At 38.7% G+C, this 72,089-nt stretch overlaps 1 protein-coding gene across 2 annotated transcripts; it reads right to left on the bottom strand.

Moving 5' to 3' along the window:
* Window positions 1-36,784: 36,784 nt before the first annotated feature.
* Window positions 36,785-71,480, bottom strand: SP3 (Sp3 transcription factor). 2 transcript variants are annotated; one of them, XM_069861096.1, is made up of 8 exons: window positions 71,207-71,480; window positions 70,733-70,857; window positions 70,433-70,546; window positions 60,284-60,374; window positions 59,012-60,178; window positions 47,392-47,584; window positions 40,847-41,043; window positions 36,785-38,545 (listed from the first exon to the last, which is right to left on the bottom strand). In XM_069861096.1, the coding sequence occupies exons 1-8, from the start codon at window positions 71,211-71,213 to the stop codon at window positions 38,229-38,231; spliced, it is 2,211 nt and encodes a 736-aa protein (XP_069717197.1). In that variant the 5' UTR covers window positions 71,214-71,480; the 3' UTR covers window positions 36,785-38,228. The 2 variants fall into 2 exon arrangements, with proteins under 2 accessions (XP_069717197.1, XP_069717195.1); XM_069861094.1 differs by having other exon boundaries at window positions 59,012-60,374.
* Between the last annotated feature and the right edge of the window lie 609 nt (window positions 71,481-72,089).

Genomic DNA, 72,089 nt, shown 5'->3' with positions numbered 1-72,089 from the left:
ATCCAATTCACAACTTTGATTTAAAAGATCCATATTAATTTTTGCAAAAAAATTCAATATACTTCTGCCTGGTTCCCAAGATGCCATTTCCATCAGGAGGAAGAAACCTTTTCAGATTATTTTTTATTTGTTTCTACACGGCAGGCTGCAACACTTCCAGTCAGTACTCACTACAATGACAGTAGCTTTGTCAGTATACGTCTCTGGGAATTGGACTAAAATCATCAAAAGAATCCCTGAAAAGCATCCTGTTCAGTCTACAAAGATAAGTTTACTCATCTGTTACTAGTCTCATAAACTACTTCTGCTTGATTTCCTAAATTTCTTGATGGGAGGAATTAGTTCTGTCCAAGTCTTTACAAAGTAATGCATTAGGAGTCACCCTTTTGTGTTCAAAGAAAAACATACATACACCCAATAACTTATTACAATGTACAATTAACTACAAAGTAACAATCATCCAGTGGACAAGATATTTGGGAAAACAGTTGAACACAGTTTGGTTTTGGTTTAGTGTAGCTGAAGATTTGAAGAGATTATCACGGTTATGTCAGGTTTTTTAGCATGTCTTTATATTCACACGCATCTGCCAAAAAGAATCTTCTTTATTCACCTTGTAAAGTGTGCATCTTGCAATATGACAGCACAGCAACTGCTTGGAGTTGGAAGGATGTTGTAAAATCTCAGGATATTAAACTCCTTGGAGAAAGAGCAGAAAAACATAGAATCAAAAAAGTTTTTGTTATTCGGAAGAAGGCAATCCGACACTAACTAAAAAGCTTTCTCAAGTTAACACATCGCAACTACAGAATTTACTGAAGCAAAATTTACATCAGCCTCCTGAAAGCGAGAGCTACAAGTTTTTGCCATCTGTATCACGCAGTTTTAGTCACTTCATTTAGATCCCATGTACAATATCCTTTTTAATAAAATAAATCTAAATAACATTTCTCTTACTTTAAGCCACTCATGCTTCTCCAGGCATATGTACTGTGGTACCAATACACAATCTGGTTACATGGTTTTTGTATCCTGAAGTAAAATTTATGAAATCTGGTAAATAAATTGTCCTTATCTATAGAATGAAAGAGAACTTTTACCATAAAACAAAGTAATTGCAAAAACAATTAAAAGAAATCCTTAATGTGATGCAGTGACGTTTACTACTGTGTTACTTTCTGATTAAAATTACTTCATACTACCCAGATTCCAGTGAATGTCTGAGGTACAGAAAAGGTGTATGTCCTGTGTCTAGCAGAGGTACATTTCTTCATAATATTAATCCATCCATTTCTATACTCTCTCACATTTCTGCAAAATAGGATGTTTCCTCTATCTGCAAAAGTCTACAGAGACAAAAGAGATTTCACCTCAGTGTCGTTTGTAAGTACACAGTGCAGCTACAACTTCAGAAAGTGCCTGAAGTGTTTTAAGCCCCACTGTACAATGCTTTACAGCAATATTTACAGATGACTGATGTGCTTAAAGTGTGTTCTGTGCATGGGAAGACTCTCACAACTCCTGAGACCATTTGAAACTGCCTGCAGTCACTGGCATGTTTTTATCAAGTGCATCACATCCATTCCTTAACTTAAATAAACAGAAACATTTATGCTTTTAAATTGCTGGTTTGACCATTGTTTAAGCTGCGCGTAGAACACCAAATCTGCTCTCAGTGACTAAAGAGGTAGCAGGTTCAGATCCAAAAAATTTTGTCTCGGCTCTCTGGGGCAAGTTACATTGGGTGGCTGAGGAGTTTCGTGAAACATCCATCAGTCTAAGAAAGCACAAGACCTTGTGCTGGCTGCAGGCAAGTTCAGTTATTGTTTAAGAATCTCACAGGATTCTGACAGGCCACAGAAAGAAAAATGTATTTTCAAAGCCTGGAGAACTGCAGGGTGTTCCTTTGGCAAAACTTCAGTAATAAATGTATGGATGACATTAAAACAGTGGGCTGCAAACACAAATAAGGACATTGTTGTATAGTCACGGGGCCCATAAAGGGGAGAGGTTTGTCAGACCTCATGTGGTTTGTCACCATACAGATTTTGACCCTTATTTTAATAACGTTGTGAAATCTGATTTCTGCTGTAACTGTTGAGACAGTCGATTGCTCTTTCTTTAGATTTTTCTTACAGAGGACAAGTTTCTTCCTATTTTGTGAAGAAATTTCCCTCTCTTCCATATGAACTCTGTATAAACCATGGAAATCAATAATAATTAAAAAAAATCAAATAGGAGTATGCTTACAAGTATGACTCAATGTTCATGGAACAGTTTATAAAAATGAAAAATCATACTATGAGAACTGTATGAGAATGTTTCCATATTTGTCACTCATGTCAAAGTATACCTGTAATTGCTTATATAACAGGGTGCAGATCTGAGCTTTTAGAGACAGGAAATAGAACCAAAATGTCACAGGTCACAGCAGCTTTCTTGTACATCCATGCAATCTCTGCTGTAATTATTTTCCATTGGGATTCTAAAGAACTGGATATGGTCTGTCAAATCTTTGTCTAATTCCATTTCATCCTTTAAGTGTTTTGCTTTCACTGAATTTCATCAGAAGGTAATTTGGTTGCGGGAAAAAAAATAATTCTGAGCATCTGCATGCTCATTTTAAAGTGGAAGTTTAACATAATTTGAATTTCAATGAAATAAAATGTAAAAGTGTTCAGACTTCAAGTATTTTTAAATTTCTCATGAGCCTTTCAGCAGCCTCCCGAACTTGTGTTTTGGTTCACAAGAGTATCTGCCTTTCAAAATCCTCATTTCCTGGTACTATTGCTACTCTATCAAGTTTCTTTTATAGTTCCTTCTTCAAATCCTAATGCAGGGAGACATGATCTGCCATACTGTTAAGGTCTTGTTTCCACACAAGCAATAGGAATCATTGCAAATTTTACCAGTAAAGGGAGAATTTAGAAATATTAATTTTTGAAAGCCCGCATATTGGCCATAAGGACTGGCAAAACCACCACAAATCCCCCAAATGTTACAGTAAATCTCCTCAGAATGAGCTAAATAACAAAATTCCCATGAAACCTGCTTGTAAACAAGCTAGAAATACCATGAAAATCTGTCTCGTGACATTTAACAAATTCTGGTTATCTTTTTGTTTAGAGCCAGAGGTGCCAAACCTGACAGTGCATGAAAACATTCCAAAAGACATGGAAGCATTTTGAGAAGATCAGTCAAAATCCACTCTAGGTTTATTTTGAAATCTGTTCAGTTTTCTCCTACGTAATTTCACTAATTTCAGTTTGTATGGAAATATGTTTCCTTACTTTCTGGTTACTTCAGAAACAGAATCACTAGCCATACAAAATTTCACCTCTTATAGCTTAGTAAGTGCCAGCTTGAATATGAAGAACTGTTCTAAGCATCTTTATGTGTCTTTCAAGGTGAAAAGATTTTTAATTTCTTTAACCACAGTGTGAATATGAACAGGAAAAAAATATTGCTTCCCTAGTTAGCATATAATAGATGCACATGCATGTACTCACAGAACAATAATACTACGAAAAAAACACTGCACAGCAGAGAATTGGAACTGCTGTGGAACTGTTGGAACTAAACTTCTCTGAAAATACAGCATGCGTTTAATGGTAAGAGAGAAAATCAGTAGGTATAATCCAGAAAACACGCAAATAAAATCACTGCTTTCCTGACACTGCATATAAAACTGTGAAGAATATTAAAAATATAATTTAAAACATCTAGGTAATTACTTTTAACTTATGTCAAACATCAAATAAAATGTATATATATGGGGCAAAATTATAATTTGTTATATTATTAATAAGAATTATTTGATCAATGAAATTAATAAATAATAAAAAGAATTAAAATAGATTAATAAATCAAATTTAAAAGCACTAAAATAAAATTAATTAAAGAAGGGAGATTTTCCCTACTTGCCAACTTTGATTCTCAAAGTTCTCATTTTAGCAGGCAATTTCCTTGTCAAATACTGACAAAAGAACAGCAAAATCAGGATAAGTGGGAACTGGTGACAAGCTCTTCCAGTAGACTAATGAATATCTGCAAATTTGCAGAATATTCATTGAACAATAAATAAAGAACTGAAATTTTTGTTCTAAAACATCTTACTCAAGACCCTGAATTTCCCCAAGAAAATAAAATTACTTCCAACTTTTTTACTAATTAATTCAGGGTTTTTTTTCCTTTTCAGCTTGAAATGTAGACTTGGAATTTCATTAGCAACTCTACCATAGAATTCTATTTTACAGTTACGTTTATTGCCTTTACATGTGCAAAGTCACCATTTTGCATGACATGTAATGGCATTGAGGAAGAGGTTATTAAGAACTGACTGATGGCATCAAATTTAATAAAGCTATTAAAAATTGAATATAGGAAAACAAAAATAATGGAAAAATCTAGGTACCTTTAGTATGAATGGAAGAAGAATGAACACAGAAGAAAAATATAACAATTTTTATGTAAAAGTATATGTATTAAATAGTTACATGTATTATTTCTGTAACTGTCTATTAGAATAAACTTCACCTTTGCTCAATTAGGACTAGGTCTGAAAGACGGTTAAGAATGGTGTCGGGAATAGCACCATGCAAGGCCCTTACCTTGTACCACCAGAAATCAGACTAGACGACCTGCCCAAAAAACACCTTTAAAGAAGGCATGAAGTACATGGGGGAAGATGGCAAGGCTCTCTAATTTGTATTAACCAGTGCAGACCTATTCCAAAACACAGGACACTGGAATAGTGATCTATAAATGTGAGAAAACACTTCAAAGTAGCATTGTGAGACAGTGCTGGAGCTTCACAAGCAGCAATGGCTAGGAATTGGTGCTTTTTTTCCACATTATCCTCAGTAGCTCTTAAACTACAGCAGTGGGTCAAAAAGCTCCAAGGAAACTGATATGGCAGAAAACAAAAGAGCACGGGACAACCATTGCTCATAGTTTCTCTATACGCACAAACGATTACAGAGACCTCGATGGATTGAGAGAACAAAAATTTTGGTTGCACGTTTCAGTTAACATCACTTGGAAAAAAATGTTGTCGGAGGCAATCCCAGAAATTCTTAGCTATTTTGCAAAAGCCTGTTGAGTCTATGACATCTAGTCTGTTCATGGGAACACAGCCTGAAAATTACTGCTCTCACTATGTAAATTTAGCTGTAATTATTCTCATGATACTGTGGAAAATGGCACTGAAGCTACCACTTCTTCAGATGTCAAATCTGCAAAGACAAATTACAGATGCCTTATGGTCAAACTCAAGAAATACAACCAGAAAGTTTATAGTGTGATTTCATATAATTTTCCCCAATAATATGTTTGCTTTATTTGAATATGTATTACCAGCAGCCGCCTCAGTTTCTGGCAGTTTGTAGTTAAATATCCCATAAAAGCTAACTCACTCCTTCTATTCTGAACTCACTACATTCATGCTGACAGCTCAAATTACAGTATTTTATTATATTGCATCTTCACAGTATATTTTATTTATCTCTGTTGTGCCTTCTAGTTTTTGGCATCTATTCAAAACCTTTACCTGTGTTCTCCTGCTGTTTGCCCTTCTGGCAAACTGTTCTGAGTTTTTTTGTAGCTTCTTTTGTTCTGTACCCAGAGAAATATCCTTTACTTTTGTATGGTACAAAGTTCATTAGTTTAGAGAGCTTAACCACTCTCTCAATGATATTAGATTGTGCTTCTGAATTGCTATACAGCTGCAAAGATAGCCTGTGTGTTAAATCACCAATTTTGACAACCTGTGAAACATTGTTCATAAATACGCTCTTTATGGCATAAAGCCAGCTAAATTTAGCAGTTAAATTTTTTAAGTGAAATGTCACAGTAAATAGGTATGTTACTTATAAGCAATTCACAACATCAATGGTTTGCACACAGTCAATTTACTATTTGTTAGAACTTCGTGTCTTGTTCTTTTTGTCTCTTCACAGGCTCCAATAACATAACATCCATAAAAATTTGAAGTTCTCATGGGGCATCTAAGTTTGCTGCCTGCTGTAACAGATACATTGATTTCACTGTTTCTGAATTTCCTTGAAAGAGGACATTTTCCCAAGATCTTGAAGCCTTTAAAAATTAATGTCTTCATATGGCAATACATGCCATTGTGTGACTCTTAAGAGTAAACAGTTTGTCTTCAATTAACTTGTTTTTCCCTCTAGAGTCTGAGCTTATGGCCCAGTCTCACCATAGGCATAAAATAACATGCTTCTATTCACTTTAACAATTGTACAGACATGAAGAGTGAGTGAGCTATGTCTGGTGACATTTAACTTCACCATGCTTCGTATGCATTGCAAAAATTTGTCTTCTTTTTAATGTTTGCAATGAGATTTTTATCAACAAATTTTTATTTATTTGCTTGCCTCTCTGGAAGACCATTTCTAAATAGCACCTTTCAAGAGAGGGCTCTTATCCATTTTTGTTTGGGTGAGATTTTATAAGGGTCATAAGCACCTGTGTCTCAAATGTGATGGAAGTGGTAATGTCCTTCTCTTTCTTCTGAAACATCCTACCACAGGTTTGAAATCTTCTGTATCAGAAATGAATTAGACAGAACTCAAATCTACAGCACTTCTATCAGAGAAAGTGCTACATTTTACTGTAATGCCTTTTATGAGACTAGTGAGTTATTTTGCTGAACATATCTGCTGGATAAAAAAAATCCATGCTGTAAAAAGTTAGCTTCTTCCTCAGACAACCACTTGTATTACAATCACCCTTCTTCAACAGAGACAGGACATGCTTTTGATGTTCTTCAGGAAGTCATATACTATGAATCATCTGCTTTCTTCCTCAACCACAGTACAATGTCCATTTTCTCCCATGTTTTCCTTTTCTCCTCATACTTCTCCCTTCATCTTTTCTCCATTACATGTGGCATGTTTGTATGCTTATATAAAATCCTTCTCCTACCTCTTGACTTTACAACGCTATGATGTATCTACCTTTATGTATACTGGAATGCATTTGTGCAGCACTGATGGTAAACCTCTTCTGTTTCAATAGGAAGCTGTTCCTCACAACAATTATACCTGATGATTTTCTTCCCATTTTCCTTCAACTTCTCAACAAACTGTATTTTCTGAAACCATGTGATTTTTTCCTTAGAGTCGTATATAACTCAATGTGTTCAAATGCCTCTTTCCTATCCATTTTCTGTTTTCCGTCATGTTTTTAGTTTTGTTAAATATTTGGCTCATTTACTCATATATTACCTACTTTGATACTTTATATTTTTCCTACTATTTCAATTGTTATTTTCTTTAAAGTTTCCAGAGTTCATGTGAGATCAAGGTACACAGCTCCCACTGATTTTAGTAACCCTCTTTGACTTTAATGTGTTTTGTGGCTAACTCCCTGGCAACTCTGAAAATACAGGGTCTAGCGGGTATCATTTTTTTTCTGTACTTTCAACAGGAGTTTATAATCACTTCTTTAAAAGACCAATGTTTTAAAACCTTCTTCTGGTTTTGTGATGCAACATTATTATGATTTTTAATATTTGAGGGAGCTAAGAAGATATTTTCAAGTAAGTCAGAGTATTGGAGCTCTGTGTGTCCAGATTCAGAACAAATTAAGAAAGATTAGTAATTTCCCCTTGAGTCACGGCCAAATTTTGCCCTTGCTTTTATCATTGCAGTCTATGGTGTTCTCCTCTCTTCTGTTGCAAATGAGCACACATCTTAAATAATGAATGAGTCTGCTATCAAAAATATGCAAATCTTGTTCTTCATTTCAGTATTTGGGCATATCAATTTCAATTTCCTAAATCCTGTCTTCTAACTAGAGCTACTAGTGATGCTAAGACAATTATCTAACTCTACCAGACTGCCTATTGTTCATCCAACAGAAACTCCTATTTTTACTAGAACATCAAACTATTTCTGTAACTTTTTATGTGTGATTTCCTTATTCTTCCACAGTGTTTCTGTATATTAAGTAGTAGCCAGGATGCCTACAGCTATAAGACCAGGAAGCTCTATCTGAAAAAGTAGTGTATTCTTATAAATCGTCTGATATAACTAACAAGAATAGATGAGCTTTTAGGCTCATAACCACTTCAACTGTATCTTAATCTTTTGTTCTTTCCAACAAGCCTAAAATCCACTGTCACATTTTGGTCATTAAAAAAAAAAAAAGTCCTTTTCTTCCACCTTCTTCATATATCTCCAAAGGCAGTTTCTCCAAGCCTGGGTATTTTTGTGCCCATTTTTCATTCCAGACATCAAGCCAATTCTCACATAGCTACAGTTTCTAGTGCAATGGAAGACAGCAGTTTTTACCTATTTTTCATACTTGTTTTTAAAGTCAATCCAGCAGTTTACAAAATATGAAACCAAACATTAGAAATATCTACCATAAATGAGAATGTGAATGTCTTTATTCAAGGCCAAACTGTGATTACCCTTTATGTAATTTCAAGGGGAAAAATATGGAGAGATTTCATATCATAACATACTGGCAGCCAACTGCTGCTGAGGTTCTTAATACTTCCTATGGAGCAAAAGACCAGGGTGTTTGCAGAGCCCTCAGTCACCTCTCCAGAACAGTAAATATACTGGCCATGGAGAAGAGAATTCAGATTCCAAAACAACTGGGGTACTTTGATGCCAAAACTTTTTGGCATCTCCTGTTCCAGAGCGGTGATACAGATAGTATCACTTACTATGTGCAAGCAACATTCACTGTCTAACATTCCTGCTTAGTCAAACAAGCTATGATTTGAGTTGGGGCCAGCATATGTCCCTGCACATAAAGTGACTTGCAACTGCAGTGACTTGTAAGATATGCATCTTGTTTTCAGACTACTGCAGGGTTGTGTTGTAAACAGATTTTCAGTTATTAGCATTGATTTTAGTTGGGGCTGAGGAGATATATCTCATTTGTCTGTATTTTTCAGACCTTCTTTGCCCACTTCTTTACTGAGAAGACATTTACTTCATGTGAAAGAAAGCTTTACATAGAAGTTGAGAACATTTATCCAGCAACAAAAGACTTAGGCATTGAAAAAGAATATTTGCCAAAATTATTCATTTCCCAATGTTATCTATTTAATTACATAAAGGCTAAAATCTGCATATTAACCAAATAAAAATAAAAATCAAGCTATACGGGTACAAAAATTAAAAATGAAAGATAAAACCAAACCTGTAGGTGCAGAAAACAGGCTAGATGCAGCATGAATTATTCTCATTCTGCCACCTCTATTCACACTACATCAAATTTTAGCCCCGAGTCCTGAAAATTGCTCAAGGCAGCTAAGTTTTCACTGAAGATCTGCTGGGAGCATTTTTCAGGATGAGGGCCTGCCCCATCATGTGGTCTTACCAGCATGAACTACACTAGTTCAACATGCAATTTTAGTACAAATTAATCACAGCACGTACTCAAATATTTATCAAAACATTTCTCAACCTAGTAATTTCAGACTATTGAATTTTGAGATATGAAATAGATTAAATATTTTACCTTAGAAGCAGATTTCAGTCCTTTTGACTCTTGAAATGTAGGATTTAATACTATTCCTAAGTGGTGGCCATTCATCTGCCAAGTGAATCTTGTATAATGAGAGAGCTTCCTGCATTACAAATGTATGGAAAGTTCTATCTCAGAATTCAATTATAAGTATCAATACTTGCTATTCAGATCAACAGCTCCAAAATAAAGCTCTTTAATTTCAGATTATAATTGAAAGTGTAACCAAATTATTGTATATTCTGTCGCTTTTGGCACCACTGACAAATACAGCAACTAATCCTGTACCTGCTACTCACATTAACACTAATGCAAGTAATCCCATTCAAATTAAGAATGTGTAAATAAAGATTATTCATGTAAGTAAAAATTACAAGATAGGGTGAGTAAATCCCCTGAAATTGAATGATACAATCCACTTATTTAGTTTCTTTTTCTAAGGTATGTGGTTTCACATGCCCGGTTGAAGCTAGGCGTACAGCTGAAAGACTGTAAATAACAGATACTGCACAAAGTACAGTCAGCAGCCCTGACAGCAGTTGTTGAGCTTACAAATAAAGCTTTTCCCAAGACCTCCCTGCAGCCCTCATTTCATGTCCTCCCACATGCTTATAAAGTCTACGAGGCTCCTGACTCAAGCATAGGGCTCAACTTTATGAACTACTACTTAAGCAGGTGTAAATTACTGCTGTGACTGGTCATATTTGACAGAATGAAACAGAAGCAAACATTGGCAGGATTACACCTAGAATCTTCTTCTCTATTTTTCTGCCTCAGTTTTAGATCCTTACCCTACCACTACTCAGTTACAGCACAAATGATTCACCAAGAAATGACATTATAACCAAGATAATAACATAAAAGGAACATTTTGAGTAAGAAAAAAAATTAAACTATCACCGTTCTCCTTAAAAATGGCTGAATAAAAAGGGTATGGATAAAAACCTGGTAGATTTATACTATGGTTTTACAAGGTGCTTGGTACGTTCAGACATTTGCATGCTTAAAATCTTCTAATATACAGTAGTCCAGTACTGGACCATCCTAACCAGACTTCTTCTGCCACATAGCCAGCAATGTAAAGAGCACAGCTGAGCTGGTGAAGAGAAGGCTTGACCAGTGTAGAGCCAGAGCTTACTTTCCAGTCGGCTTCCTATGATTTCCAGTCACCCTGAGCCATCAGCCATGCCTCAGTCTGCCTCTGTGGCAGCTAGAATTCTTGCCACTCCTTACTAACAGTCCATTGCTATGTGAAATTGCCAGTCATTCAAATAGCAAGGTAAAGGCAGTTAGTTTGGAAGGTAAAAAACAGAGTTTTGTGGATTGACTCCCTAATCCCTGTCATCACTCTCAGAAGGATAAGTATTTTTATACAATTTGTTTAAAAAATAAGCAAGCCATATCTAGATTGAGCATGTCTCTTCGTGCAAGAGTAATAATCACATTTCACCAAAAATTGAATAAGTCTATTGTGTAAATGAAGGACTCCCTAAGCACACATTAGCAAGAGAGACCATAGCAATCCATCATTTCAATGATCCCTGAACAACAGGATCTGTAAGTAATTTTGATAGAACAGATTATGACAGCTTCTTAGGAATTATTACAAGTTGCACTGGTAAAAATCTACGGAACAAGAGGAAGCAAAATAGGCTGTAGGCTGTTGTGTCAGTTCACACATAATCAAGCATTGCAAGTAGCCTTGCTAAAATCGGTGACAGGGTTCACGAGAACAAAAAGACACAGTAATGGTACAGGAGTAACTAAAGTGTCACATATGAGCTCACCATGCTGAGAAAACCAAGTAAAGATTCTGTTATTAAACAAAAATATAAATAGAGCCAAAAGATTTCTTTTTGTCTGTCAAGAAAAGCAAAACTAAGCACTACACTCTTCATCATATATAAAAACAGTACACTCAGGTATATTAGCTTGACTGGCCAGTCAACCTACCAGTCCTGCAATTTAATCTTGCAAGAAGAGAAAAGTCTGCACCTTGTTTTTTTACATGAAGATAAGCCCAAGTTATTAAAGCATGGCATAGTCTGATATAGGTGGAAGTGGATGTCCTGGTGTTATGTGGGTTACAAATCTTCTACCCTCACCTTCTTCATTTGTCCTTGCATATCACCTTATACAGAGATAGTCACAAGAAATTTGCCACATGGGATAATATTAGAAGACTGCACTAGATTTCTCCTTGAGGTACGGTTCTGGTTTTAAGAAAATGTTTCTCCATTTTACAGAACTCGCAAGCAAGACACTTACAATGAAACACTCCAAAGACAGTGAGCGCACAGAGCAAAATGTGGCTCTCTCCACTCAACTTCTCTGCAAAACAACTAAGAAGTTGTTGTGAAAGTGAATGAGTGAAATTTATCTGCCAGCCCATTCTGGTGCATAGTCAGAGAAAAAATAATTTAGAATAGTTTAGAAATGCTTTTCCATGGTAATTTAGCCTTTCACATTGGCTCTGCTTTTACTACTGACATTAGTGTATCGTGTCAATAGAAAGATGTTTACATTTGCCAATTCTTCACGGGTAAAAAAAAAAAACCAATAGAGTATTAAAAAGGACAAGCTGAAAGGAAGAAAAGTTAGTATGTCAATGCTCTAGCAAAAGGCCAGTTTTGTACTTACAATACGCTGCCTAAATTTCAGCATCTTGACATTAAATGAATCCTTCATTTATGTTCCCTCTCCTCTGCTCAGGAACATCTCCATGTGTAATAAAAAAATGCAGTTCAGACTGACACAGAGCATTTCATCAGTACCTCACTGTGCTTGACAAAAGCTAGTAACCAGGCCTTCCATCCTCTCCTACTACGTTCAGTGGCAGCTTTGACACAAAATTCACAGAGGCTGAAGGTATCTCAATTCCCTGCACTGTTGCAGGGTACAAGCATGGTTTACAACAACTTTAATGCATTACAGGAGACCTAGGTCACAAGATGGTGTTCAGAATGCACACTAGAAGCCAAAACCACCAGATCCTAACACACCTTAATGATGATTGAGTCACCTAAATTTTAACATCTCTTTCCCACATTTTTTTGAAATCTTGATGTCCCTTGCTGTTGTTATTCACCAACTTAAAACAATTTTTTAAAATAAAGCAAGCTCAAAAGAAGAAATGCATATAATTTAGTAAAATATGGTAGCAATAAAATGACATGATACATTGCAGATAACAGTTGAACAGAAAGAGCTCTGTGGAGACATTACAGCATTTGTATTTGCTAACCTGTTGTAATCCAGTGGGCTGTGTTTACTTTCCTGTGTTTGCCTTCCAACGCCCATAAAACTCTTCCCTCATGCACTGATCTTCTTCACAGAACACCTTTTCTCTCTGACACTATTTTCTCCAACTGAGAAGGTCAGTAGCTGGTGTGAAAAGCCTTAGGGAATAGCAAAAGAGTTTGAGATATCAAAGCTTCTTCTATCATCTTTCTCCAATAAAATGTTTAATTTTTGTGATTTCAGCAAAAGTGACTTCAGTCACTGTCGGTGGCTTCATTCATCAGCTACTAACAATGGAAGATGCCTTCTCGAGGTTTTTTCCCAATAAATAGGTGTGTTTGCTAAAAATGCAGATTGAGACAACCCAAAAAATAACTGCCCACTCAGTAAAGAGTTTGGGCTAGCTACAAAATTTAGGTTTCGGTGGCATTTGTAAAATAGTGCTAGTGTTGGCAACCTACTCCTTGTACCTTCTACCATATAAAACCCAGGCCATTCAGTCAGGAATTTGCACACACATATTTGTCCCATACTTACCCCCACCAGACAGCACCGTCTCTGAGAATCTTTCTCCCACCCTCTCCCTGGGTTTCAGGAAGGAAATTTCAATAAATCAGTTATCTCTCAATAGTTTTTCTTCCATTAAGCTAAAAAAACTGAAAATTCATTTTCCTAATTCAGTCAGTCCCCAATACATTAATGAAATTTAAATCTAATAGCAATTAAAACCAAAAAAGCCACAAAAGTGATTCCCATAGACTGCAAACCTGACAACATAGTGACTTTACGCTGCCAAAGAAATGATTTCTTGACAATACGGCACAAGCTCAGTGCAAATACAAAAGTGAGACCACAGCAGTTAGGGTCAGATTCAAGAATTTAATTCTTCACTGAAACATCTTCACTGAAAAGCCAACCGTGATTGATTTTCAGATACAAGTTCTTCTGCTCTTTGCCTCAGGGCAGTCAAATGCAAGCCAGCTTTGGTCCAAAAACTCCATATTGTCACAGCATATACTAGCGCAGAAAAAAAGAAGCACTATAGCAGCTGTGGAGCTTTTGGACTGAAGTTGCCTTCTGTCCAGAACTCAGAAAAACTTGTGTCTGTTAAAATCAGTCTACACAGCCAGAAGCAACTTGACTTAATTGCTTATATTTAAATGTTCTTCTTTCCTGATAACTTTGAAATCAATTTCACTGTACTAAAGCTCTTTTTTTTAAAAAAAAGAAAACAGACTGTAGCAACAATATGATTATGGGGCAATTTTGATTTGAATTTGCATTGTTTCTCTGACAATTCAGGCAGCATAAGCTTCCCTATGTTCTTAGCCCACTGCTTACTTTTAAAATATATGACATAAAATTGCATTTAATTTTGTATACAAATCAAATATTAAATTGATTACACTAGCTCAATATACAGCAACATTTAAAAATTTATTTATACTGAGAAGATACCAGTGCAGAAGTAAAGTCTCACTGTTCAACAGCTTCCCTGTTTTCTAGGGAGATTGTCATCTTTTAAGTATAAAAAGCATTCTTAAAACTTCTGAATGTATACACACTGTTGGATATTTTTGACTTCTTCTTCTAGGTCTACCTTAACAATCTCTTCTCAAGCTCCTTTCAATTTCAAAAGGTACATATAATTATTCCCATAAGTTTGAAATCTTACATTTCTGCATTTCAAAATATAAGATTCCAGTAAATCATAAACCAGTGTAACGCTGGCCTGTGATAGTGATGATTTCACTGTAAAATAAACAAGTGAAAGTTGTTTTGCTCTTCAGACCCTGATGTATAATAATTAATACCCATTTTGTGCTAGAAGGGCATGAAACACAGAAACACATATAAATATTGATAGAAAAACTGACTAGAGATGCACATGCACTGCTATGATTATCAGGGCACAGAGTTAATGATGTCAAGGAGATCTGTGGTAAAGTAAACTGAACAAATGAAACTAGTATCTGGAGCAGGGAGGGAGGCAAAAGCAGCCGTATTTGGGGCTTTATGGAGCCAAACCCACACTGTGGTCAAATACTCAGTATCAGATGTTCTGACATTTTTTAAAATTTACTTTCATTTTCTCTTTACAAAAATATTTGTCAATGTTGAGCGAAAGTTAGAAATAGTTTGAATTTTTCAGAAATACTTTTTATTATGAATACACTATGAGCAGTAAAAACACCATCCTACCTTTGGAACTATCTTTTCTTCAACATTGTGCAAGATGTAGTAAATATGTACACCCTCATGCTTCAGTCTCCTCCACTGCATAATGATATGCTGCCATACCTACACTGTCTTTATCCGAAGTCTGATTCATTAATGATTGTAAAGCACACTGAGAAGCTCACTTAAAAGCATAATATCAAAAACAGCTTTTGCAGGGAGCATCATAAATGAAGTGTAGTTATAATAAAAATCAAGTTTTCTGTACAAGAAGGTACAATTACATTCATATGTATTTCCTAAACACTAGAAAGAATGATACTGAGAGTTTTTAATCAACAAAAAAGCGCTGCTATCCACGTTTAAGTACAGAAGAGATCGTTCAGTAATGATTCTATTTTTAATATCTTATATTTGTGATCTGGAAGTGAATTATAAGAATAAGCTTAAGCCGATCTTTACCAGACTACTGAGGGTTAAAATCTGCATCTCTGCTTTGTTCTTGCTCTCCTATGCTAAGGTGCAACAAAGAGGCCTGGCTCCAGGTGATTCAATGTGCCATATGTGCTGCATCTCCTGCACATGCTAGGAGTCAAGAACAGCATTTCCAGGTTTACAGCTAGTCTGATTTTCTTCCTTTTTGTCAGTTTAAGCCTGCCCCCTCCTGTTGTTTATATATTTTATTTAATTTGTGCCTTTTTCTTTTTGTCTAATACCAAGGGCAATTAAAAACATACAGCAAAAAAAAGCAAAGGAAGGGAAAATAGAAGTGTTCCCTGAAAGACTTAGAGCCAAATTCAGCCCATTGGAAAATCTGCTCACAGAGGCATGAAATTTTCACAGATGTCTGGGTAGGGCAAGGTTGCATGACTGACATGTTCTGCTGCCCTTGCTATTCAGAATATTTCTGTGGGTGGCTCTGGGTGTGGGAGGGGCTGCTCTTTCACAGCATTTCAAAACACAGATCAGTGTAGGGGAAGACACACTAAAAACGCTGACCCGTATACTGAACTTTAGCCTCTCTGAATGGTCCTGCTGACTTTGAAGAGGACATTCATATGTGAAAGGTATGGCATTTGGCATAGGCTCAGCTGTAAAGTCAGATTTTAGGAGGTACCCAGCTTTGCCGAGCTCTGCCCTGGAGGGGCAACAATGAACACGGGAGGCAGAGACACTGTGGGTCATGTGCAGCTGTGCTTCAACACATGCTGCTGGCATAGGAAAGAAAAGAGCAGGGATGCTGGCATGGGAAAGAAAAGAGCAAGGAAACAAGACCATTCAGGCTACAGTTCTGAGGCTTTTCAATAGCTGCCACCCATCTTCTACTGCAAGAACGCCCAACATGCAAAGCATAGTTCCTCACCCAGACTCTTCATGAAGCAAGCATGTTCCTCCAGGTTTGCAAGGGCAGTCAGGTTGGAATAACTTGCAGTAATTTTTCTCCACCCTCCCTTTGGATTTGGCATGTTGACGATCTGAGCACTGCCAGAAACAACAGAACAATGAGGTGAGTCCAGTGCTGCAGACTGATTGCTTCTCATATTAATTTGGAAACTGAAAGTCTACAAAAGCAGCTAGCATTGGTAAACATTTTGCATTTCTTGCAAGAACTGTGAACCAGATTCCCTAGTCTCCAAATATGTCTATCTAAATCTCCCAAAAGAAGACCAAAACATTTTAAAATAAATTCCATGCATATGCCTATTTTTAGCAACTAAGTTAAGTGTCCACAAGAACAGGGCTCAGGGTCAACAGTGCTAATCTGAAAAACACTGCTTGCAGCTACACAATATACTTAACTTCACTATCCTATTTCCACATTACGGTCAGTAAGACTGTTTTCTGCCCACATTCATGGAGTTAAGTAACACCTAATCTCTCATAAAATACAAGTCCTGATTCTCATCTTACAGAAACCAAAGGCAAAGTTGCTAGCTGAAGTTTGGAACTGATCACACTCTATATCCAACATATATAACATGCTACGTTTTTGAGGTGGGGTTTTTCTGCCACAGGAAAAAATTCTGGCATTGTACATCTGTTTCACAGTAAAAAAAAAGATATTAACATTACCCAGTAATTCAGATGCTTCTCAGACTTTGGGCGAACTTTGGTGAAGTGAGCAGACTCCGTGTTTCCATACTGGTTAATTCAGCCAGCTACCTCTTGAGGAATTTACATGAAAATATGTTCATTTTCATGCAAGCTAGTGTTTGGATTTTTTCTTTCCAAATAGGCTTCTAGGGTAATAAATATCATCTGGTTGTAAAGCTACACACTGCAGTATGAGTTAGGCGCTGAGTGTCTGTTTAGTAAAGAAAATATAGTAAACCAAAACTATAATTGCACAAAATGGAATCCAAATACAATTCCAGTAGGTTACACTGAATGTTGATCATAGGGCAGGGGGAGGATGTGGTGTGGTATCTTTGGAAAACAACATTGGAAAAAATAATAAACTGTAAATTGCTTTTTGTACTGAACACATTCACTGGCAAAAGAGGAGGAAGAAGGAGGAAGAACTTCCTTGTTACAGAAGCTTACCCTGGTGCAGGAGATACACCTGCTGGAATTCCAGCTGAAAAACAGAAAATGAGTATTTTCTTTCTCTCCTGGGAGACCTCTTTAAATTATCAAGGTGGAGGCTCAGTAGGAAGTTATTTAACATACAAGTTTTCTTGATCATACCTGCCTTTGGAGTGAAATTGTTGTCCTCAGCTGTCTTAATTCCAGCCACTCCTGGCTCTCCTTTTGCCAGTTACCAACCATCCTTTCAGTCTATCAGCACAGGTCAAAAGATGAACATTGGCTTACAGACATTACTCCTGCAATTCCAATTCGGAATAGGCTAAGCAAATGCAACAGTTATATTACTAGGGCACTGGCAAAGGGCCTTTGTGTAAAAGAAATGCAAGTCTTCAAGTTAGAGTCTAGGGAAGACTTAAATAGTGCTGACACCTTTGAGTTACCCTCTGTGTGTATCCTCAAATCATTGACTGAGCTGACAATGTCTTGTCCCAGCACGCACAGGATTCAGCATTAACCCTGGGGCTTGGCTGCCTGAGAAGACAGTTGCTTCAAGCTCCTAGTCAAGACTTTGGAAGTGACTCTGACACAGTAATAGATACTAAGAGGCTAAGGTTCACTCTTTCAGTTGAATTGCTTCTTGAAACCAGGACTACAGATAATCTAAAACATTCATATTTCTCAAAGAAAAAAAAGCATAGTGTTCTTCCTTAAATCTGAGAGTGCATACAATTGGAAAAAAAAAAAAAAGAGAGGGAAAGATTGTGTGAGATATTCTGGGATACACAGAGTTAATTGTTCAACAAGAAATTCTATCACTGTTCAGGGATGATCTACATAGTTCAGAGTATAATGTAATACGTTCCTCTTAAAGGAAGTTGTCAGTGTCTGATGGGTTTTTATTACAATTGCTCGCTATAAAACGCACTATTTAATTACTAGCATGAAAGTGATTCTAGCATAAAGGAAGAAGGGGAAATGAGACCTCTCCCCCTTTTCAACAGTTAATGCACTTGTGCACGTAAAAATACACTGCTTTTTCATATGTATTTTTAATGAGGCATTGCATTTTCTTTGATCTATGGGATGTCATTTCTCTGCTGATGTCCTTAGATATGATGCAATACTTAACATAACATATGACCACAATATATAATATAAATAAATCTAAAATTCTCAAGATATGGTCAAGAAGAGATTAGTGATTTTGTGCCCAACTTGACAGTCCATTAAATGGCACATGGCTAAGTGCTCAACTTCTAAAATACACTGTCTTTCCCAAAATATTTCCTGTTGAACTTCTAAGATAAGACAGTTTCCAAAATGTTTAATTAACACCTCTGTAATGCTGTGTATAATCTTGAACATCACTTTTTTTTTTAAGCAGCCGATCAGATTTCAAAACGTCCATTCTTGAAGATTGTACAGATACTATTATAAAGTAATTGTCAAAATAAACAAACTAACATGGAACATAATGACAGAAAACACAAATACTTTTAACTGTGAGAGGTTTTCAACAAAGAGCACAAGCCAGAGTTTCTGACAGAGTGTTTTTTAATGTACATCTTGGCATTTACACACTCCAAGTGTACATGGCTATTAAATATTTGTATGCAATATCAAAGCAACAACTGAACGTAATGTGAATTTTCCTTAACCTGACTGAAAACTCTCATACCAGGACAACCATATCCATTGGGAAAGTGGTTGTATTTGGAAGGAGGCCAGATCAGACAGATGGCAGAGAAAAGGGGATCAGTGAAATGTTCGATGTTGGAAAGTTTCAGTAGCAATGTAACATTTTAAAGGACAAAGAAATTGGTTGATCTGCTCAGCTTCTGATACTACTAAAAACCAAGACAGATATAGCATAAATGAAACACATTTTTCTAAATTAAACCTAATAAATACAATCACCTATGGTTTTGAGAAAAACTTCTGAAATATTTAGAGAAAAAAAGTCATCAAAATGTATACATTTTCTTCATACATAATCCAAAATATTTGCCTGAGTTTTCCAAATATGTACACACTGTAGAAAAAAAAGAAACCACGCCTCTTAGCTTCTTTAATTTTGAAGGTAAGTTTTTGAAACTACGGTAATTTGATTCTTACTATTTTTATGATCTGTATGACCATCTGTAATTTTCAACTTTTTAACTATCATAAAAACATGACAGACTCGGTTCAGGTGTGCGATCAATAAGCTACACACTTCAAGTCACTATTTTTTATTTGATGTACTGCTGCTCATAAAAACCTGGGATAAACAATCAGACACTGTTTTCATGTTTCATGTGCCGAGTTTACGGATGTTTAGTGAAACCCTAAAGTACAGATTTAACTAGATCTAATCCAACTAACAAATAATGATTCAAGCAGTTCTGTTTCTGTTGCCAACAACACACAAAATATTGATGAGGCTCCATCATCCAGCTATTTTGACTCCCCACCTAAATGATTCCAGGAGACTGATATAAATTTGGGAATGAAGCTCTGACTCATACAACTGCATCCATAGTGCTCAGAGAGATAGGTGGCAGTTAATAATGCAACAAGCATCTGCTGAGACATTGGAGGGAATCCTGGTGAACTGCAGCGTAACCAGTTATCTTTTGCAGACCCTCCGAACTGTTCAGAGGAAATGTTTTAGACAGCCACACTGTCAGTGTTCCAGCAAACATTTTTATATTATACCCAAGTCATGTATATGTACATATTATCTGTATTGGCTCCTATCCAGCTGAAACACACAAGCAATATGGATCCCACTGTGCCAGTCATCATGCTATACAATTATTTTCATTTGTGCTGCCATAAATAAAGAATTAAAGATAGAAGTGGCACCTCTGGTATGAAATCTAGCTTTTGTTGTTAAGATTATTTCCTTGCCCAGTGACATAAAAGTGATCAGTATGCCATTATGTGGATAAAACAATTAAAAAGTTTTTCAGAACTAACTCTGTCATCTTGGACAGCAAAATTACTGCTGCAAGGAGCCACCAGCACATTTGTTTTCATTATAACCAAATGCACCATCCTTATCAAAATGATAATTTGACAGGGTTTTTTTGTTCAGCTCATGACAATTTATCCATGTCAGTGTTTATTATCTTACTGTCATGAAAGCTCCTATGCAGGCTGCCAGTTCATTATCTATGCATGAGTTTAAGGCGGTATTTCGCTTGATCAGAAATGCCAAGCAACTTATTATTTGCTGAGCCAGCATTGTGCAGTTGCCCAGAAAGCCAACCGTACCCTGAGTTGCATCAAAAGAAGTGTTACCGGCAGGTCAAGGAAGGTGATTCTCCTCTTCCTCTCCGCTATCATGAGACCTCACATGGAGTACGTCATTCAGCTCTGGAGTCCTCAGGACAGGAAGGAAGGACATGGGTCTGTTAGAGCAAGTCCAGAAGAGGATCGTGAAGATGATCATTGGGTTGAAGCACCTCCCATACAAGGACAGACTGAGAATGTTGGGATTGTTCAGCCTAGGGAAGAGAAGGCTCCAGGGAAATCCCATAGCAGCTTTCCAGTACTTAAAGGGAGCCTAATGAAAAGATAGGGAAGGGCTCTTTATCAAGGAGTGTAGTAATAGGATGAGAAGTAATAGTTTTAATCAGAAAGAGGGGAGATTTAGATTTTTTTACTGTGAGGATGATGAGGCACTGGTACAGGTATCCCAGAGAAGTCATGGATGCCCCATCCCTGGAGGTATTCAAGACCAAGCTGGATGAAGCCTCAAGCAACCTGATATAGTGCAAGGTGTCCCTGCCCATGGCAGAAGGGTTGGAACTAGGTAATCTTTAAGGTCCGTTCCAACCCAAACCATTCTACGATTCTGTAATTCTATGATTTTGCATATGCCAAAATTATTTTGTAATAGGTCATTGCTTTTTTTCTTAGAATGCAACCTGTACTGCATCTTTTCTTAAAATATTAAATCAGATATTCAATGTATCTACTGGATTAGCACGGTTTCATTGGAGAACAGTGCCATAGTTTCAATGGAACTTATCTAGGAACAAATATTTTGGAATAATTACTAGGAACAAATACTTTGTACTGAAAATAAGTATCGGTTATTAACCATATTTTCTGTTAAACAATTCTATAAAATTCTCAGGTGTCAGTTCTTTTGTCCATTTGCAAGACTATAAAGCTGGAAGAAAGTGGGTGTATTATTAACAAAGCACTAAGATTCATAAATGCGAGTCTCAGTACAAATCTGAACATTTTACATACTGCTCAAGGAAAGTAACAAAGACACAGCAAAATATAACAGCAGGGATATAGCCATGTGCCATGGTTTAACCCCAGCTGGCAACTAAGAACCATGCAGCTGCTCGCTTACTCTGGCCCCCACAGTGGTAGTGGGGGGAGGGGAGAAAGGAAAAAAGGTAAAACTCATGGGTTGATATAAAGATAGCACAGTAGGACAGTAAAGGAAGATAAAATAATAATGATATAAGAATATTTTTAAAAAATACGTACAAAGCAATTGCTCATCACATGCTGAATAATGCTCAGCCCATTCCCCAGCAGCAATTGCCCCCCAGTTTATATACTGAACATGACACTGTATGGCATGGAAAATCCCTCTGGCCAGTCTGGGTCAGCTGTCCTGGTTATGTCTCCTCCCAGCTTCTTGTGCACTGCCCTGCTGGCAGAGCACGGGAAGCTGAAAACTTCTTGACTTAGTATAAACACTGCTTAGCAACAACTGAAACATTAGTGTGTTACCAACATTATTCTCATACAAAATCCAAAACACAACACTATACCAGCTACTAGGAATAAAATTAACTCTATCCCCACTGAAACCAGGACACCATGTAAAGAAACACAGAAGACTACATTAGCGACCAGTGTTTCAGTTACAAGGGAATTGGATTTTAAGATTTTAAGATCTCCTCTCATAAACTCTGTCAATCATTTTCCCAACTACCACCAGCCCTCAGTACATTCACCTTCATATGATGCTGGTTTATACTTTCTGAAGTCATTTTCATACTTTCTGCCTGAAATTTTTCTGAGGTACACCAGGCCCTGACTCAGTCAACCTCAACAGTCAGCAACACTTTTCTTGATGCTCTGTTCTTTCTTGACTTGAGGTTTAATATTTTCTTTTACTTCTAATATCTGCTTGCCTTCGCAGGGGCTCTCTGGAGATATCCCTGTGATTGTGCCCTCCAGCTTGCCAGCTCTCTACCAGGCATTTTCTATCAAGTGCTTCTTTGGGCCTCTGTTCTCAGTTAGCCTCCATCTCACCCTGTCCCACATCACATCTTCTGACTTTGAACACAAATCCCCGTAGTGCACACATCAACACAAACTACCTCAGTTCCCTAACACCTGCATCTTTCTGGCCATACATTCTCGTTGACTCTCGGATGCCTCCATCTGGATCACTAGGTGACAATCAGTGTGGCTGAAATAAAGCTGTTACTCTTCCCACCCTTCTCTCTCTCCAAGTTAACCTTGCACGAGGTTTCCTGTCATAGCCACAACAGATAATGCTGCCATCCTGCCCATCACTCAAACACATAATCCAGACATCATCTTCAACTTAGACTTCTCTATAGGTCTTCTTCTAACAGCTGTATGCAACTATTACGAAGCCTTGCTGCTGAGTGCCTGAGGTAAAGTTTTCCCATGCATCCATCTAGATGAACGCTTTCTCCAAGCTGTCATCATCTCACATCTTGTTCATTCCAGTATTCTTTTCTCCCAATCCTGCCAAACATCACCTTGTTAGACTGTTAAATAAGAACATATACACTTTATCCTACACTGCCCTTCACACTTGGGAGTTGCTTTTCAGAAATACCTTTGCAGTATCCTATTATCATCAAACCCTTTCTTCAAACTCTCTTTTAGCACCGTGACATTTAAATGCTGACAAAACTGTTGTGCTATTCTCCCAGACCCACACTGTCACTGAGGCCTTCTGCTTCCCTGTCTCCTCGTCCACCTGCTGTCATTTCTCATTTTACACCTACACTGCAAGGTCTTTGGACCGGGGACAGCTTCTTGTGTTTGTATAGTGCCACCCAGGGCAAAGCTCACTTTATGACTAGGACTTCTGGAGAACATACACCAGTACTGAAAACCACAGCAAAGCATCACTGTGGTAGGAGCAGCTGCCTCTGTCAGCATAGCTTTCCTTACTATGGAAGGGACAGAAACCCCAGCAGACCTCTCTTCCCACACTTGTCTGTTGCATCTTCTCATAACAACCAGAGTCTGCTTGGCTTGGAGGCAATCTCTCCGATCACTGTCTCGCACATGAAGCCTGTCTAACAGTCAACCAGCCCTCTTTCCCGCATGAGTGAAAGAATAAGGTAAATCTTAAGGTAATCTTAAGAGATAAAGCAAACAAAAATAGTGTCAAAACAAGCAGGGGCCAGATCCAGAAACTATGATATTTAAAAGAAATGTTATATTTATTTTAATGGGCTTTCACAAAGGTCTATTATTTTAAAGAAAAACAGCTTCTGCTGAAATTGGCCAAGTCATCACAGTCAGAGCTCTCTTCCAGTCCCACTACTGAGTTATTAAGCTTCCCAGCCACCTGCTGGCAGCTCACACTCCCTGACTGGGCTGCCTCCCTGTAAAACTAACATATTCCAGCTGTTATGTTGTCCCAGGCCTTAACCCTTGACTGCCCTTACTAAGTACTTACAGTCTTTTTCCATGTCTTCCCTTTTCCCAAGCAACTCCATGTTATGCTCTTTACATAAGTCTGAGATAACGCCTAAGAGAGAGGTGAACCAACTAGATTGGAGAATAAAACATTAAGAAAAAAAAAAGGCAAGACCCAAACTTGAATCTTCTTCCTTTGAATTCAAGCATGGGAATTCTTGAGGGTTGAATAAGATAAGAATAAGGATCCGCTCTGGATTTGAGTATTTTGCAACCACTTGGTATTTTAATTCTAATGAGAAATAAAAATAAATTATAAACAGCTCTTTAGCATTGCCCTTCCAAATGTATATTGTAGGAAACAAAATTATTACATGCCACACAAGTTTTATATACATTCTACATATACTTTCCACATATATATGGATATACACTTCCTTATTTTACTTCTATAGGAAAACTGCTGCCTTGAGACATTTGTAATATTATATTGTAGTGGGTATAGCCTTAGTAGTGTTGCTATGTTACTGGTCATCATGAGAACAAACTCAAGGAAAAAAACCTAAAGTTTCTTTATGAAAAGGGGGGAAAAAAGTCTTATTTTGATTTCACTAGACTAAACAAAAAAGCATTATGAGAATTTAATATATGTCGTCTTGTCATCCACTTCAGTTCCCAGACACAGTGGTTTTTACTGATAATCAGATACAGCACACAGAATGAGTACTTAGCATCAGCTCCATACATGGTTCCCACCTATTAGGAGAAGGGTAAATAAGTTCTTGCTGCCATTAATTCTTCAAGAAGATTGCTTTACATAGCAGCTTTTCAACATACATTTTTATATCTTCAGGCACTGCCTGTGGCCAGCCATCGTAACTGTCAGTTGGAAAGAACACCAAGTAGAATCCCTCGATAAGCCAAATGCAGGGAAACAATTGATGTTCTAAAATGTGAATCTGGGAGATTGTGGGGGAGAATAGTTAAACTTCTGACAGAAACATCTCAGCAATAACAGGTCTACAATGACTATACAGAGACCAAGATAAAATGGTAGCACACATTTACACCCCAGCCCCGCCATTCCAGCTATTCACATAAAAAGAGGCAATGCATATTCTGTAATTTGTTTGTGACGCTTCATATTACAAAGTCACTAGTTAATATACCTTACTGCAGGATTAATATGCTCCATCAAATTCCTACACACGGAAACACTTTGGGCTGAAATTAAAATACCCACGAGTGATAATGTTGATTGCACCTTATTGGAGGAAAGCCAGCTCTTAAAAGAAGAAAGCTGATTCAATGTTCTCTGTAAAGACTTAAGACAGTTTGAGAAATAGCCTCAGTTATTACAAACAACAAGGTCATTGTGATCATCAGACATACTAACAGGAGGCTAAAGCGCAACTGAGTCTACATCTAAATTTTTGTGTAGTCGAGTGTTCTTACCAATAAAGGAATAAGGATTGGAATTGTATTTTTTACTGTAGAGAAGAAGAGCAACAAATAATATCCATTCCAATTTTTTTTTACTTGTATACAGCAATGCAAATCTGCATTCTTAATGTTAAAAATAGCTTTTAAATTATATATTCTTTCTAAGTGCATCAGGTACCGTACAGCATGGAAAGTAACTGGAACATTGTTTATCCATAGGAAGCACTTCAATAGGTAGATGCAGAAAAACAGATTACCCTAAAGCATGCAGGAACACTTTCAGAGATATTTCCAATTTTTGTGATTGAATCCTGAAAGAAACAATGAGGAAATATGGGAAATCCTGTGCAAATCACAAAAAATAGTCCTGCGGATGAGGACTTATCTTCTCTATTGAGCCCACATACAGATCCTGCCTCTTAAGTTTTTTAAACTCAGAGACTGTTTGAAACTTGTGAAAGAAGAGAGTCAGTAATGTCTACTGTCCTAAACTACAGCTGACTTTCAAAACAGCTAAAATGGCAGTACCATGGGGCTTGGCATACACCTCATTTGAAGATGCTACAATTACATGCCTGAAAAGTGGAAATTTGAGAAGTAGTATTGATTTTGACCCTGAGTTACAAATCTTTCCTATTTATTTTTCTATTTGACTCTCTAGGGAGATTTACAGGGAAACTGAAATCATTCATTCCTACTCAAACTTCTTTTTATGGAAATTGATGTGCTATTGAAATAGCCTTCAAACACAACACTTTTAAAATGGCTGCAGGAAGTCCAAGGTATGGGCAAGAGGCATAGCCTTGTCTGTATTCTTCACTATTTTGAGTAGCTGGTGCCTTTGCTATAAGCTAGGTTTATGGTGATGATTATATCCTTGCAATGTACTGTACTTCAACACAGATGTTTTAGCAAGCTATTTCAAAGCAATATATCAATTTCCAAAAGCTGATTATTTTTTAAAATCATACTGATTGCTATTACAAGTTGCTAAGTAAGGTGCAGAAGTATTTAAAAGACCCAGTCTGTGGGCTAGCTGGCATTTTTCTGAAGATATTTTCCTTTTTTTTTTTTTTCTTATTCAAATGGTGATTTCAGCAGCTGGAACCTGGGGCATATTTACTTCATTACATATATTATTTTGTCAGCTGAAGCTGAATTTTTGGTTAAAGTACAGATGGACACAGAAAACCTTCAAAGACCTTACAAATATATTTTGTTTTAAATGCAAATACCACCCCAGTTTTATTAATAGCCAAGCTAGCTTATTTCTCTCAGCATTCTATGCCTTATATGCCAATAATCCCAGGGCTTTATTTTGCCTGATATAAATTTTCATTAAGCCCGAGGAGGGCTCTTTCTGTCTTTCCTGACTGTTTCAGGTTTAATTGGCCTCTAAGGATAGTAAGCTGATTGAGGGTTCTTTCAGGATCTGTGTTCCTCTGCTTCTTTGCCAAATATTTTTTTTATTTCATCTAGCAACTTGTTTCTATCAGCTTCTTTTTCCCTATTTTCCCTGCCAGAGTCAAAGCTGCTACATTTTTTTGCTCATTATCTTTTATAATCATTCCCCCCTCCATCAACATTCTCAGAAGCTACACTGTTTTTCAGGTAGTTCCACCTTTTCCTCCAAAGACTATTTTGACGTGTCCTGAAAAAAGGTTTAGGCAGAAGATTTTTGCTATTTGTCTGTACTCCAGTCTAACTGAATCTCCATAGTACTTGTGTGGCCTGACCATGCCAGTTAACCTCTTTCCACCAAGGCCAAACCAAGCGTACGGAAGTCAGAACATAACTGGATCTAAAATAGAGACAGCAGGAGGGTTGCGGAGGTGGGAAGAAGTTTCAAAACCCCCTCTTAAATAGTGAATTCAGAACTATACAGGAAAAGTACTTACCTTTCAACCTTCTTCCTCTTCCTAAATAACTGTGTGGAATGCTTGGAGCTTTTGTTTTCCATCTTGCTATCAGGGAAGACTATATGATTTCTTAAATAAATTAAGAGTTTTGCTATCATTGTGCATTTTCCTGCTTTTACATTCTCTTCTGTTTGGGTACAGAGGCTTCCATTTCAGTAATGCACTATTTCCATAAGCAGTACTGAATCTTATCACTTTCTTGTTCTGCTTCTAATTGTGCTTCCAGGGTTTCAGTCCCATTCTGCAACAGTAATTAGCAGACTTCTAAGCAAGTAGCTCACAGTTTGCTTTTTTTGGCTACCTTTGTAGCCCATACATCTCTGTTCCTCTAAGCAGCTTTATTTATTCAACAAATTTCCAACCATAAAATTTGTGGCAAAGTCATCTCTCTTTTCATAGATGATCACAACATTCAAATTAATGGCCATTTCATATGCCTGAGTACTTGGAGAGCCAAGCTTAGCATGAGATGGATTCTGATCTCTCACAGATGATACTTGCCTTTCCAGTAGTGTAAATCTTCACATTCTCAAATACACTTTCATGTTCGTGTTATATTCTGATGTTCAAAAGCCTTTAAAAGTGGAAGAGACAACTACTCCAGAACTTGGTGAAGTTCTGGATAGTAACAGCCAGGGGTTATATCAAAAGGAGTCTAGCAAAAGTTAGTAATTTACTGTACAACATTTTTTTTATTTCTGATAACTAAAAATTGCACAGAAAAGCTACACAAATGTACTTTTTGTTTCCTGTAACATGGAAATAGGCTAGAGGAAAGACTTCATAGAGATAAAAAGAATGGAAAAGGAAATTATAGGGAGGGGAAAAATAAATGCAATGTTAAGACAGAGAGATGACTGACAGGAGCAGTCATCTTCTGACCCAAATGTGGCTGATGTTTCCCATTAAAGCAGCTGTCTCAAACTAACACCTTGAATGAAACTCTGCATCCTCTGAACATCAATGGGACAAGATTCTATCACAATCTTTCAGATAAAACCAAATAACCACATAGATGTTTAAGACTACTGTTGGAAACTTTTCTAGTCTTTCTTGAGACACTGAAACAGGTTGCCCAGGGAAGTTGTGGATGCCTCAACCCTGGGGGTGTTCAAGGCCAGGCTGGATGGGGGCTTGGGCAGCCTAATGTAGTGGGATGCGTCCCTGCCCATGACAGGGAGGTTGGAACTAGATGATCTTTATGGTCCCTTCCAACCCAAACTGTTCTATGATTCTATGATTCTATGAAATTAAATGAATGAGGGAGAAGAGCATAGAAGTAAATAGTTAAACAGTTTCGTTCAAGTATTTATGCTTATCTGGCAAAAGAGAAGCAGGAAAGCACATTTGCCTAGCTCAAATGCTTATAATTAGTCTTGGACCCTTTCTCTACCTTTGTCATCTTCAGAACATGCAGAATTTTCATGCTTGAAGAAAGAGGAATCTGGGATAATAAGTAATATTTCTTGGCTTAGGTAAGTTTACATATACAAAAGATATATACCAGAAGATCCAAGATGTCTTTTATAAATAGTGAAGCCCCACATTACTGGGAACCTAAACTTCCACCTAGGGAGTGTGGGGGTGTGCAAACTTTTCCAGGTGGAAGACCTTCTCCAAGCCCCACTAGCTCCAGTGCCTATGCACGAGGAGGGGACTCCCAGGGAGCTGGCTTCCCTAGCATCAAATACTGCACCTGTCTCTCAGCTTGGTTTTGAAGTCTTGGGATTGCAGGACCACATTTCACTTGCTTACTACGCACAAATCTTCTGTGACAGTTTACAAATAGTGCTGCCAAACATAGCAACCAAACAAGAAGATAACAGACAACTTTTGGCCTCTGTGGTCTTTTCCAGTTGTTGCTACATCAAGAGTTCTTTAGATTAAGTGCAGGTTAAAATATACTCAGAGGGAAATGTCAATTTAAATTGCAGGAATCACTAATATGTACTGAACATGGCACTTGAAAAACAAATCACATTTTACATGCATACACCGGTCTTTAAACATTCAAGTGGCAAACTGTTTATATTTGACATGTCAAAAGTGTGGGGGTTTTGGTGTTCGCTTTTTTCAACTTACATGACTTTATTAGTTTAAAAAAAACCCAATTGTTGTCATGTTTTACAGCAGTTCACATGCTCCAGTCCTGAAATCTGCAGCATCCAGTGCTGAATTTCAAAACTAGCCTGTTTCTATAGTATGAAGAATTAATATTGGGAGAAAATGTATAGCCCTGTTTCACTTGACTAAAACATACAGTTGTAGTATAACACTGAATTGAGCTTTACTGTAGCAATCCATTACTTTTGTCATAAAAGTAGATGTAAGCCTTACCAAAAAGCATAAAACTTGTCGTAACTAATAAATGATTTTTTTTTATTTGCATGCTTAACCATATTTTTAATAAAAGTGAGAATGAGCAGGGGATGTCCTAATTGTATAGGCTTTATTGTATGAAATTAGATAGATGAGATAAGACAATCTTGCACGGATTTTAAAATGTATGCAAGAACTTGACAAGAGACATTCACAAATAGCTCTTTTACCTTAATTAATATTCACAGATGTAAAGGCCCCTCACAGTAACATCAGGCCACAGCTAACTCTGTGCCTCCTTTTTGTGTGTTCCACAGTCAAGAGCAGAGTCTTCCTTTCTTTTTATCACACATTCTCTAGTAAGAAGACAGAATAAAGTTTTGACCGTTTCTACCCCAAAGCTTTTTGCATCCCACAAATAAACAGACAGGAAAGGACTGTTGGTTTTGCTTGAAGAGGCAGGAGGAACAAAGCGGTTTCTAAGAAATTTGGAGAGCTGTGGAAGAGGTGTATATTAAGTGAGGTTGAAATTGAAGGCAGTGAGAGGATTAATGCTGGGAGGTGACAATTCACCTCCCTTACTCTGCTCCTGAAGCTGGAGTTCCTCTACAATTGCTTTGTTTTCCCATTCACTAGTGTTCGGTATTGTATACATATCAAGAAAGAAAAGAGTAAAATATGCCAGATCCTCCAATACCCCGCATATGAAATATTTCTTATATCTATTCCTTCCTCTGAGGATTGTTAAGACTTCCTGGGAAGCTAGAAAACACCCCCCATTTCAAATCCCAGATGAGCAAATACATAATTGGACATACAAAAAAGCTAATTAGCACAACTGAAAATGGTACTATTTTAATTCTTCAAGTAAATACTGATCAGGAGGGGTCATATTTTTTTAAGGAAATGTTAGGAGACGTCCCAAAATGACATTAAGTATTGATGTCATTTTAAAGGTTTGGTTTTTAAAGAAAAGGCTAGAATAGCTCCTTTGGAAGCATTTCAAGCAGTTAAATAATTATGTATTTAGGACACATTTGTAAGAACAACTACAAACATACATGGAACAATTACACCTAAATTCTGTTATCTCAGACAGCAGCTTTACCACAAATAAACCCAGAAGGAATTATGAATTTCAGCCAAGAACATAAGGTATAGTGTATGACACCCCCTCACAGGCACAGTGACCTTCCTCACTTCTCCCTGGCATGGCTGCACGCTGACCAAACCTTGCTTAAAAATGAAGCCCAACATTGACCAAATGTCACTTAAAAATAAAGCTCAATGCCACATGCTCACATCCTTGGCCCACAGCCCTGCCAGGACCCGCTGCACCCTCAGCTGCTTCTCACCCCGTCCCTCCTCAGCCCCACGTGCCGCTTGTGCCACCTGAGAACAGGGCTGAGGGGAGCTTGGGGCCGCAGTGCCCGCCCTGCCACTCGGCCCTGGATCCCCCACTGCAAGAAGGACCCGGGCCAGCACTTTGGACTGGTCTTGAAAATAAATAATGTTACAGGAACTGAGCTCTGTGTGTGTGTGTCCATGTCTGTGTGTGCATGTCCCAAGCTTACATGAAACTGAAGAACTGAGAAACAATCTTCTTCTCAAACAACAAATAAAGCCACCACACAAAAGAGCCGTGAAGGAAGAGGCAAACAACCTTGATGTTGCCACAGGACCAAGCCCCTTTCCTGTACTTAGTTTCCAATCCAGTTGCTAAACTCAGGCATCCCTGTATTTAAAATGAAAGGACAGGATTCAGTCAAGACACTGCTCAAGCAGCAGTTCACAGTTCAATCTGTAGCACATACCTGTTCTTCTCCTCCAAAAAATTGTCTTCAATAGCGCATATTGCCAGACACCGGCCTTATCAGTCCCTAAGCAATAATGCATAGCTAGGGTAAACCTCAGTCTAGCACGTGCTCTCTTGCTGGGTTTATGGTATCTGGCGACCTGGCAGAAGAATTACGACAGGAAAAAGAGCTGCATAAAGCAGTAAAGAAACAAAGGGCAGTAAGGACTGCTATGAAAGCATCCTGAATGCCAGAAAGCTTTATGCAGCACTCAAATTTTGCCTTCTGGCTCCTTTTCCTCACTTTATCACGCCTCGTCTGATCCATCTACAACCCTCCTGAACAGCTGCCTTCACAATTGTCTAGAACCTAGACTCCAGAATGTTTCGGGGGAGGGAAACCAGGGATTAGGACCATAAATTGTATCAAGTCTTACTGCTGTGTGTCTCCAGAGCCTTCTGCAGCCCAGTCACTGTCCCAAGAAATTTGTTCCTACCTCTTTCCCACCATCCTCACTTCGTTCTCATGTTCACAAATCTTCCTACCAGCACATAAGCTGGGCCACAAGAGCACTCCTTTATTAACTGCTCGTTCAGTGTCTGGCACTAACAAGCTGCTTGTTACCAGCTTGCTCACTTTCAGCTCATCTCCCCAGAGCTGCTCTTGAAAAATATGGCAAAGTGCTGCCATACAGCCCTGTATCTGCTCCACCCACACATTTCTTTATGTAAAGCTGGCTCAGCAGGGATTCAAGGCTTATATAGTGAGGGATACAGCTGTGCCAGATTAGCTTGTACTCAACACTTCCAAAATGGGAAGAGTGTGACCAGAAACAGCAGGAGCTCAGAGAAGTGGAAGGGCTGGTGGAAGGTCCCAGAGCAGGTCACAGCCAAGCTAACAATACAAGATGTGGCCTCTTCCCTTTCGAGAGCCATTGTGTTCATCACTATGCCTTCCAGCAGTACGATTTCGTAGAAATTTCATTTCATTTGTAGTACTAGAACCAGATTCTAGTACCAGGGGAAAGAATGGTTCACAGAAAGCAAAAAAGCAAAAAAAAAAAAAAAAAAAGAAAAAAAAAAGAAAAGAAAAGATAGCAACAACCAAACCCCTTCAAAATCCACAATGAGCAGAAGCAATATGATACTTTCACTATGTACTGGTAATGATTCATGCAGTGGCCTAGATTGAGAGGATAGAAATCAGGAATCAATGTAACCAGTAAATGTAGATCAGTCCCATCGGAAACATCACCCTGTTGTGTGCACCATGGGGTGAACACATGCACAGAATCCCAGTGATACTCCCTGCAAACCTGGAGTTATGGTGTCATTTCTTAACGCAGCAGCGATGATTACCTGCAGTATAACGGAGTACACTGCTATTCTGCCAAGCGTTTGTTAAATCAAAACACAACCTAGTGGAGGGGAAAAAAAAAATCAGGTAGGAAGCACATATGATGAAGCAGCCATTTTGTGCATACATTATGAATAAAATTCTGTGAATACCTTTGCGTAAGTTCTAAACAGAAAACTTCAAAATGTGGGTGGGTGACCCAGCATGTGTGAAAGTCAGGGCTTGTTTGGATAGCATATGATTTCAGATATTTTGTCCATGCCCTGAACCCAGCTCAATCATCTCTCTAACGACTCATTTCTTGTCTGTGGCAAAGAGAAACTAACTTGAAAGGCCTTTCTCAAGGAAGTGGTGCTGGTTTGTATGATAACACTTATCAGCTACTTACTGTTGCTTGAAAATTACTTGCTATGGTGATATAGAAAGCCTATAACCCTTGCAAAGTTATTGTTCTCCAAGTAGTTTAGTGAAAAAGTGCAAATATATTTAAAGATATATAAGAAGTACATCTCATTCTATCTGTAGGCATGCCACTAGAATTGAGCTTTCAGAGGGAATAGGAAAGATGTGCAAGAACAATAAATAGCTCAGACTTGCTTTGGAAACTCTTCCTGGTGGTGTCCATCTCATGTTGTTTAATGTTTTAATTAATTTCAAAATACACAAACCTTAAACTTTCTTTGTATGGGCAAGTCTAGGTCCCAATGACCACCGAACTATGGGATTTACTATGCACATAGTTTGTAGCTAGCTATGACTGTTCAAGGTAGCAAAGACTCACCACTTATGTGAAGGATGGGATTTCACTGACAGGAACATTTCTGGCTTCTGGGTAAAAATGACACTTCAAATAACATTGTACCTCCCCATACACATACATACTGAAGAATGATGCAAATCTTATTACATCACAGTATATATATATATTGTTTACCTAAGAATTAAATTATGGAAACATTTTATAATAAACAGTGATTTTCACATCACAGTCTGAGATGCTATGTCAAAAAGGCATGCAGCACAATTCTAAGCAAAGGGAAAACTTGAATCTTTGGACAGCTACAAAACCTCAAAATCACAAAAACTTTTTACTTTAACCATTTTTTTTCCCTGTGACCTATTGGACATCTTATGAATTGGAAAAGACCAATTTATCTGGACAAGAGAGGCAAGGCTCCCACAAACCACCATTACACTGCCAGGCAGGTTTTTGTGATAAATTACTGATCCCATTTGCAGCAATACTTGATACTGCATAAAGCACCTACACATCCAACTAAGATTCTATCAAATGTCCTACAGACATGGATTCTAGAAAAGATGCACCAGCATACACTGTAGTAGTGAATGGCAATTCTGGAACATCAAATGGAGGTTGTTTTTTTACAGAAAATGCCATTTGCCAGATAAGAGCTGAGCCAGCCACATCAACTTTTTCTGCCCTGTTCTACAATGCATGCTTTACACTTATAGTGGTAATAGCGGTGGTAAAAAGCTGGAGGAAAAATAGCCACCTGATCATTAGTTCTTAAATTGGACAGGTGACTATTAGCTTCATTCCCCAACACCCAGAACAATTTGTTAGAAAACATATTAGAGAACATTTCCTGAAGCCATTTACAAGGCTTATCTTACTGATTCCAGCATCTCAAAATGCCTCAAACCAAAGACTGATATTTCAGCTTGTCTGAACAAGAAATAAGAGCTCTGTGGAGTCCCTTCCCAGAGTGAAATCTGACTCTTCAAACCAGGAATCCTGCTCCTCACAAGTGTTTCATTGATTATATCATTCTCCTTACTCACATTGCCCCTTGGCCTACTAACTAGCAATGATTAAAACCTCTTGTTCTCTGCAAAAATGAGTACTAGTTTGTAACTTGCAAGGATCAACCCATTACTTCATTCACAAATGAGCCCAAAAATACTTAGATTATAACAATTGTATGTACAGGCCCTGGTACTTCCTGAAAATAAGTACCGTAACTGTTGAAACTGATAACATGGGCTGCTCTCAAGCTCATGCTCTCCTGTAGAACCAGTTTTACAGTCGTCTTAATTTGTGATTACACCAGACTGTGAGAGATACAAACCATCCATGGACCTAAAAGCTTCCTTGCCAAGAAACTATACAAGCCAGGAAGCCTGATATGAAAATAAAAATGTAAAATGCTACATATTGTACCAATAATAACCAAGAAACACACCAAGCAACCATCATCGAGAACCCATAAAGAACTGATTCACAGATAAACTCAGAAAGCCTTCTACAGTGCACAATTTTGTCTTGGTATCATACGAGTTGCTAGAGTGACCGTGAAAACAAGCCATGAGGTAGACACAATCCTAGATATTCCAGAGATCTTGGGCTCATGAACCGTTGCCCTGGAGGGGAGCAGAGATCTTTTGAAAGCCACTGCCATGCAACTTGTGAACACATGCAGCAGCATTCTCAAATAACAAACACTATGGCTGAGAGGCATTTAGGCACACCGCCCTTAGGCCACAGGCTTTACATCAGACTTTTTCCTACACATTTTCAGTTACTTTCTTCCAAAATTTCTACCTTCTGAAGCTTCTTAATGACACAATATCCTCATGAAAATTTCTGCCACTTAATCATGAGTTAAAGCAACCACTCGACATACTGAGCATTAAAATGTTGAGAAATAAAGCAATCTCATCTTCAGCAATGAGACATTAAACCTCTTTGCACCAAAAGACCTACATCCACAGATGAACATCAGTGAAATTGTTATGCCATAAAACTTTTGTACTGAAAAGCAGTTTCATTAAGAAAGTAATCCTTTGCCCACCTTCTTAAAATAATGCATTAATATAGCTACAAATAGCTGGAAAGATGAGAAACAGAACCAAAGTATTACAGAAGTTACTAAAGTTACGAAGTTATTAACACACACTGCAAAATAAAACATCTTTTGGAAACTATGCCCATTCACTTGTCTAAAGGAAATGGACTCTTTTGATGTATCAATAACGTCCATGGAATGGTGCAAGTCTAAGGAAAACTGTCTTCTCTCCCAAGCTGTCGCTCTTGTGCCTTCCCAACCAATTTCACTCTTGTTTTATTAAATAGAAGATTAAGCTGATGGCGAATTAACTCCCTTTTCTCTATACCTGTCAATCTCTCTTGCTCTGAATCTCAAAAGATTTGCATCATCTTTTTCTCATTAAACTGCAAATGCAGAAAATCTTCCTTTCATGACTTATTCTAGACCCCTCTTTTCTACCTGGTTTATCCTAAATTATCCTGGCCTGTTTTCTGGCCACTTGGTACTCCCAGCCTTTAGACATCAAAAGTAAAAGCTTTCCACTTTCATTACAGCATCATATACAACCATCACTTTCTTTAATATCCCAGTTCTCACTGGTCTTTCTTGCTCCATTTAAAATCATCACCTCACTCTTCCAGTCATATTTTCTAAGCCCACAGCTTTTTCCCCCTTGTACTTCTTATTTCTTCCTATGCTTTACGCAAAAGGCCATTATTCCTTTTAGCTGTAGTTCCCTATCAAGACTGTCTGTATTGTGGCAGGGGACATAAATGCAACTTTATTTTCATGTTCTACAAGATATGTTTCCTATGTTTCCTTCACTTCCTGCCCAGCTTAAGGTGAAAAAAAGTTACCACTACACCAATGTAGTATATAGTCCATGCACATATGATGGGGCTTTTTAAGAACAACAAGGTGGTATATTACCATCTCCTTGCCCATAAGGAAAGGAAACACCATTTCGACTTCCCACCATCTAGCACAAAATAAGAAAACATTTCAGTCTATCAAATGCATTAGGAAATTACCCCTTGTAGTTAACAAGAATTACAGTAAACTCAAGTCAAAAGAAAAAAAAAAATAGTGTTTTATTAACTACCACACTGTTATAATACACTTTAAACGTACAATAAGGTAGCCTTTAAATTTGAGGTGGTTTTAAGAATAACAAATGAACAGATTTCCAAATGTTTGTAAATAGGTGAACTGCAGTAATTATTGTACATTTTCTGAAAATGGTATAGCACTTACAGACTGGCTATATAACTTTATTTTGTACATTTTTCTATAACTGAAAATATAAACAGTAATTAAAAAATAAAAAGAAAATTCAGCATAATAAAAAACATATATGTTTATCAGTTAAATGTACTGGATACATACAATTTTTAAAGGAAGAAGCAAAAAAGGAAAGATGGCTGATATTTAAATGCAGGTTGACTAACCAAAAACTAAACAACAAACAAACAAAAACCTCATAAACCCCCTAGTTCACTATGACTATATCCATGTGTTTGGGAGTACTGTCAGTATGGAAGTGATTTTTCTGTTGTATTTGCATATGTTTTATTTTACTGGTAATTTACATAATGGCTTTTAAGGCCCTGGCAGACAGATGTTTTTTGGAAAAAGATCGGATAAAAATCACTGCTGAGACGCAATACACCTTATTTTTGGTCCTCCAATGTTCAAAAGAAGGGATATACTTCACTATAACATTTGCTTTACCACTCAAATGCCTCAACCTATACATATTTTTTTTTAACGTTTTAAGCTTTTTAAACATTGGTTATATTGCCCACCTTGGTTATTGAAAGAATATTAACAAGACATCATTTTGGCAAATTAAATCTTAAACATGGCTTTTCAACAGGATTTAAAAGGTGACTATCCCTACAGTTCCATGTTAAAATGTAGTTTTCAAAATCTTACAAGAGTAATGCTTAAAATATTGTACATAGTTAACCTAATTAAAATAATTAGCTTCAAAATGACAAGTTGATGAGCTAAGTAAAGCCTACACTATGTAACATTTGCCTGGAAACTTGATTTGTCAGTTATGCATAATAAAAATTCCAGTCATCAAGAAAATTACAAAATTTCTTTTATCATAACGTGATTTCTTCTCACCCATCAACTTCTTTTATCTTACAATAGATAAATACCAACATGTTCTCATTTTTTTTACACTAAACCACACAGGATTGATGCATTTGGTTAGACTACCATTTCCATCGTTAAATTCTTTTTTTTTTTTTTAATATAACTTGGTAAAATTTCATCTCTTCTAGATTCCAAAAGTACCTACAAAACCCATGCAATTTTACCATTTTAATATACTATGGAATATCATACAAAGTAAGGCATTTCAGTGTCATGTATAACCAAGTTACTGTCAATCCAAAAATTTTTGCACATCAATAAAAAGATATCTAAGAACTTAGGAACAATATTCTTCTCACTACTGTATAAAAATAACCACAATTAATAGGTATCTTGTGTAATATTTATTCCATTGTCTCGTTTCCCGAAACTGTGACAAGCTGTAAAGGTATTTCAGTGTTGGTAAGAATATCCTGATTGCTGGTGCCAGATGTATTAACAGTTCCTATTCCTGAAACAGAACCTTGTTGAATATTTGCAAGGATAAGTGTTGTTCCTCCTGCAGTAATCAAAGTATCATCAGATGTTGCTTCTACTGATGCCAGCACTGTACTGCTGGAGTGAATACCTTTTTTATTCTGATGCGTTTTAATGTGTTTTGCGAGGTGGTCACTTCTCATGAAGCGTTTTGAACATTCTGGACACACAAATTTCTTCTCACCTGTCACAGAAGATAATAAAGAAGATGTTTTCAACAACATTAAAAATATTCCATGTACATCAAAAATTGAGATAATTTACTGCCTTATTTTAGAGTCAGAATTCTAACAACATCGATACTGAAGAAAAAAACAATCCAACATGATAAAATTCTGTGTTAAATTTCTAGACACCTATTTAAATCCTTTAGCAGAATTCACATATTTTTCTGTGTCTGACTGAGTTTGGGGAGATCTTTCAGGCAAGCTAGAGAATATTGCAATCTCATACCCTCAAGGCTGCTAGCTTTCACTGCAATTATTACCAATAAATAACTTTTCAGAGAACAAAATCTGCCAAATGATGGGCAGGGAAGATGATATGAGCTCCTGCAAAATCACATGAGAGACTAACAGACATGATCACGGTGCAATTCAGATTTGAAGGGACCTCTGGAGGTCTCTAGTCTGATCTTTCTCTAAGCTATGAGGTCAGACCTGGTTCCTCAGGCATTTATCCAGTTTGTTCTTGAAAACCTTTAAGGATGGAGACTGCAGAAACTCTCTGGGCATCCCGTTCCAATGCCTGTCTGTCCTCACAATGAAGAGATTTATTTCTATCTGGTCTGAACCTCTCTTGTTTCAACATATGTCTGCGGTCTCATCCCACCAGTGCACCACCATTAAAAAAAATCTTTGTCTTCTTAATGGTGGCCTTGCAGGTACTAGAAGGTTGCTGCTAGGCTTCCCCCGCCCTTACTCTTCTCTTTGAGCAGCTGAATGAGTCCAGTTCCTGCATCTTCTTCTCAAAAGGCAAATGCTCTAGCTTCCTGATCATCTTGATAGCCCTTTAGTGAACTCAATCCTGTTGATCAATGTCTTTCTTATATTGGGGGCTGAAAACTATAACCAATGCAATATTCTAGATGCAGTCCAACCAGTACTGAGAAGAAGGGAATAATCACTTCCCTAGAACTAGTGCCTCTGCTTCTTTTGATACAGTCCCAGCCACATTTACTGCTGGCTCTTGTTCATGTTCTTGTCTGTCAAGACTTCCGGGTACTTTTCAGTAGAGCTGCTTCCCAACTGGTCAGTGCTTAACCTGTTTTGCTGCAAGGGTTAATTCCATCCCAGGTGCAGTACTTGGTGTTTATCTTTGCTGAATTTCATAAGATTCATCAGCCCATTCCTTCAGCCTGACTCCCTCTGAATAGCAGCCTTGCTCTCAAACACACTGACTGGTCGCCCCAGTTTGGCATCATCCGCAAGCCTAAGAAGCGTGTGTTCTGTTGCCTCCTTCAGGTTAGTGAAAAGACGTTAAAACACGTCTAAGGATAGATCTCTGCAAATCTCTACATTTTATCGGTATGCAGGTACATTAGGAGCCATTAACCATACCCTCCGAGCTGGATCATTCAACTGGTCTCAGGTTCAAGCATTCCAAGTGTCTAACAAGAGCATACCATTAGGTACAAAACATGAAATATTTTTCATAGACGTTGCAAAGACAGCTGTCTAAACAGTGTAAGTGCTGATAATAGATAAATAATCTATTTGCTTATCAGTAGGTTTTTCAAATTATCTAGTTTTAAAAGGAAAGCATCCCACAGAATGTAATTACGGGTTCAGTTTGTAGGAAAACAGGTAATATAGACAACACATTTGAAACAAACCGGTCCTTGAAAAAGTGGAAGATCTAGACTAATTTCTTCTCTTTGTGTTAGACAAAAAGAGAAATGTGAACCTGGAGTTCCTAATGGGTGGTCTAACCATGAAATTGGAAGATGTAAAATGATGCACCACCACACGCTTTTCCCTGATTTTGTCAATGACACCTATTCTAGAGGAAATCTAGCCATCTCTTTTTATTTTTCTTTTTTTTTTTTAATGAGAGAAAATTATTGAAGTTTTAAGCTGGAAAAGGAGTTGTAATCTGGTTCAAAACAAATGAAATGCATTGCTGAATCTGAATCAAAGTATTCTAATTAAGCTATATTAAATGGAATTGTAGAATGGTTTAAGTTGGAAGTAACCCTATGGATCATCTAGTTCCAACCTCCTTGCCATGGGCAGGGACATCTAACACTAGCTAAGTATTAGCTTAAGTGTCAGTTTTGAATCAAGAAAGGTAGCCATTTTCCCTCCTCAGAACTACTAAAGAAACTGAAGTGTATACATAGCTCTTAGTAGCAGCTGATTTTAGAAAAGTCACACCACATTAAAATCAATCCAATATAAAGGTCTGTTCTCTTAAAAAGTTACTTATCCAAGCCCTTTCCATGACATGTCTTTAGTTAAAGACACCAGAATCAAAGACTGAAAACCTGTGTGCGTTCTTCGGTGTCGCTGAAGCTCATCACTGCGAGTGAACCTTTTACCACAGAACATCCAATTGCAAACAAACGGACGCTCTCCAGAATGCCAGCGGAGATGAGCTCTCAAATGTGAAGTTTTCCCATATACTTTGCCACAGCCTGGTATGTGACAAATGTGTTGCTTCTTTTTTCCCAAGTTGGTGCCTCTGTTATAAAAAAAAGAGACGTTACTCATTCTAATATGTTGCTCCTAAATACTGGTCATACATGGAAGTGAGATTGCATATACCAATAGATCTGCAAACAAACCGAAGAAGCTTCCAGTTTTTGTTTCAAATACAGTCAGAATCCAGTGTACTCCATAAGAAACAGGAACTAAGTTCTATAATGTTTTCCCAATTCAGCAAAAAACTATAAATTCAACAGCATGTGAAATTTAAATGATAGAAGTCTAATCTTTAGCAAGCATACACATATATAAGTTGGAAATATAATCATTACATCATACTACTTTGATGTTGAAGTGCCCTTATTTTAAATTTCTCCCAGTCTGAGTTTTTACCATAATCAAAGACAGTTTTGGCAAAGAAAAATGCATATGACTGCGACTGCCAAAATGGAAACTGGAGATTTTGGCAACTGAGAAGAGAACAGATGGGACTTCTGGCATCTTGGGGAAACCTGAGAAGCAGTTTGGGGTTGGAGGACAAGCATACTAACTTGAATATTTCCACTATTGATCTTGCTGGCTTTCACAGTTGACCTTGCTGACATTTAAATAAAAGCCTTAGTATGTAAGAAAAAAAAACCAAACCATCAAAATGAACACAATTCACAGATGGGCATAAACTCAGCAGTCCAGATCAGACAACTTTAAGATGCTGCCTTACTGAAATGGTAGGCGATTGATTCAGGGGAAGCACCTAACACAAAAGCCTAACTTGATGTTAGCCAATCCTAGAATTTGCTGCTGCTGAAAGGGGCACATCACGGAACAGATCCGGCTGATGATGCAGCTTTATGAATGGTAAATGCTTGTACAAGGTAGGAGATCGGAAAATGTAGCCAAGCATTAGGCCACCTTGTTTATCAACAATGTTAATAAATAACAACTTAAGTTGATTCTGAAATCATAGTCTTGGGCACTCCATTCTCCACGACTCCTTATACAATTTTCAGATGCCTCCCTAGGGCAATTTTTTTCCTTAAACTAGGTGCTCAACGTTTGCTCAACTGTCCAGTGGCTGAAGGATTTTCTAAGTAACTATCAGACCCAGACTGCCATCCCTGCATTCAAAACAATGCTAATTTACATCCCACAGAAGTTTGGGGCAAAATGCACATACACCTTAAGGAGCTAGCACTTGGAGAAAGCATTTCTGAATAGGCACAGAAATTAACTCACTCTAAAAACTTGCGCCATCTAAAGAGAATTCCAATCTAAGCACATATGAACCTAAAACATTCCAGACAGTCCAGAAAAGTAAAGACTTAAAGTTCAATTGAGTCTTAGAAAATGTTTCTAAGAAGTCTCAATATAGATTAGTCTTCACGGTGCTACTTTAGTCATTTTGTCTTAGAAGGAAACACTATTCCTTTTTCATAGTAATTATTCGTCATGACAATGTAGGTTTTGACATCAGAACAAATTCAGTGGCCACATAAGTAGAGAGTCCAGAAGGCTTTTGACCCTAGCAGTAGACTCATATGAGCCTAAGGACATGGCAACAGAAGAGATTCTGCTTATCTAACTTTTTGTTGGCTTATTGCCACCCCATAATCCTTAGCCTCACAGAAGTTCACCTGCCTGTTCTATCCAGTTTGTTTATAAACATTTCATGCAAAAAATTCTCTGACATCTGATCTGACTTCTTAAGCTCTTCCACCATTATCAGTCTTGGCAAGAATACTTTGGACTTAATTTTCCTTTTTCAAATGACTTTTTTGGAACAGGACAAACGTTGCTTTTTTTACATCTCCTACCTCAGTTGAAATGTCCATTTTTGGGAACCTTTGCTACCCCTGAACTGTCAGGTTCACGCTCTTCTATAGCCTTCTCTCAAGCCAAGATCAGAAAGCAAAATTAACTGCAATTTGAAGTATTTAACTGCAATTCGAGGTAGTTAACTTCGTACTATGCCACCTACACAAAAGCCCAACATTCACAAATTCTGAGCATTCAGACAATTTCAAAGGCAGGGTCTACGTTCACCTTCATTTAATGATTCAGTTCTAGACAGCTCTTCTTCAGGTCCTCTTGTTTAGTGCCTCAAGGCATTCAGCAATTGTTGTGCAAGGCAAAGGAACAGCCATGGCTCCTCTCTATTATATAGTCTCGGTAACGGAAAAAACTTTCCACAAGATCCTGCTCTATCTTTAATTGCCTTTCCAACTCCATGTAACTCTAAGAAGCACTCAGCCTGTGCTTATTATAACAAATTGTATTCCTGTATTTGAGAATATATTTCTGTATATAAGGGTTTTTTTTTTATTTTGTCCTTGCACTTTCTCCAAGCATACTACAGTCTTCCCCTCCACAAGAATCAGTAAAAATATTTTGTAACTTTGCACAATACAGTACATAAATGTGACAAATGCCATGCAATCACACCAAAATTCCCTTACAACAATTTCTTAAGTCAATCATTTGAAGTTGCTTAACTGCACCTTTAGTCTAGACTGAAGGAAACCAAGTTTCAACTCAAGATCAGTTTACTGTGCACAGGTGATATACCTATGCAATTCAAAGCACCTCGCATAATTGCTAACAGAATTCTTTCACAGACTCTGAAGTTCAAAGCGAGGGAAAAGTTAGGGATTTACAGAATGACATCCATAAGTTGGAACGAGTAACTAAGTGTACTTATTCGATACAATTTCATGTAGGCATCTGCATGTTTGCTTCATATGTGCTCTATACTGACTGGATTTGAGCCAAATTCTATCTGGACACTTTGCAGCTGCGACAGCCCGGCACTATGCCGGTAAGAGGCCTTTCTTGTATGTCATGGTAACAGGCCTTTCTTGCTTCACTGGCCAGTTAACCATCCTAACTCCGTGAAAGAATATGCCTCAGGCCTACCCCTTGACTGAAGTCTTCAAATCAGTTAGTATTGAAGTATTTTCATAGTACATTTCAGCTTTATAAAGGCTGGAAGCCAGGTTTCTCAGTAATCATGCAGAATGCAATGGTTTCACAAGAAGTCACTCTAATCTGCTGAGAAACCAGACTTTCAGTTTCAGAGGTAAAGCATACAGTTATTAGTTATTGTAAGAATTGGTATTTTAGAGTTATGTACCTGAAGTGGTACGCGGGAGCACTGTTCCTCTATAGATCCAGGCAGTAGTATTACATCTCAGTGTAATTCCAGATCTAACTAAGAAGATCTAACTTTCCACGTAACTTCAGACACACTAACTAGAAGCCTCATATAGTCTGTTTGAGATCAGTTATCCTTTGAGGTACATCTCTCTCTCCCTCTCTACTTGCTTAACCTTCCTTTACTCTATAAGCCTGAGGTTTTAGGATTTTAATTTACACATCTAATGCATCATCCTCTTCCTTTCCCTACACCCTCAAGTAAGGTAAAGATAATACTGGCTTCCTACTTCACAGGACTAGTACAAATAGAAATCCTTTGAAGACTGCAACGCAGTCTAATTCTCTATCTAGAGTCAAACAAACCAACCAAACAAAAAACACAACAAAGAATAACCCCTCAACTCTACTTTGCTACCAGAAAACGGAAGAGACAAGAAATATCAAAACTAAGGCAACACAAAAGATTAAATGATGATGAAGTCTGCATATGTGAAGCCATGTACTACCTCTTCCTACCCTATTCAGAGGATAGGAGGGATAGTATTCATTGACTGAAATGTTATTCAGGATCTTCATACTGATGCAATGTGCTTTTCTTAATACCTACGTATTATATAACTACTATCTTAAATATAGAATTATTCATTTACCCATGAGTTTTTTCTCTCCATCATGGCACTCAGAACACTCAGAGTGTCTAAGCAATTCACAAACATTAATAAATTTATCATCTTGCAACACTCCTGTGTAGTGAACTTGAACTAGTACAAGCATTTCATAGATACAAATACAAGACAGAAAGAGATCAAGGTCAAAATCGTCCAACACGCACCACCCTGAGGTGTCAAGTTCAACATATGAGAAGCAGCATATTTTCTTAGAGTACTGTAGATATTCACAATTCAGCTCAATTGACTTCAAATGAACTCAATACTTCTGCACCAGAAAAGGTGGGGTGGACAGTCAAACACCTCCAAAACTTCAGAGCCCTGTTGCTGCAGTCCCATATCTCATTCCCTAAATGCCTTCCAACTCCTGCAATAAGAGAGGCAGGTGCCAATCATTACACCATCCTGATGCATCCCCTGTGCATCATCCATCCTGTTCACTGAACAGCACTGGGGTGACATGAAAAAGATAGTACACAGTAACGTAATTAGAAACCAAATGATAATGTATCTGCACAAGGGGTTAAAAGTTCCCCAAGGTATCTTAATTTCAGCATGTGCAAAATTCCAAATTTTCAATTTTGCAACCTTAACATCATTTTAAGAATTGTGAATGCTGTCTGAAGAAATTTATAAAAGCAAATGTGCTGTTATATGAAACTCTGCGAGTCATCAGCAGAATTGAAAGACAAATCAAAATTCAAAATTACAGCACTAGAGATAAACAAGCAACTGTAGCAGCTATGAAACACGATCAACATGTATCAGAAGGAGAAGAAAAATATCCCTCCAAATGGGCTTACTAATTTTTGCTAGACTCTGAAGTACTTCTGCATTCCGGCGGGAAAGTTGCTCTAGCAACGGTAGACACTTTCATTCTTTTTCTGTTTCTCCACCACCGTCTACTTCATTATCCTGTTTCTATTCCAGTCTTAATTCTTCTCACGTCCTGACTTCTTGTTCTACTTTTCCTACTTACTTTGTACATTTGATGTGTCCAGTTCTTCCTTTACAGTGGAGTTCAGGTTCTCACCTATCTAAACTCTGTTCAAGCTCTTAACTCCTTCCCAAATTCACATATGTGAGTTTCAGTCAGATTACACCCTTTTTGAGAATTCATCCAAGCCACCTCTCAAAAAGATTCTCTCTTGGGCTTCAACTTTAAAATTTGGTGTTACAGCAATTCCACTTAGGAGGAAGATGATTTTAAACTAAAGATGTCTCTAAATTAAAGCCAGTGGAGTTCGGAACAGAACACAAGGAAGATGAAACACATGAAATTGCTATGTTTCCTAACAGTACAGAGAGTGCAAATCACATTTTCAGAGCTGTCTCCCAGACTGAAGCAAACCTCAACCCAGAATGTACTTTGGGCAGATCATCATGGCCAAGTCAAGGTTCACCAAGAACTTTGAAACATCTGTGCCAGGTTTCAGTGAAATTACACACAGGAATTTAACAAGAGGAAGGCGAAGGACAAAGGTGCAGTATAACCTTAACTGCAGATATTATCGCTAGCTTAATTGGTGATGTAAACATATGAAAGGATTTTTGCTTTAAATGCTTAATGTGGACTCAGCATGGCTGCCTAAGACATTACCTCTCTGTGATTGCAATGAAGGTATCCAGAATATACAGGAAAAAAAACCCAAGAGACTTGACAATAGACATACTTGGTCAGTACCTCTAGAGCCATAGGACACTGACAGGTTCTTTAAGAGAACTCGGTGATTTACACTGTTAGTTCTCACATAAATAAGACTTCCATTGTAAAGAAGTAACTATTATTAAAATGAACTAATTTTAGTATACTAGAAATAAGCCCCTGCACAATTATATCAAGCACAAACACACCTAAATCCTCGCTTCCTCTCTTATATTCATAATCAAGATCTTTAAAAAGAAGCGGTTCAAAATAGAATTAACTCTTTATAATAACAAAAAGCTGAAGAATATTGTCATGAGATGTAGAATAATAAAACATGACTTTCTATGCAGCCCTGAAGTTTTATATGAATTCGAGCTTCATACCTTTTTGTTAGCCAAATCTCCACTATGACTGAAAACAATCAATTCAAAGTTTAATATTTGGAGTTATTATACAAACCTTTTTCTTAGGAAACTAGTCAACAAGAAAACCAGAATAACTGTATCTTTAGAACACACTAAAGCAATCAAAATGTGGGGAAAAAATGCTCAATCAGTAAGGAAATGCAGGAACACTGGATTTAATCAAGTCCTTAACACATGATAGGAAGCCAATCACAGATGTGCATATTCCAAAATATTTCATTTTCATGTTATTTACAGCAATGTTTTATCCCCCTCACTTGTACTAGGTGGCACGTAACTCCAGATTTTTCCAATTAATCTCAATGGAGTATAATCCACTCATCCACGAAACCCAGAAATAAAGATGGCAGTCCTTTACTGCATAAGCTCTTTTGCATAAGCTTTCAGATTTATCTCACTACAGACAACTACTGTTACTAATGCTCCTTTTTATCTTGTTCATTATTTGTTTTCATCATTACATACATTCCATGACACTGAACATTTCCCACCTTCCACCACCTTCTTTGCAGTTGGGACACGTGCAAGCGACTCGTCGCAGTCTTTTTCCTTCTTGATGCGGTTGGTCCCCTTCCTCATCCACCACCTGTACTCTCAAATGTGTCAGATCATTGGTATTCAGTGTAGAATCACCACTGAGCTGCCACTCTTCTGGATCAGGCTCCTCTTCTTTAATCCTAATATCTGAGGAAAAGAACAAACACAGATCCATAAGTAGCCCATTAAACAGAGAGAAGAAAACCATAATGATCAAATCTTTTTACTGTTGAGAGCACTATGTCAGCCAAAAGTCAACATCCTTTAGTGCATACCGACATTGCTTCTGTGCCCTTGTAACCTGTAACGTATTTAAAAAGTTTACCTTACTATACATTTCAAAGCAGAAGACAAGCTATAATGAAGTATTAAGTTTAAGTTTGAACTGTTCTTGGTAGAGGGAATGCTGTCACCAGGGGGATTTAGCTTGCTTGAAACCTGGGAAAAACTTAAGAACAAGAGGTTGGATGGAGGTTGAAAAAAATTTAAATGCATGTTTCAAATGATCCCAAGTAGCCATTTATGTTTCCACAGAATTTCTCAATTAGTGTGAGATGCAGTAGAAAGAGCCTCTTTTCTTCAGAAGTTTTCAGTATGCACAGTGATATATAAAGTAATATGAGAAATCAATTAAAAAAAAGGGTTTGACCTATGAAAGATGAAGATATTGAAGGAAAACAAAAAAAATCATGCCTTTGTTCCATTTCCCTGTTCTCACCTCAAATTCATGTCTTTTCCACTACTTATGGAGAGGAAAACATTTAGGAAAGTATGTTAGAGAGGTAAACAACACATAAGCCACTTCAAAGTTTTGATGAGCTAGTAGTCAAAATAGGTCTTTGTAGTTTCATGGATGCAAAAAAGCATCACAGGATGGACATTTGCAAGTATGAGTATTCCCTCCCTACAGAGCAGTCATTCAATCTAATCTGAGTATTAATCACAGCATCATAGTACACTACTATAACAAATTTACATTTTAATAGGAACATTTTTCCCCTTAGACACTATTTTGGATTTCCAATAAGCTGAAAGTCTAAGTCTGGATTTCAAAAAAAAAAGACAGCTTCTATATATCGTTTTAGAAAGTTGAACCCCAGCCCCTTCTTTGGTTCAGCAGGGTAGTTTAGTTTCTATGCTTTTCAGTGTAAACTATTAGCCACTAGCACAAACTAATAAGCAAACGATATATCGATTTTTTTTTTTTTTAATTTTTGGTAGAAGCTTTTAACTAAACACTGTTTGTCTTTCTAGATGCATTTAAGAGACTGCTTTCTCTGCAGAACAAACTCAGTTATCAAGTAGGTTTTTATCCTTAACTCAAACCCCACTCAAACACTGAAACCTTAACTGAGCACTGTGGTCACTCTGAATCTGGGAGTCTGCATGTCAGCCATAATCCGTATCATGAAGGCAAAGCTGCACAGATGGCAGGATAAAAACATAAGAAATATTTTGCTGGGTCAGATCATAAGCAGCATCTCATTCTGGTAAAGATTAGGAAAGAAATGAATGGTAAAACATGTAAAGAGTAACAGTCGCTTGGTCTACCTTCCAAATCATCTCCAGCATTCACCAGTTTAGAGACAAAGTATGTGGCTACACTCAAAAATTTGCTTCATATTAATAAATTTTCAGTCCAGTCTTCCAGAACACCACAGTCTGCCTTCCTTTTAGTTGCACATGTATAGCCATTTGTGGGACTGTGTTGTAAATTACACCACTGATATAACTGAAGTTAAAATACTTTTCTAGGAAACCACTGCATTGGGAAGAGAATTCCAGGTCAGAAACAGGCAAGTCTGAAATATTTGTCTAGTTTGGTTGCAAATGTCGATGCTAGAAATTAAATTTGCATGAATATGACACACACTGAGGTGTGGGAATCCAGGAGCACACTCACTGTTGCTGACTCTACACATGCGGTAACATCCAGCAGAACTACTAGGGTAAGCTTTGGCACTGTACAAAGTCACCTGCTCACTGAGCTTCACTGTTACCATAAGGAGTTCCCAGTTTCAGACAGCAATGTAACAAATATCTTTCATGTCAAGACCTAGAAAACGTCTGTGGTGACTTCTAGTTTTCTGCATTAGCCACCAAGCTATCTTTCCTATCAAATTAAGTAATTTTCTGAGACTCACCTATGAAATTGTTTTATTACACATAACAATTTGTATATACACATAATTCATTTTACATAGACAAATATTAAAACACTATACAACATTAAAAGTTTATAAAATTGATCTTTCAAATTGGATTCTGCTAAGTATACTGATACATCTACTTACAGCAACTTCAGAAGAAAGCAAAATGTTTCACACCAGTATCCAGGGCTTTCTGCCTTCAACTCACGCAATGTTTGTCCTGCTTCGCAAATTTTCAGCACGACTTCCTTCCACTCTTTTCACCAGCATCTCTATTCCCATTCCCTCTCAATCACCACCATTATTGCAGCAGCAGAAGGGCTCATGATAGTTTTGTAACAGTGGAAGCATAAATGAGCAAATTATAGTGGGGGGGAGGACAGACAAAACACCTCTAAGAGTTAAGGAAACTGGAGAATATCATAATTTGCATAGACATATAATAGGTTATAGTATTATTTTAAAAAAATGCAAAACAAATAAAATCCAGGTAGTTCTGTGTATAATTCTGTGATTTTCCTGGTTATCTTGGTATGGCAGAAAGTGTAGCTACTGCTTTAGGCTTTCCTCAGAAGGACCATCTACTCCAGGCACACAGAAAAGTACAATGTATACTGGGAATTTACAGACTGGACTTTTTAGTACTTATTTATGCAGATTAAACAAAATTCAAAGAAATATCAAAAGATGAATTGTCTATCTAGCCTCTCCAGCAGAGAGCGGATTGTATCAATTCCCACAGTGAATGTGATTGTCTTAACAAGGTCCTTAGAACCAAGGAATTTGTTGCTGTCCATGTAGGTTTTACATTATTGCAAGAGATGAGGGAAAATTCCATCATTTTGTTGGGCAGAAAGGTGTGCTACTGTAATTTAGACAACAATAAGAAAATTAAAGAATAGAAGGGACAAACCATGGAGAAGAGCAAAAGAGCAGAGTCTTCTCCAATGCAATGGAATGGGAGATTATGCAAGTTCACCTAGACAACGACTCTGCATGTCTGCCGTGCTATTCCCCTGGACATGTTCCACTCTGTCTCAACTGACAGAATACTAGGTTTTTACACATACTCTGCAAAAATTGAGCCTAAAAAATTTTACATAATCCCTAAGACGATGCGAACAGTGGTAAATTTAAGGCAACTTTAATTTTCTACGAATTAAACACAGGTCAAATTAAGGTTACATTTTCTTTACTACTATTTTGTTTCCATTCTTTCAAATTTTCTATATATTCTTCCTTCTTAATTAAGTTCAAGACCTAGTACTAGGTAACCATGAAGAGGAAATTCAGAAAAAGATATAACTTCAAACTGTCTACAGATTCTAAAGACCATATATTCTGTTCAATTTCTTGGTATCTAGTAAACTAGATTTCTTTTAGGTTTTGCTGTCCTCTAAAAGGACAGAAACCAGTAGGTGTACAATATTGTTGCAAAGATAGTACTTCATAGCCACAGAAAGGCCAGACCTAGCTACAATATGGAGCAAGTTTAGGAGTATTTGGCCAATAAAAACAATAACCAAGAGATTTGTTTAAAGTTGTTTAGAGAATAACTGAGAAGATTAAACTATGTAGATGCGACTGCAATTTTAAATGTTCTTGAGTACATTTCAACTATATTTGGCCAATAAAAACAATAACCAAGAGATTTGTTTAAAGTTGTTTAGAGAATAACTGAGAAGATTAAACTATGTAGATGCGACTGCAATTTTAAATGTTCTTGAGTACATTTCAACTACAGTCTAGTGTGTAGAGAATTACTACTGCCCACTGACACATCCAAGTCACTTACCTACTTCACCATCTATCAGCTGAATGCATCAGTTAAGCTTCATATTCTATCGTGGCCTGTTTCAAACAGGACTTCAAGAAAACGCTATTTTCTTTAGATATAAGACATTAATTTACTCAACAGCATTAGAAATGGGAATAAACTGAGATGGGAGGTGGACACAGTGCAAAACCACTTCATTTGAGAGGACTATGCCACCACTTTGACATTTTTAAGTATCTGCCCCTGTAGAAGGTCACATAAAAGCACTCTCAGTATTACCTGTAAATGCCTCCAAACTGTGGGGTTCTATCTTAGCTGCTTTTCCTAGACACTGAAAGCCACCCTGCCTTTTTACTCAGATAAGCTTTACAAGTTCCTGATCTGAAAAGCAGAAACATGGTCATTCAACCAAAAGCAGATTTGCAGCAGCATTGCACATACCTTCACATCAATTTCCTCACAGCATCACTAATTGACTGTCTGCAGTTTCAACATCTTGTAATCTGTCATGCCTATTCATTTATTTTTACAAATAGATGCTTTCCTTCCCATCCTTACCAAGAAAACTGATATTAATTCCCATCTCCTTTTCATCTTCTCTCGTTAATTCTGTTTTCAGGTTTCCCTGCAGTACAACCCACATTCCCCAAGTATCTAGACACGTCTTGCCTTAATCTCTGGGTATGAGGAAGCTTTAAGCACGATGTTCAAATTTCTTAGACAGCATTCATTCCCATCTAAATTAAACTACCTAAACTATTTTATCTAAATTAAACTCTCCCTACTACTTGGCCAGCTGTGCAAGTCTTTCAGAGAGAAAACTCAACAGTGTTAATGATTTCTACTCTTGATTTGCCCCAAAAAACAAAGTGTGAATTCAGGTATTTTTATTAGATTTTGTAAGATTTTAAGTTTGTGAGGAAATCAGCTGTTGTGTACAAGTCTAAGAGCAGGACTTCACAGTAATGAATATTTAAGCAATACAAGCAAAAATATTAAAAACAGAGCTATGGATATATATATTTTTTTTTGCAAGAAATGCCACACACGGCATTTCCAAGTGATCCTATGCATTATTCTAAGCTGATTATTTAAAAATTTTAATCATGAAAAGTACTTAAGCCAGTGATACCACAACACGTTATGCATCGAAAAAGAGTTACTTACCCTACAGTAACTGCAATTCTTTGAAATGTGTTGTCTGTAGAGTCTCAAGATTTTGGATTCTTATAGGCAGTAATGCCTGCTGCAGCCTGCCCTTATTTTTATCTTTTTTCCCATGGTTGAAAAAATAATAGGAAATAACTAGAAAGGGGGGAGAAGAGTTGACCGTGCTCAATATAGATGAAGTCAGAAACTGCAGAAATAGGCAAGAAAAGCAGGAGGACACAGAGAATTCTGTGACCAAGGGGGTTAAATATTCCTACATTATAAGTGTATTAGGCTGCTGCTACAGTCAAACAACAGAATTCTCGGCAGTAATTCAGGAAGGCAGAGCTGTTCAATAATTTCTGTTCTGTATTTAGGTAAGAGCCAGACAACGGTCCTATCAGTAGACGAGAATGAAAAGCTCCCCGCTGATATTAAGTCAGGAAGATAAAAAAAGCTACTGAAATAAACACTTAATAAATCAAGAGCTTAGGATAATTTTCATTCAGTAATTTTAAGAGAAGGCTGAAGAGCTCTCTGCAGTTTTAATGCTGCAAGCCTTTGACCACAAAAATGCTCCAGTGGGTTAAAAAAAAGCTAGCACTGTGATAATACTACAAAAAGGGTAAACAAAGACTCAAAAGAAGTAGGGAAAGAATTAATGCTGCTCAAAATGGGATTATGGGAACAATTAAATTTAAAAGTAATTTTTTTTAAATCAGTGATAACAGCATTGTTGATATAATATGCTTGAGTTCTGCACAGCAAGTTTCTTATTAGGATACTGTAAAACATTCTGATTAAGGAAAATGAAGTACAAAAACATACATGGAATACATTAATTAAAAACTGGCCTGAAGTTTAAATGCAGATTGAGAACTATAATTTCTGTATAATAAGTAATGAGGACACCCCATGACTATGTGTATTTATTCCTCCTTTTTATTCCTTAAAAATTACTAGCTTTTGAAAAAAAATGTGCCTTCTACAATCAATCAAAGACAATCCATCTACAACATAGCCTTATCTTCAAGAGGGCAATCACAACTAGGATCCTAGCACCATTCTTGGCATTATGAAAAGACTGCTGTTATCCTTGGTAGAAACTTCAGATGCTTTTTATGAGCCAGATGCACTGACAAGTTAACTTGATAGATAAGAACCAAAGTATGTGATACTGCCTGCAGGTACAAGGCACGAAACCTGCAACAGAACTTTAAACTATGGTCCTAAAGAGCCGAGTCTGCAAAAAAGACAGAATATTAGTTTCCAGCCTTCTTTTTAAAAGCAGTACTGGAAATAAAATCCATTGCCTCTTTCATTTGCCATACATCCCTACAGGTATAAACGTTTTCCTTTTGCTTCAGGAGTATTAGTAAAAAAATGAAAAAGAAAAGAGAACCTGAAACTTGGTAACACATGCTTTTGTGAACATCCTGAGGATATCTGAGCCTAAGATATCTCAGGCTAACTTCCTTAAACTTGAGAATCTAAGTTGCATCACCAAACACTCAGCATATATAACAGAATATTCACTTAAGAGTAACGTGTACAGAAAAGTATTATCTCACCAACATGGGCTGCAAGAAATTGAATTAATACTGAGCAGTTTTGCAGAAAAGCACATGAAATAGACACAGACCAAGGATGCAACAATTCAACCTTTTCAAGAATTTGAAGGAAAAAAAAATGCAATTGTCTTCTGCAGCAGTAGATACTGCATTAGAAAAAAACAGACTGAAGTTATTCAAACTTTCCTAAACTTGAAGGGAGATAATCTACAATATGCTGTTACAGGCAAGATCGTGAAACACGTACAAGCACGATCGCCTAATTCTTCCATAATTTATTAATTTCCTTTCAAAATAATGAGGAAATAAGGAGTGTAATTTAATCATGCTGAAAGCAAACTCTTTACACAAGATTGGTACATAAATACCTCTAATTGCTGCAATGACTTATATTTGTCATAGTTTCCAATTCAATTTTTCATATCAAAACCAGAACAGTGGGAGAATTGGTTTTAACTACGTGATTTACAATATGCAAACTAAATGCCTCAAATGTAAATGAGATAGCCCAAAACATAAGCTGTCAGATGAAAATATTTTCTTAACATTATTGGTTCTGTTTACTTCATGCATTTCGTAAGAATTTTTTCAATAATCAGGTTAAATTTAATAATAACACCATGCCCTTCTCTCAAAAGCTTGGTATAAAAAAATGCCTTAGAAAGAAAAACTGCAAAACTGAAAGTATAATAAGGTTAAAAACTGGAACTTAAAACGAGAAAAAACCAAAGTTGTGTAATAGTGAAAACAAGCCAAAACTTTTTTTTAAGTTCTAGATGCCATAAATTGATCAACAGGCATGCCTTTAAGCTTCAACAGCAGCAGGCAGATGAGTCTGTAGGTAGCTGTGTATACTCCTGTAAAGAAGGTGGGGAAAAAAAGAGGTAGAAATGAAGACATCAGTTTTGCAGTGGCAATTTGAGTCAACTCTTGAAAGGAATCCCTTTGAGTTTAGTCTAACTGTAGACCAACTTGGAAAACTGTAGAATTTTTTATTTTTAAATAAATGAATTCTCCAGCTGAGTGTATATGGGTTGATAAACAGCAAAGTCCCTTCTCGAGCCAACGCTATTTTCTTTCAGGTCACTAGCTAGTTTCTGCAGATACTACTAGAACAGTGAAAAGAAGTAGCAAAAAAAAAAAAAAAAGGATCCAGCATCTTAAGCAACCGAGATAAGACCTGGTAGAACTGCTTTTTTTCAGGCAATAACCAATCCAAAACTGTGATTCAACACATTAATAAATTAGCTAAGACACCATTACAATTAGATTTGATTTAAGACTGTTAAGTCTCCTCTGTCTGGGCAACAGCTTGGGGGAAGGTGCAGTAACTTAAAAATTCTTTCAAATTGACAAAACTTACAGGATCAGAAACATGAAACCCAAGTTGGCATATTTTAGTACCCTGTATTTTTCCGAAAGGAATGTTACTTTATATTAAACGTTTCAAGAAATCTATAAACACGCTAATAAAAATAAATACCCTTTTTGAGCAGGTAAGTTGCTAAAAAGTAATGTGAACTGTGCACGTAACAGTTTTTTGTTGCACACAATGCAGTATTTTATTACTAACTGCCAACAAAAGGAGTAGAGTAACAGCAAGTTTTCTCCCGTTTAACTTCCTCTCAAGACCAGACAACCAAAGCCAGAACACAAGTGAAGAAGATATCCCTTTGCCAGCGTTTGACATGTAGGTACCGACACTGCTTTTTGCTTTGCAAAGCAATTTTGAAGAAAATTTCAGCTATGACTAAGCAATACTCTTCCCTTCTCCACCACAAGGCACCAGTAAGCACAATGAGGAGTACAAGCTCTGATAAACATTGCAAGATAAAACAAGCTCAGCAGAGACTTTTCAGAACAAATTCAGTGCAATGGAAGTCTCTGTGTATATATGCCTGGTAAAGCAGACATTTTGGGAGAAGCATAGTAACTGAACATTTGTCAAGGAAAACTGTACAATTACTGGAGAAAGTATTAGGTTTGTATTAGGGTTGTGACATTATGTAAAGAAAATGTAGGGCCTAGGTAAAGACATTTTTCCCTCTCACACACTCATGAAAAGTGTAAAGATGTCCACTGCTGCCTACCTGGGAAGTGAGGCTTGGACAAACACCTGTCACACAATGGACTGTAGCTACCAAAATCTAAAATCTAACCCATGGTCTTCACAGCTACACCACTAAAGAGCAATCTATATTTTCTGGACTTCACATAATTCCAACCATCTCTGACCCAAGACTAGGAATATGTTCTTTGTATTTTTGCCTCGGATAGAAAAGTTTTGCTAAATGAAAACAGAAAATAGAGCCTGACTCCATCTGATCTGGAAGGAAGTGCATTATCCAGGGCGGGAGGAGTAAATACACGGAAACCCTTGTTATTTTGTTTCAAAGCTTGTTGGGAGTTTGCAGAAAAAAGCAATCAAGTAGCCTCTCTCTCTTCAGATTTAATTTCTCTCAATCTGCTGTTCCTTCCACATACCTTCCTCTTTCAGTTTAAAACTGTTTTCCCTAATTTACAGATCAGAAAGACAATATATTTTTGACTGCAAAAGAATTTTTATGATTTCACTACCTGCTTCTAATTGCATATTTATTCTTCAGCCTGAAGAAAGGGTGCCTTGCAATACTGTAAGGGATTATAAATAAGAGGAGGAAGAACATCACTGGAAAAGATTAGCTTGGACAACTTCAATACAGACAAAATGTATATGGATGTATATGGAAAAGACACTGAAGGGCAATCAAGATAATTCAGTGTGATCTGTTAGTTAGTTAACAGTGTCGCAATGATCGGTACTTCAGAGAAGTGAGGTTATTGTAACATAAATGAGGGACCAATTACATTCTCCCCGAATTTAGGGGATAGCAGTTTTAATACCTTCCAGTCCATTTACTATTCCTAGACAAGTAGGAAAAATGTCACTATAAATCTCCACCCTGTCCTTTATTTAACCAGGTGTTTATAGCTACTCACTTCAGGCAATACTTTCTACTATTCATCTACTACTTCTGCCTATTTAATGACATTTCACAGATGCCATTTACTCTCTTCTCTTCCCACATGAAATTCCTCACAGGAAAATACAGTTAAGGAATACTCAAAGGAACTCCCTTGTGTTTCACTATGAACCACTGTTAAAACACTCTCGAGGACAAACTAATACACATAGCAGGTTCAACTTCCTTTTCATGTGTCTTCTTTTGGTTCCTCTTTCCTTTTACTTTCTGTCTGTCTTCTCAAGTTTCTGGTATGTTATTCCCCAAGAAATAATGTTAGCTACATGAGCCCATACCAAACACAATTCTCAAGAATAAATAACTTCTCGTCTTCCTCATATTTAGTGTTAGCCACAGGATCCTTTTTCCAAGAGTTAGATTCTGATATCTGAGTTTAGTTGTATTATAAAGCACAATTCCCGGGTTTTGTTACTGATGTCTACATACACTGTCCCTGTAGGTAACAAAGTGTGATGGAGACAAATCAAGACTTTGTGTGGTCACCAGAAAAAGAAAATTTAAGAATCCAGATTACCCAGCAGAATGAATTCTGCAAGTAGCACACTCCTCTGTTTGGTGCTGTTGCCTAGAAGCCAGCAAAGAGCAGGCAATTTGGGTCGGGTAACTTTGCCTTGAGAAGTCCATAACATAGAAGCAAATTCCAAAACAAAGCAACTAGAAAAATATCACAGCTTATTATTTTAAATTCAAATTTTAGATTCCAAAGGGAAAGCAAACTTCCTGACACAGAATATACCAATATCAATAACTACATAAGTATTATAATCAGACGGTATATGAAACAAGCCCAAGGCATTTTTCACTTAACACTGCATTCTTCTCACATGCTTTAACAGGCACACAATACAAAACATGTATGTTTTACTCCAACACATACGCTTCAGTATCTTAATGCACCAGAGCCATGGATCACATGATTATAACAGAACAAAAATTCCAAGCTAATTTGCGGAACAGTTCTCTCCCAAATTACCTCAGCTGTTCACTCTGTCCCTCATAACTAGCCTGGATACAACTCAGCAATGATGAGACTAAACAGCTTCCGGCATACCAAAATGTCTTGAAACTCAGTCATCTCTCTTTCTTTCTTTTAGGTAACTATGTCCTGAAATTTGGAATGCACAGTATTAAAATTACCAAGTTAATTACATTAAATCATTAAAAAATACCCATTTTAAGGAAATTGCCTTTCTTCCCTGCTCACAGAGTTAAAACATACTGAAATTTATCATTAACAATTGCACATTCTGAAACACAATGCAAATAATTAATACTGGATATTCACATACATTCGTAAGCACAGGCTCCGTTTTGATATTACATGCTTGTTTCACTTCTGCTTATGCGAGTTTTGCACATCATAGTTAAACTGATATTAAATCAGTAGGAAAGTCATATAACAAAAAAGTGGACCAATAGGAGTACTTCAAGTATGTCTGAAAATTTTCAGGTGAAAAAAAACCTCTATGAACAGAAATATCTGAATTTTCTGTGAAAACTTCATCTATGCAGGACTGGGAAGAACGGGGTACACTAACGGCACTGCTGTCTCAGAAAAGCTGTAGTTGGTAGCTAAATTTCCCTTTCCGCTACTTAGTATGCAGATCTTTTGCGCGGTACAACTCAATAAGCATCAATAACCACTGTATTAAAAGTGCTGTTAATATGACCAGTTGGGAGTTACAGGAGCTTATACTAAAAGAAGCAAGGTGGGACTAGAGTTCTGCCATTACAGCGGTTTCTAATGTAATAGCAGTTTCAAATAAAATCTATCATCACTATGTTTAATCCCCTGTATTTTCTAGGTTTCCACAGCAAGACAATAATGTTACGATTAACACCATTCAAACCAACCACATGCAATAACAGAAAACAATTTTCTGCAAAGAGAGTAAAATAAATACCTGCAGGGCTGCCAGCATTTTCTCCTTGATGCAGCTGAATACCAGCAGAATCTATAGAGTTTACTGTAACTGTCTGTAGATTTGGCAATTGAGCAGTGCTTAGACTAACTGGAGTTGACGTCAACGCTCCACCTGCTGCAACTTGACCAAGAGTGAGAGTCTGCACAGGGGTTAGAGTTATTTGTTGACCAGGTGCATTCTGAATTTGCAAGTTCTGCAAGTTCTGAACTCCTTGCACTTGAAATGTCTGCCAGGTTATCTGCCCAGAAGGGGTCACTGTTTGTGCCTGAATTAAAAAAGTTCCAGGATTCAGCTGCAGCTGAAGATTTTGAAGAGCCTGTTGAGATATGCTTTGACTTGCTTGCACACCATGGATTGTCTGCTGCGCAATACCTTGTACAATCTGGGCTTGACTGGTTGGCTGCTGAGACTCTTGAAGCTGTATGTGTTGTACAATTGGCTGTGCTGTGGAGACCTGAATATTCTGAGCCTGCGTGTCATCAGAGACTGATGTCTGGATGTAATTTCCCTGAAGATCAGAACTGTGAACTTGACCACTAGTTGTGGTCAAGTCATTTGCATTTTGTTCCAATATACTTGAACTGTCTATGGTAACGGGCAATTGTGATGAAGATGATGTTGGCACAAATAAGTCATTATCAGTGGCAGTTTCTGTAATTTCAGGAGAAACTTGCTCACCGGTCCTTTCAGAAGTATCTGAACTATCCATGGCCTGTCCAGTATTTATTAAGTGCCCATCTGCATTAATGCCTGCTGTCATGGTTTGGGAACCACTGCCAAGTCCCAGAGAATCTAGATCAACGCTGTTGATGGGTACAAAAGTAATATTTCCTGGCAGTCCAAGAGGGACGTTAGCAACTACTTGTGCTTGGCCAGGAAAAGACGAACCACCGATTGCAACTCCCTGAACCTGGACTTGACCAGGCTGTGATAAGATATTCTGAATATTAGCGGAAGATGTTCCAGAGGCAATGATGGTTTGATTGGAGCCAGGAATGATCTGAATTTGACCAGTTTCTTGATTTATACTGCTGTTATCAGAAGAGGCTGCAAAGCCAAGTTGAACCTGCTGACCATCCGCTGTCTGGATCTGGGGTATTACTTGGTATTGTACGTTAGACACTGTACCATTCGACGAATCTGATCCTGGTGCAACAGAAAAGATTTGTTGATTTTGCAAACTCTGAATAGGAAGGACATACTGCCCACTTGAAGTTACTGTGGCAGCACCTGGAATCTGTACTATATTACCAGCTTCATCCTTTATAGTGGTAGGAGATGCAGACAAGACCTCCCATCTATTTGGGGTTCCTGTTAATTGCACAGAAGCCAAATCCCCTGTCTGAATAAAAAGAAAAAAGAAAAGACAAAATTAAAACAAGAGACATACAGATTATATGCTAGAACAGTCATGCAATTCAACACTAGAGATATGCTACTGGAAAACATGCAGTGCAGCCCATATAAACAACAGTAACTGGATTAGAACTACAAAATACAGATGCTGTAAGCGAGCTAATGCCTAAGTAAGGGTAACCAGCCCGGTTCGTGAGCTGCATGTGGCTCATGAGCAGGTCAAATGCAGCTCCTGCGCCACGGCCACGTCAGGTGACCAGCAGCAGGGCTACTCTGGTGTGGAGGCTGCTGGGTAATCCAAATGCCTGGCTACGGGAAGAAGAGAGCTGGCAGGGGCTGCTGGAGCTGTCAACACCAGGTTAGGCTGGGACTCAGCCATGCTCTTCATCTAGCCCAGCATCTAATGCACAAAAATGGAGGAATCGCCGTGAAACCAGTGTCACCTCTATCTCCTGAAGCTCCACTCTTTTTGACTCTGTGTTATATGATATCGATGCGCATGCTAGGACTCTCAAGAGTAGGGAGAATGTAAAAAGGTGACATAGTCACATGGTTGGAAAGACTGAATAGCCTCAGTTTGAGTTATGCGTAATATGAAGTCCTAGTACTTATAAGCTTATATGAGTTACTCTTTCACTAGGGAAGAAAGCCTCTAAACGTAGGACTTGCACAGTGAAATCATAGTTGTATTAGTCCCATTTATCTGTTTGGCGTGAGGGAAGAAATTAAAAATACCTATCTTCATTAAACTAAAACAATAAAAAAGGTCAGTGTTTCAGAACAGACCCCTGGAAGGTTAAACATCAAAGAACCTAAGGACTGATGTAGTATGGTTTTGTTTCTTATTCAGTAAAGAAAAGGTAAATTGCACTTACCTTTCTTTACCAAAGCAAGCTTTTCAGAACAGAGTATTAAGAATTAGATTTAACATCCTGCAATCCTTAGCACAGATTTGCGTAGTCAAGTGACTTGGTATTAGAAAGAAACATCAATCTAAAAATTATGTAGTTAAGTTTCCCCTTATCTGTTTCACGGCACTACAGTAAACCGATGGAATAACTTTGTATTTATTAACAGTTAATTTGTCTTACAACTCATTCAGCTCTGTGAAACAATTTTTGTCTCTTTAACAGAGTCCCCAAGACATAGAACGAAAATCTCTAGTTTATCCTGCTGTACTGATCCTGTGACCACTCCTGGTAGGGAAGCTATCAGAGCACATTGCAGCTTCCTTCTGATGCTACACTCTGACTTCCTTTAGAATAAAACCTGGATACGCAAAATACAGCACACAGATTATTCTTCTCTAACATGGTATTGAGACTTAGCCAGCCTGAATGAACCCTGTGGCATACATCCGAGTGAATTTAGTCCATATTGTAGGCTGGGACTTTGCCAATTTCCCTTTCTTATCTTACTCCGAGCTCCAATGCTAAAATGTTTACAAGTACAAGAAAATTTCTTTATTTAAGTCTGAATACTTTTTTTAAAAAGTTACTGTGCTTTATTTCCAGAATGGAAACACACATGTTGGTTCTAAATTCCTCTCAAGAGCTTTACCAATAATAATCGTGAATAAGAAAACCAAAATGCTAGCCTTCGGAAGAAAGGGAGGAATCTGTCAGGTAGTTTATTAGCAAATAGATACAGCATCACCAGAACAAAACTAATTTTATGGCCTTAATGCTTCAAAGACCAGAAAGAGAAAAAACAATAATAGTAATTCCACTGTATTGTTTTATTACTTTCCTATACTGATTAGCCCATCATTTAAAGAACATTATTTAAATCCTTTTGTCCTTCAAGTTCAAAATTTATGAGATTAGAAGAAATTATACAATTATTCCATGTCACACCATCTTATCTAGAAAAAGGCAGAAATACCTTTTTCCTCTGCTACCACATCAGCTTTATCCTCTCATGGTTAAGCACTGTTTGTATACAGGTACTAGTTGTTGAAATGCTGCTTAAAAAGTTCATAACTACTCAATTCACTAGTATATAAATATTTGTTAACTGAAAGTTTAATAAAGTATCAAAAGACCCATTAAAGTCATAGGTAAACATTGGTCAGAAAATACCAAAAGCAAATATGTGATTATGTTTAATTTGTTGTTATAAAATAAAGGTATAAAATAATGTGCTGGTAGTATCTGTTAGAATAAGAGTGAAAGAAAAAACAATGGGAACCATTACAAGTCTGATATAATTTCTCCCTGATTTAAGATCATGTAAAAGCAATGCTGAATGTTTCAGCAGTAACTGGACTGACCTAATAAGCAATTGTACACCTATGTCTACTCACACGCAATACATTTGAGTGTTCTCCACAGAAATAGCTCAAAGGGAACCTACATTATGCTTCTCCTCTTCAAACGTATGTTGATTTCCACATCACCATTTGCCCTTGTCATCTTGGTCATACATCTCTCCTCACCTTTTCATGATTTAGCCAAATCTTCCCTCAAATTCTGCTCTGTAAGGGTTTTAGCTCTACAGAGCCACTCAATCAGTAGATGCACTTGTCAGTCCATGGAGAAGTTCAGGGCAGCCATGCACATGAATATTAAGCTACTGCTACACACAGTGCGTGAAGCGCCTGTTATTCACATGCTGCTCTTGGAGCTGGCTATATCATACACTACCAGACGAATCATGAGGAGGGAGGGGCAAAGAGTGCTAGGTTTTCAAGAAGCCATCTGGCAGCTATCAAAATTATAAGTATAAAGCATGAAAAAACACTGTATGGTAAAGAGTATTTGAAGACGACCTCTAACCTCAACTGGTCATCAGCCCATCAGAACAAGCTGGACTGTTATACCATTTACCAAAATCTGCTGAGCTAACAGACACTTCTTGGACTCCTTTTCCTACTAAAAATAAAAAAAGTAATTGCCTTTCACTGCATCCTCGAGCAATTAAGTTGTGGTGGTGTAGTTCCTCAAAGTTCTACCACTAATGTACGATCAGCAACATCTACAGCCCACTCACTAACTTACACAGAGCAGTCCCAAGATGCAAGAGCTTGCTGTCTCTCAGCCACCCGTGAAAAGTACTTAGAGGCTGGAGATAGCGCAGCAGTTCTTTTCCTTATCAACTGATACTCAGACAGCAGTTGTTTGGAAACTGCGCCTTTAAGACACGGCTGGATGGTTACAATCCAAAGGCTGCGTGTCAAGAGCAAGGGACAAAGATCTGAGGAAAGTTCAGCATTACCAATGCTTGTCCAAGGAGGAGAGAACAGGAAGCAACAGGGAATTCACTGGGAGCAGTTATCAGGAAACAGGAGAAACCTACAGCAACAGAGCAAAGACTGTAGCTGGCATGGGAAGAATTAAAATCAAATGAGAAGTCCACCTGAAGAGGGGTCAAGTACCACCAAAGAGTGGAAACAACAGCCAATGTTCAGCTTGTCTTTTGATCCTTTAACAAACCTTGCATCATTTCCAGCGGGTAAAATAAAGAGATTTCTCTGAGCCAAAGTTCTCATCCCTGGACAATAAGGGGTCATGATAAATAAAAATCTAGCGTCTTGTTCCATTTATTTAGAGAAAATTAAAACATGTCAAAAAGTCAAACATGGAAGGAGACAAGAAAAACCCTTACAGAAGATAAAATACCTTTAAAAAGTGATCTAAACCACGTTGAGGGATAGGATTTGCATTGAAAACATCCTTCACCAAAGTAGTATTGGAAAAGGCAGAAACATCCCTGTAAGAATTGGCATATGTTGTAGGTACCTGCATTTCAACACATCAAATGTGATCAACTGGCCACGTGTCACAGCCTTCAGTATTTTATTGTGAAGAACTACCAAACACTTGTCTGTGCTGGCCTATTGCACACTGCTTTTTGGTGCACTTTACAGGAAGTCAATTTTGTCCCTTTAGTCCTGGAGCAAAAGCATCATCAAAACAAGCAGACGTGGACAGATAATGAGTCACAAGCTCCTAAACATGTAAAAATCACATACCTATGAACAAGATTGACCACTGCCTCATCCAAATTGTTGTTTTGTAAAAGAGTTAAGTCTCTAATGCATGAGTTTAATGCCATGTATTTACCAAGCTACAGTAAACTATCTGTGCATTCTTACGTCATTACAAATACAAGATAAAATGCACTTGCTTCAACTCACTCATTAAGCTATGAGCTAATACATTCTATCTTGAACTTGCCATAGGTTAAAAACATGCTCAACGTCAGTCACTGTGGTTCACTTAACACAAAGCAGCTTGTTAGAGCAAATTAATTCTCTTGTATATTTCAGATGTCTGCCAATGAAGCCACACAATGCAGAGAAATACATTTGGCCAAATCAAAAATTTAGAGAATGAAAGAATGTTTCAGGGAAAAAGTTATTACCTTGGGCTGCTTAAAATTTTATTTTAGAAGAGAATTCCAATCTACTGAAACATATTTAACATTTAATTGTGTCTCATTTAAAGACATCTACATCTTTTTGCACAAGATGGACAACTAGACCCAAAACTTTAATAGCTTGTTTTCAATCAGCAGAAGTTCAGAACCTGTGTAAATTAAGCCAGTCTAATGTCCCTGGCATTTGTAGAAACAAGAAAACTGCAGTATTAATGAATAAGACATGACAACAAGGAGGCATTTTTAATCAGACTGTATGTAACTTCATATGTTTATTAATTATTAAACTATATATGTGTATTAATCTCTATAACTGCATGCCAAACTAGAATTTTGTGTGAAATGGTTCGTTTTCCTTGTGCCTTCAAGTCAGGTACTGAAGGCTCTACCATATCATCAAGAATGTCAACAAAGAGGACTAGGGCCACAACCTGATCTTTGGGAAGGCAATGGAGCAGATAACCTTGAAAATAACCTTGGGGGGAAAAATATAAAATAACCTTCAAATAACCGGGGGGGGGGGGAGGGTGATGGGAATTGGTCAGTCTACATTTAGGAAGGACAACAATGCATAATTACCTAACAAGACAACCTTCTGTGATGAGACGTCTGGCTTGCTAGATGGGGTTAGGCAGGGGATATCGTTTATCACTACTTCAGTAACACTTTTGACCCTGTCCTCCGTAACACAAGAAAAAATGTTTGGGTTTGTTTTTTTTAACCATAAGGGTGACCAAACACTGGAACAGGCTGCCCAGAGAGGCTGTGCAGTCTCCATCCTTGGAGATACTCAAAACCAACTGGACACAGTCCTGAGGATCTGCTTGTTGAACCTGTTTTGAGCCAGGGCATTGAGGAGATTGCCTCAATTGTTCTGTAAAACCTCATACTTCTTACTGATGTTTAAATATCAGAGAGAACTTTTTGTTTGATGCCGTCTTTAAATATGGAAATGTTTTAAAGCATGTGTTTTCTTACTTTCTCTAAAACTGTAAAGAGAAATAAAACAAATTATTTTAAGAACTCCCTTAAACCACCTGTTAAAGAACTTCTACCCTTGGTTCTGATCCAGCACTAGGAAGACATAATTGGAATGTGAAAATCAAAGAACATTTTAAAAGATGAGCTTCTTGACAGCGGCAGAGCCAACACACTGTTAGACACTACATCTGAGCTGAATATTCTTTCACAGAAGTATAAAACAGAGACAAATGAGACAACTGCTGGCAGGTTTTTCTATGGTGGATGAACACTTCCTGGTGCCTCTGTTCATATCCAGAAACTTAGCATCAGGAAGCTGTATCATCATACATAAGGGAGAAAATGGATGCCAGAACAACTTCGTCCATCATCCAGGCCAGAGAGCAGAGAAGCATGGATAACTATGATACATAGCATTCATCCATATTTTTGCATAGGGGAAAACATTAAATTTAAAATGCCTTCATATTTCTCTATCCAGCAGCACTATTACTATTTCCACCTAAGCTGAAGTTAAAACTATTTGTATCTCAAATGGTTAAAGTCATGAGGCATGAACAAACTGGAATTCTAGATTTTCATTAAGCTCTGTCAAGCACAGATACTCAATTCTAATACTCAAGACATGCCAAAGCAGTCTTGTAACACTCCTTTATTTGTAAATAATACAAATAAATGCTTTGTCTACAGCACAGAAACAATTCTCATCTTTCCCACTTTGCTAATTACTAACCTCTCCAAATGTTTTTGACATATTGTTGGTAAGTAGCATACACAAACAAATCACTCCCCTCTTTTTTTTTTTTTCCTTTTGTCTCAAGACTCAGTGCAGCCTGCAGTGCACAACACAACTACACAAAACAGTCAGGGCAGTCAACTCTAACAGTTCCCCTTCTTTGGTGGCTGTTGCAGCCAACAGCTTTCCCAGCTAGCCTGCCACTTTTCTCAACTTACCTGCCTCCCAGTCCTCCCACCCCACACTCCCATCAGTCTTGCGGTATATCCTCACCTGTCCCAGCCATGCCCAGCACAAGCGTAAGACTGGCCCTTGGAAGCACAATAGTTCAAGAGTGTCCTTAGCTTTGCATTGCAAAGGACACAAACAAGTAGTTACCATCTCAACCTTGTATCTTCTTAAACAATCATATTACCATGTAACAGCCATACAAATGATCACCAAAATGTTGTTGGATCTGAATTCTAGAACCTCCTTCCTCTTGTTTTCTCCCCTAGGCACAGCTCTGCCACCTTCTGCTTTGCTTCTACTTTTCACCTACTGCCAAAATCTTTGTGGATGCTTTAACTGGAATGAAACTATAATATTTATATCTAAATTTCAAAGAATCCTAAATACGGAAGTTTAAAGCATAATTATTAGCCAACAACAGTGAAAAACCAAGACCCGGACTAAAACTTCTCAGACTTTTAAGTTCCCAAGAGAGATAAGACATCCGGAGAGGTCAAAACATATGAGCTGTCATTCTAGGTCAGGCAGTAATGCATACCATCCCAGTGAGGCTTTCACACATCCCAGCAGGCAGCAATATTCAAGGGGAAGTGTCCATGCCAAGCACCTGAACCAACAATGGATGCAGCAGTATGGCAACCAAGGAAAAGATTGTCTGGTAAGCAAGGCACAAACTTAAGGCCATATACACTAACATCAAACACCAGCAATGGTGTCAGATGAGCACAAGTAGAATAAATCATGGTGTCAAAGCCTAACATGAAGGACTGCCATCTCTATCAATGCACAAAGATGACATCAGCAGTAATGTCTGCTAGTATTTCATCAACCAAAAGTAAATATAGCTCTAACCAGAACCCTGATCCAAGCTGAAAAGCTTGTGGACTAGAGACAGCCTGCCCACTGCACTGACAGGATGGAAGACGAGAGGGTTGAGCTTAGTTCTGTCAACAATTTTCTTCACTTGCTTTCCATACTAAGCAGTTGCCACATTCACTAGTCTTTTTACTTCCACCCTAATCCTTTTCAGTGGCATCAAAGTGGCATCCATTCAAACAGCAGGCTTGGATTCAGATACTAGCATAAAATCATAGAATAATTTCAGCTGGAAAGGACCTCTGAAGGTCATCTGGTCCAACCCTTAGGCTCAAAGCAGGGCTAACTAGATCACACCAAACAGAATCACATTTGCTCTAGCTCTTCCACAAATTCCAGACATGCAATATTCCCTGCATTCCTATGGGAGTTTAGTTGTTGCTGTTGCTTTAAAATCATATTCCTGGTCTCTTGGGGAGCAGCTGCAGCATACCATTTCAGCCAGGAGAGCCGTGTGCAATAACTGGCTAGCCTAGCATACTGGCTATAGCCCTGCCAGCTCCTAGCAAGTGAACGTCAATAAAGCATTAACAAAATAACCCCCAAAAAACACATGACCACTATTCTCATACACGCAAGCTCTTCAAACACTTCTACAAGTAATGTACAGTTTATATCTACTGTCCATTTATGTTGCTGGAGAGTTCTACCAGACGTTCAGCAGCCAGACCTGCAGTTTGGTTATAGAAAATATTGGGAAAGGGCTGCCTCTCCACCATTGCCATTAGGCACCACCACTCATACACAGGTACTAAACCTATTCCTTACATTTCTGGAAAAGGGATAGGCATCACAAACCCCAAGAAGTTAATATGCCTGTGTGGATGCGTACAGATTTTAGTTTGCATATGAGTTATGAGGTACCTATGATTTAACCCATTTTAGCTCCTTCGTCTACCCCCCCAATAAGATACACTCAAGGGATCAGAAAAATCACCTTTATTGCACTAAATCCCTTCTGGCCTTCTGTTTTTCACAAAGAATGTATTTCAGGGACTTCAGAACCTCCCCTCCCTTTTTCAAGGTCATTTTAATTAACTCCAGTGTCTACTTCAGCTACTATAGGTATCTCCTCCACTTTACACTCGGGTTCCCCTCAAAATATTCTCAATCGTTCAAACGCTATGTTGTAGGAGTGCAAAAATTACCGCAACAGATATGTAGGAGGAGCTTATCTGAAAAGTAGCGAGTTTATACTCATATTTAGTTTTAACTGAGATTTTTGCTTCTCTTGAATAGTTTCTGTATAGCCCTGAAAAGCTCCTTATACCTAACCACAACAACAGATTAACTTAATAAGAATAAAGTACTATTTCAAAACCACTTGCCCCATTTTGAACTATCAGGAACCATTTGTTCTGTACTAGCATTCTAGTACCCCATCACACTCAGCACTGCTCATGCCAAGCAATCAATCCATCCTCAAGACGCACAATTCCAACTTTGAAATGAGAACAACCTTAGGATGGACATATGAAAGCAAGCTATCATTTAAGCATCGTTCATTTTTCAATGTGTATGTTTATGCAAGACACAGATCCAACGTTCCGCTGTATGCAGCTGGTATTATGAAACAAATTTTAAAGGTATCAGGCACTTTGCAATGCCTAGAAGGAGTTTAATTTTTTTAAGGTAAACTGCTCTAGAAAATAAGCAGGTTTGGCAGAAAGAACGCCTGAAAGGGGTTCAGAATCTTACTACATTTTCAAACTCTGTCATTAGTCTAAAACCTGCTGCATGGTCTCAGACAACTATTTTTCTGCAGCTTCCTTTTATGTAAAGTAAGCTGAAATGTATAGATTAAAGGTATTCTAAAAGGTATTCTAAATACTCAAGTATTTAGTAAACTTAACACTATCATTACAACTTGGACGTTTGTTAGAAGCTTGGCAAAACCACTTCATCCACCAGTGCAGTTCACGTATTTTTTTTACCTATTTGCAGAACCCTAAAAGCATAAAAGGTTGTTCTTGTTGCTTTAAAAGCAAAACAAAAAAAAATTATGGTCGTAATATACCAATATTTTTAGGTATCGGTTATACAAAAACGCACCATCTCTTTTAACTTTATGAGAATAGTCAACAAGACAGTTCAGCTAGGTAATTAAGAACATAGGGGCTTCCATTAGCCTTTTGTTATGGAGACAGTTAAAGTAGCTTCGACAAGAATACATTTCTGGTCTGCGAGATCCATCTCATCACACAAGACCCCAAGGTCATCGAGGCTCCTTTCAGAGCTGACAGAGCACGAGAAGCAGGGGCAGAAATTCAGCTGGCAAGGCGAGGGGCTGCGCGCAGCAGGCGCGGCGCCCACACAGGAAGCGGCCTTCCCCCGCCGCACTCGCTTCTCAACAGCCATTTTACTTCCACCGACGTCCTTCCCCGCCGCCAGCCTTCATTTTGTGTGGCTGCCGGGCCGCGCGGCTCCGGGCTGGCGGCCGAGGGGAGGCTGCCGGGGCGCGCTCAGGTGGAGAGGAGACGCCTCCCAGCCTCTCCGGGTGCCGAGAGCCGCTCCGGTGCCGGGGCCGAAGGAGGGAATCGTTGGTTTTTTGGTGGTTTTTTTTTCCCGCCTCCCCCCGGTTTTGAAAGTAAACGAGGACGGCGCTCGCCATGGCGCGGGGGGGGGGCTCTCCGCTCCCTCCTCCTCCCGGGAACCCGGCTCCTCCTGGAGAGGCAGGGGAGCCCGGGGACCCCTCTCCTGGCAGGTCGGCCCCGCAATCGTCCCTCCCCCCGGGCGGGCAGTGCCGTGTGTCCCGTCCCTCCCCCCGGGCGGGCGGGCTGGCTGGCTGTGCCGTCTCTCCCCCCGGCAGGCCGTGCGAGAGCGGCGGGGCGGGCACTCACCGCTCCGGCAGAGTGAGAGGCGGCGGCGGCGGCGGCCTCATCCTCCTCCGGCGACGGCGGCCCGATCTTGCTGCAGGTGGCCGCCAGCAGAGCGAGCGGTGACGGCTGAGCGTCCTACCCACAATGGGCGGGTTCAGGGAGAGAAAGTGGGTGGCGGTTAGCGCGGGACAGCGGCCGGGCTCCTCGCAGACGCGCGCACAGGAAGCGGCGGCGGCGGCACCGGCTCCCGCGCCCGCTCACAACGTGTCACCGGGGAGGGGGGGGGCGGGGAGGGGGGGGCCCGGCCGGGCCTGCGCTCACCTGCGGGGCGGCCGCCGCGGCGGAGGCCGTGGCGGCGCCGTTGCCGTGCTGGAGATACTCGCCGTGGCTGCTGCTGTCCACGTCCAAGGCAGCCATTTCCTCTTGTTTCACGGGCTTCTCGGGAGCTGCGGGCACGGCGGGGAGGGGGAGGGGAGAGTCACTGACGGGAGCGATCGCCCCCCCCTCCCTCTCCCGCCCGCCCTCCCTCTCCCTCCCCCATCCCTCCCCCCCCCCCCCCTAACCCCGGCGCTCCCCCCGCCCTCCCGCACGGAGCCCTCCTCCTCCTCCTCCTCCTCCTCCCCGTGCTGCTGCCCCTGCCCCTCTTCTCCCTCCTCCCCCTGCTCCTCCTGCTGCTGCTCTCAGTGCCGCTCTCGCCTCGCTCGCACACGGACGCTCGGGGGCCGGAGCGGGGACGCGCAGGGCCGGAGCAGGAGCAGGGAGCCCCGCGGGGCGGCTCGGTCGGTGCGTACGTACCGGTCATGGTGCGGGTGCGAGCGGGAGGCAGGCAGGCAGGCGGGCGGGCGGGCTCGCACGCAGGCCCCGCTGGCGGGGGCTAGGCGGCCGCCGCCGGGGACATGCTTATTGTGCTCACGGGCTGAAGCGGCGGCGGCGGCCCGAGCCTACTCCGGTTTTTTTTTTCCTATTTTGATTGACGGTGCGGGAAAGCCGAAAGGTGGGGCTTGCAGCGGGAGAAGGGGGCCCGGCCGACACCGCCGCCCGCCCGCCCGCTTGCCAGCCCGGAACTCCCGCCCCCGCCCGGCGCGCGCGCGCCCATTGGCTGCGCCCCGCGCCCGCCGCCGCGCGCATTGGCCGCCCGGGCCGCCAGTCACGCGCCGGGGGCGGCTGGGGGGGTCGGGGGGGAAGCGGCCCCGCGCCGAGGCGCCTTCCTGTTTGCCAGCGCTTGGGCGAGGAACAATGTGCGCGACCCGCCGGGAGCCCCGCGCCGGGCCGGGAGCCTGCGCCGCGGGGAGGCGGCTCTGCCGCCGCGCTAACCCCGCCGGGCCGCCGCGCCTCCCGCCCGCGCTGTACCAGCCGCCGCAGCTGCTGCTTCCCCCACCCCCCCCCCGCCCCATTCCTCGGGAGGCGCCGGGCTGGAGCCGCGCTCGTTCGAAACCTCCGCGCCGCGCTTTGTCCCCGCCGGTGCTAAAATGGCGCGGCGTCCCCGGGGGAGCCGCGCGGGGCGACCTCGGAGGCTTCCTCGCCTCCGCTGTGAAATAAAAACCCGGCCAGGATAAGGCCGCAAATCAGATTTTAACGCGACGCGTCCTCACGGGAGCGTCGGCGGCCGCGACGTGCGGGGCCTTAGAGCGCACCGAGTATTCACGGCGGCAGGTTTTATTTTAGTGACATTAAGGGG

Source organism: Phaenicophaeus curvirostris, chromosome 7 (genome assembly GCF_032191515.1).
Source record: "Phaenicophaeus curvirostris isolate KB17595 chromosome 7, BPBGC_Pcur_1.0, whole genome shotgun sequence".
Classification (NCBI taxonomy): Eukaryota; Metazoa; Chordata; class Aves; order Cuculiformes; family Cuculidae; genus Phaenicophaeus; species Phaenicophaeus curvirostris.
The sequence above is the reverse complement of the archived record's forward strand: the minus strand, read 5'-3'. Positions and strand labels throughout refer to the sequence as shown.

Coding starts and splice junctions, on each gene's coding strand:
- SP3 (XM_069861094.1), bottom strand. Junction 70,547..70,732: donor CCGCGGCGGCCGCCCCGCAG/GTGAGCGCAGGC, acceptor CATTGTGGGTAG/GACGCTCAGCCGTCACCGCT. Junction 38,546..40,846: donor ACACCGAAGAACGCACACAG/GTTTTCAGTCTT, acceptor CTTCTGTGACAG/GTGAGAAGAAATTTGTGTGT.